Source organism: Lactuca sativa, chromosome 4 (assembly GCF_002870075.4).
Source record: "Lactuca sativa cultivar Salinas chromosome 4, Lsat_Salinas_v11, whole genome shotgun sequence".
Classification (NCBI taxonomy): Eukaryota; Viridiplantae; Streptophyta; class Magnoliopsida; order Asterales; family Asteraceae; genus Lactuca; species Lactuca sativa.
Genome location: NC_056626.2, coordinates 378,567,707 through 378,639,795, shown reverse-complemented (window position 1 = coordinate 378,639,795; position 72,089 = coordinate 378,567,707). Strand labels below are relative to the sequence as shown.

At 36.8% G+C, this 72,089-nt stretch overlaps 3 protein-coding genes across 4 annotated transcripts; 2 read left to right on the top strand and 1 right to left on the bottom strand.

Moving 5' to 3' along the window:
- Positions 1 to 4,392: 4,392 nt before the first annotated feature.
- On the bottom strand, positions 4,393 to 6,755 carry LOC111919448 (uncharacterized). Its single transcript, XM_052771260.1, has 4 exons — positions 5,784 to 6,755; positions 5,405 to 5,634; positions 5,055 to 5,281; positions 4,393 to 4,988 (listed from the first exon to the last, which is right to left on the bottom strand). Exons 1-4 carry the CDS (start codon positions 6,753 to 6,755, stop codon positions 4,393 to 4,395), a joined length of 2,025 nt encoding a protein of 674 aa, XP_052627220.1.
- A 4,203-nt stretch (positions 6,756 to 10,958) lies between these two features.
- On the top strand, positions 10,959 to 15,705 carry LOC111919466 (uncharacterized). Of its 2 annotated transcripts, none has more exons than XM_052770667.1 (8): positions 10,959 to 11,169; positions 11,832 to 12,957; positions 13,074 to 13,299; positions 13,387 to 14,027; positions 14,115 to 14,163; positions 14,261 to 14,472; positions 14,562 to 14,669; positions 15,259 to 15,705. In XM_052770667.1, the coding sequence occupies exons 2-8, from the start codon at positions 12,005 to 12,007 to the stop codon at positions 15,485 to 15,487; spliced, it is 2,418 nt and encodes an 805-aa protein (XP_052626627.1). In that variant the 5' UTR covers positions 10,959 to 11,169; positions 11,832 to 12,004; the 3' UTR covers positions 15,488 to 15,705. The 2 variants fall into 2 exon arrangements, with proteins under 2 accessions (XP_052626627.1, XP_052626626.1); XM_052770666.1 differs by having other exon boundaries at positions 10,959 to 11,297.
- A 14,558-nt stretch (positions 15,706 to 30,263) lies between these two features.
- Positions 30,264 to 32,733, top strand: LOC128125861 (uncharacterized). The gene is made up of 6 exons (XM_052770665.1): positions 30,264 to 30,519; positions 30,817 to 31,138; positions 31,218 to 31,266; positions 31,364 to 31,575; positions 31,672 to 31,779; positions 32,355 to 32,733. The coding sequence occupies exons 2-6, from the start codon at positions 30,825 to 30,827 to the stop codon at positions 32,593 to 32,595; spliced, it is 924 nt and encodes a 307-aa protein (XP_052626625.1). The 5' UTR covers positions 30,264 to 30,519; positions 30,817 to 30,824; the 3' UTR covers positions 32,596 to 32,733.
- Positions 32,734 to 72,089: the final 39,356 nt, after the last annotated feature.

The window sequence follows — 72,089 nt, the reverse complement described above, 5'->3', positions numbered from 1 at the left end:
AAGTTGGTTCAGCGCGAACCGTACCTTCAAATGCTCAGGAGACGAGCAAGTGAAGAAACACCCCTCAATATCAGATATCCACCTCATAGCTGCCACCGGATCCTGAGTACCATCAAACTCTGGTGGTTTTGTGTTGCTGAACTCACGGAACAGCAACGCATCCCCACCCTGCGACCTCGCAGCAGCAATTGCTGCGGTAGCCGCTGCAGCAGCAGCCTCAGAAAGAGCAGCATAACGCTCATCAAATGTCTCAATCAAGGTGGTCTTTATAGACCCAAACATCTCCGGTATCTCTGCCCTGATGGCCGCAGCCACCTCCTCCTGAATGATCCGGCGGATCTCCTCCTCACTGGTACCACTGCTCTCGGGCATCAAACGTGCCCTCACCATGATCTACCTCTGAAATACAACATACGATAAATTAGAATCCACACGAGTATGCTCACACTCGATAACTCTTTTCTCCTTGATTCTTGGCATTCCAAAGATTCTGACTTAGGCTGCACACTGCTCCGGTGCTTCCAGTAGTACGGGCCCAATACTACTGTCCGCACCGTACCAGAATACACTCCAAGTCCTTCTCTTTGGATCCCAGGTCTCAAGTACTTTATCATGCAAAGACTACTCTCTAATAGATTTCTCATAAGTCCCTTGCTGCTACCTACTCACTCTCAAGCATCTCATAGCAGCTCACCCCTCTCTAGGCTAAGGCATCACACATCAGGCCACTCTAGTCCTAATAGCAATACCTAGCCTACTCTAGCATGCGGATACATCATAACAATATCAATATCACATAGTATATAAAGGTATTTTTGGGAAATCACCGTTCGGGCGCTGACTGATCGTACACACATCTCTTGCTCTGTGTTTTTCGAAAATCTTTTACTCTTTTTGAAAATACATCTTAAACCCTCAGTTTGAGTTCAAATACGCCCGAAGGTGTACTCGAATCCCTCAAACCAAGGCTCTGATACCAACTTGTAACACCGCAAATTTTCAAAATAATTTTTTTACAAATATAAAAACATTTCTCATTTAATTTCCATAAAACAGTAAGTTTAAAATCCCAATTCACATCATACAAAATCCCAAGATCATATATATATATATATATATATATATATATATATATATATATATATATATATATCAAAAATCCCATGCGTGTGTACAGATCAAGCCGGCGCCTTCCCACGGTCATCGCTAGTACCTGAAACAACAACACTAACACTGTAAGCATGAAGCTTAGTGAGTTCCCCAAAATACCACACATAAAACACATATTAGCCACACGAGGCCATAACTCTATGGGTCCGTGCACCCAACTCTGTGAACCCTCAGGTTCTAACTCTAGGAACCTTCCGGTTCCAACTCTATAAGCATGCACAACATAAATCACATAGACATCATGTAGTACAACACATAGCATACACATAACATACACATACTCTATCACATGACTCTGGTTACCTACTCAAGGTAAAGTATAGTGAGAAGACTCACCTCGCGGGTCTCGGTAACTCACGAATTCTGGAAATCCCTCGTACTCGATCCTCCGAGCTCTACTCCTCCTATAACATCACAAGACTCTAATTAACACTTTTATCTCTAAGGTTGACTATCCCTAAGAAGTCAACACAGGTCAACGGTCAACGGTCAACTTTGACCGGACTCGGCGAGTGCCTGCGGCAACTCGGCGAGTCTAGACGTTCTCACCAACTCTCTAGGATTCCCTTTTCTACACGTCGAGTACTCCCCTTGACTCGACGAGTTCCACCTGGAAGAATCGCGGGACCATCCCGACTCAACTCGCTGAGTCTCAAGAACGACTCGGCGAGTCCCAGCTCGACTCAGACCATATGACAATCCTCTCTAACTCGTCCTGACTCACTGGGCCAACTCCTGACTCGCCTGGACCACTCTCTGGCCGGTCCAAGGCAATCTTCAAGCTACTCGCCGAGTCTGCTCATCGGACTCGGCGAGTCCATCCCATGCAATCACTCAAACTTGCTTCTAAGGTCAGATCTACTCCAACAATTCATAGATCTGGCCCTCCTAGACTGATTCATCACGTAAAGTCCTAGACTTGATGCATTAACAACCTCTATATGACTAATTATGGAGAATCTTCAACAAATCTCCCTACACAAGGTCATGACCTCCATTGCTCTCTATAAAGCTTGAAGAACGAGACTCTCTGGACCTCTATGGATCCAGATCCGAAGTCTCATCACTAGCATGGGACTATTTGGCCATCAAATCAACTCAACAAGGCCACAAGAAACCCAAAAATCGGTTATACTTCACAAAACAGGAGATGAATCGAAATTATACCTTTAGATTGAAGGGTCAAGCTTCCAATCCACCAAATAGCAGCCCCCTTTGCCTCCTCTTGGCTAGAGCCTCCTTCTTCTTTGCTAAACAACACACAAATGTCAAGAAATGCCTCCTTTCACTCTCAAATCACTAAAGCACTTTTAGGGTTTCTCTCTATGGAATGATGGATGCAGATGACGGCCATAAGGCCATTTAAATAGGTCCCAAACCCGAGAAATTAGGGTTTCATTAAACAGCGTGGACTCGCCGAGTCCATATCTTGGACTCGCCGAGTCCGAACGAATCCCGCGTCCAGAATCGCGACCCTACTCGGCGAGTCTGAGCTCCAACTCGCCGAGTCCCTTCTCAAAACTCAAAGTATTAAAACAATAAAATACCTGGAGATCCGGGCTGTTACATGTAGCATCGATTGTACCATGTGACTTTAGTCTTTAAATCCATCCATTTACTTACAATATCGGGTTTTATTCGTTGTTGTCCTTGTCCCACTTTAAAGTTGAACAAAGCTACTAAGCGGGACCATTCATCACCAACAAAGCAATTAAGGGGAGCCATTACCGGCAAACCCTCGTAAATAGTAATCCAGCATCGTGTTAGGAGCAACACCTCTGTTGTCGTCCATGGAGATGCACCATTTGTTGGAGCAGATGCATTAGACAGATTACCTGCATTAGAAGACATTGGTACATTGGATGCCATTTTATGAAGAGATCCGTTATCTCTAATTTGGACGTATAGATACGTGATTTACTATATATAAAATGATAGGTAACGCGGACTGACAACGCAGTAACGCGGACTGACTAGTCAGTAACGTGGACTGAGCATTCGCTTTGCGGACTGACAAGACAGTAACGCGGACTGACAACGCAGTAACACGGGCTGACAAGTCAGTAACGCGGACTGAGTATTCGCTTTCCGAACTGACAAAACAGTAACGCGGACTGACAACGCAGTAACACGGACTAACAAGTCAGTAACGCGGACTGAGCATTCGATTTGAGGACTCACAAGTCAGTAATGCGGACTGAGCATTCGCTTTGCGGACTGACAAGACAGTAACGCGAACTGACAAGTCAGTAACGCGGACTGACAAGTCAGTAACGCGGACTGAGCATTCGCTTTGCGGACTCACAAGTCAGTAACGCGGAATGAGCATTCGCTTTGCGGACTGACAAGACAGTAACGCGGACAGACAATGCAGTAACGCGGACTGACAAGTCAGTAACGACTAGACAAAAAACTATGCGGACTGACAAACGCAGTAACGCGGACTGATAAAAACCTCTATGGACTGACAACAGCTCTCTGCTGAGTAGAAGGGACTATATATAGTCATGGATGATCGTTGGATTTTTCGTATAGAGTTATATTTTTTTTAAAAAATTTAAAATGACTTCATCTTCATCTTTGTATATTTGCTCGTGCAACGAAGTTGATTGTTTCTATTGTGATCCGATCGACCCTTTTCTTGCACCATCACCAAATTTAAGAGAGCCATATATGTTGGAGGATACTTTGCAACAACTACAATGGGCTGAAGAACAACAAAAAAAAGATAAAGACTCGTCTAGGGCTCTCACTGAACGTCGTGACCTCATTACGGCGGAGTGCAAAGATGTTGAGGAAAGGATGATGATTACAAAAAAAATCAAAGATCATGAGGAATGGATAAAAAACTAAGAAGAATCTCAAATTGTCTGAAAAATGGCTTGCTGACAAGGATGCAGAAATGGAGAAAGAAAAGTATCCTTTGCAATTCCCTTAAGTTAATTACCGTTGTTGTACGTTTACTATATGTTTCTAGTTTGTTGAATGTATTAACTTCGAGTATTAGTTATTATTCTACTAGTAATTATGCAGTAATATAATCATAATATTACCCATCATCTTTAAAATAAACACACCAGCTCAAAGTAGACAAATTAATGTCCTCTAAAACAAAACATAATTAATTATAAATACAACATCAATCATTCAAATCAAACGTTGAACAATAGTCTTCTCTCTGCGTCCCACTCGTCCATCGTGTCTCTTGTGTCCCGTGCGTCTCTAGCGTCTCCTGAGTCCTTTCTGTCCCTTTCCCTTTTCCTTTTGTGTTACTACCTGATGCCGCACTAGTTTTCTAGCCTTTTTTTGTTTCTTTGGGACCAATGCCGGACAAGTCGCTGCATTATGTGTTGTACTATCACATCTACTACACCTTCTTACTATAGGTTCCTCACCTTGTGACGAAATACGATTTCTGTTTCTCGGTCTACCAGCTTGACGTGTATCCATTATTGGGGGTTTCACAACCATCATGTCAACAGGAATCTCCCAATCACACGGTTCTGGAAGGGGGTAAACCGGCTCCTCATACGTACTTCGGTATGTTTCCATTTTGTAAGCATCTATAGCCAGATGTCCGAAGTTAGTTTTTTTCAAGTGCTTCAAGATCATTATCACATGACCACAAGGCAACCCAGTTCCTTCCCAATATTTGCATGTACAAGTCTCTTTCCTCAGATCAACTATGCCACCATGTTTGAAATCATGAACTTCATAAAGTGCATCTGAAACACCAGAAACGGACCATCCTGTCGTACGCTCTTCATTTTTACTAACTACTTTTTCAGCCCACTCGGTTAGCACTGTTGAACGTTTCCCTATAAAGAAGATATATATAATTAACTAATTATTCGACCTAATTAAAGTCAAAATAAAATTCATACCTCCTTCGATGCGACGCTTGTTACACCATTCCTGTGAAAGACGTCGGAAGAACTCAAGAAGGGGTATTATAGGCATCTTCCTTGCATCTACAGATAAAGCATTCATGGACTCTGCACTGTTCGAGGTCATGTAATCGTAACGTTTCGACGGCGAATATGCTCTAGTCCATTTAGCACGGGAAATTTCACTTAGATACGCTGCTACTTGCGACCTAGTAGAACTAAATCTATACCACAATTATTCAAAAACATTTCTTTTGTAAGCTTTCACAAGCCTCCAAAACAACACTTTTGTTTTATCATTTTTCCCAAACTTGTGTACTATGTTTCCTAGTATATGAAAAGCACACAAGCCATGATGAGCATGTGGAAAAACATTTTCAATACTAACGCGAATTGCATCGGCCCTATCAGTTACAAAAGTCAATTCTTGACAATCACCAACACATTCATACAACTTTTCAAGAAACCATGTCCACGTAAGACCACTCTTTTTTTTGCATATTCCGTGCGCAAGGGGCAGTATCTGGTTGTTCCCATCCATAGCTACAACATGCAATATGGTTCCCTTAAAATCACCCTTCAAATGGGCACCATCCATAATTATAACTTTATGAAAAAAACTTTTGAACACTCGTATTTGCAATATATAAAAATGGAACACATAAACACTCTATAATTTGTTTACAAAAATTATATATTAAATAACAACAAGTTTTTTGTATTTACCGTGCTCCCAATGGCATAAAAACAACACTCGAAACAATCTTCAGAATCTGTTTGAATATACGCAACTGTACCAAGATTATGCCTCTTCAAATTGTGAAAATAAATAGGAAGTTTGAAAAAACATTCTTCAGAGGATCCCAACAACAGTTCCATAGCATATTGTTTTGCACGCCAAGCTTGCTTGTAATCTACGTTGATTTCCAGCAAAACATTCAAATCCCTTGATATTTCATTAGGCCTCCAAACCTTGGAACGAGTTTTTCCCATAATCTCATGCAATATAGTACCCATGACTTTTTTATTAGCATGCTTATGATTAGGGTGTATCTGTAATGACGAACATGTGTGCACGTTGTTGAAAGTCCTGATTTCAAATTCATCAGTGGGATCAAGGCATTTTGCATACGAACGCCAACTACAGTTCTCAATTTCACAATATACCCCATAACGATTTTTGTTAGAATGTTTGGTCTTAAACTGAAACTTTTCTCTTGTTGTTTTAAGACTCAAAGCAAAAATTATTTGTTGTTTGTTATCATATGTTTGACGAACAAACATATCATCATTTGGACCTAAACTGTGAAATGGTCCGGGTTCAACAATAGGATCAGGACAATCAGGTATGGGAGGCATACCGTAAAATATGTCTGAAGCTTTTTTCCCGTGTGTGAACTCATCTTCTGACCATCCTTCATTTGACTCTTCACCGTCTGAGAAAGTTTTGTCCGTCAGTCTTCCAAACTCATATAAATTTTTTTCTTCAACCGTATTCAGTGCCACAGTTTCTTCTTCTGGACAATCTTCAACATTATCAGATACAATGTTTTCAACATTGTATGGTACAACTTTCTCAGCTGCTTCTCTCTGTTCGATCAATCCCTGAAACACCTCTAAATACAAATGCACAATCTCCTTCGTTTCAGAAATTACATTTATGAGTTGATGAACATCTGCTTCATCTAAAATATTCATCACATACCCATGAACCGGGTGTAGAAATGACAATGATATATTACTATTGAACACCTTAACCTTACTTTTGACCAAATCAAACAATATTCGACAATCAAAATTAGGCGGAAGCAGTAAACCCAAGTTGTCTAACTTTGGTCTAGCTTAGGTGTTAATCTCATTACTTATCTGCCAAAAACCTCCAGTACATAAAATAACAAAACTCATATTTGGTTTTGAAAATCAAATGAAAACGAACTGATCTATCGACCAAAATGAAACAAACATATGAAAAAGAAACTTTTGTATAAAAAAACTCTTCAAAATCCGCTCCAACCACCCATTCCGCGGAGGCATTACTCTCTCCGCGGAGCTCCGCGTCGACCTCTCCGCGGGGGTATTTATGACTTCCAAACTGCTCCCTCCGCGGAGCTCCGCGTCGACCTCTCCGCGGGGTATTTACGAGATCCAATCAGCTCCCTCCGCGGAGGTTATATTGTATCCGCCGAGACCCATTCCGCGGAGCAATATTAAAAAGGCTAACAACCTATTTTTCGACCATTACGCAGAGATGACGTCATTACGCGGAGGTCCGCGGAAGGTCCTCCGCGGAATGCATGTCTAAATTTATAAAATAGCCCTTATATTATGTCTATTAATGGTATTTTCCCAAATTACAAACGGCATAAAACTCTATTAACAGAATGCGAAGATTTTGCCAAATGTACGATGTACAAATATGTCATGATTTTGAACTGAAACTCTCATTCTAGTTGAATGAACAAATTACAAAACAAAATTTAAAACATTGTAATGGATCTAATTATCTGGAGTGTTCAAATTATAGGGATAAAGTTTCTTAATTCGTGAAATTTTTGAATTTTGCGACTCGCAAAACTTGAAAAAAAATACTAATTCTATGTATTTGTTATAAATGTTCTTACATTAGAAAATTTGCAGCAAAGTTATCATGAACACTTTCTATCAGCAAAGTACAATCATTATATTTAACTATTTTGCTAGACCTCTTTATTTGTGATAAAGTTAAAGAAAATAGGGTCGTTGTATGATACTATGATATACAATACCATTTTTGGCATCTTTCTGATTAGCCCATCATTAATCTGATTAGATTTTTATTCTATAATTTTTATATTGCGTGATATGTAGTTAATAATAAAATTGTTTAAAAATATAATAATCAGCAACAGCAGTTGATCTTAAATCCACAAACAAAAGTTAGGTCCAAGATCATGGGAAGTGAACAAGTGATTAGATAACTAATAATTGGTTAAAAAACATCCATGCTTAATATATATTTTATCATTTCAAATAAATATAATATTTCATCTTTTAAATAATGTTTAATTATTAGTTAAATATATATCTTTAAATAAAGGAAAATAGAGAAGAATTAAAAATCCCAATTGACGTTTACTTTACACAATCAGCAGAGTTAGTTAAAAAATATTTATTATCAAATAATAAAAATTATAACTTTTACCTCTATGAAGTTATTATCATTTTATGAATTTCACTATATCCGAATATAACACTTTTTAAAGTTATGTTGTTTAAAGGATAAGTCAACAGTCTTCTTTTATTAAAATAAAAAGAGTTGACATAAAACACAAAAGGCATGTTCCATAACATACATGTACTTTTGATGGGTGTGTTTTGAAATAAAGATATAATAATTCTTTAAACATGTTTTTGATGTTAAATATTGTATTGCAATATAGCCTTCACAAATTCCCTTTGTATTTTATCTATCAGTAATTATCACAGAATATTAAACATTGTGTATTTGTTTGAGATAAGATAAAATTGCATCTAGATTCTAGATACAAATCCAAATCATGAATTACATTCTTGAATTTATTTAATTTTGAAAGATGTATATTTTATATTTTATTTTAATATTAAAGTTCTAAATATAAAATACTAATTCAATTTTAATTTAAATCCAACAAAATCCAACCGATCATCATTTTTAGAATGTTTTATTTTTATTTTTATAACAAAACATAGAACGACTTTTATAACTCAAAACCGACCTGAACAATCGGTTTTATTATAATACTAGTTTGAATATTTGTTTTTTAGGCCTTTGTCCAAATTTTATGACGTCGTATATATCTTTTTGCTTCTTTTATTTTGTTGTTTAAAAGGATATTTATATATTATTGATAATCAAACATTTTTATTAAACATAGGTCTAATCAAATGTCATGATCACTTTTATGTATAATCCGAACATTAAGAAATTATATTTATGATGCATTGAATCAATCACTTTCTATCATGAATGTAAAATCATATTTCTTTTTAATTGAAATCATTATATGGATTTTGATAATTTTTTGAATCATGATATATTCGGGGGCGATTTAATCAGTTTGAAGGTTCTAAGCGGACAAAAAATTTGAGACGTTTTGGCCTTTCCTCTTAGACATGATTATTGATTATTTAATTAATAATAACAATCTAAAATACAATTACAAATGAGCAAATAATAAATTGGAAGTAAATTAATGAATCTTGGATTAGAAATACTTGCTCCTTGAGAATAGAAGATAATAGAAAACATGCAAACTTATCAGATTGATAATCTACCTCAAGTCTTGAAATAAATAAATAATGAGATCAATCAATACTAGAATCAAGAAATAAGTCAATAACACTTATCAGATTTTTAATCTACCACAAATCCACAATCACATATAAGGAGATAAATAGATAATGGAAAATAGGTAAACTCAAAACTAGACCTAGAAGATAATCAAAACATTTGATAATGGAAATTGGAAACACATATTGTTTCAGAATTTTAGTTCATCAGTTGAGATCTTGCAATGCTACCATAATTTGAAATCAGTTGATAAAGAATCACTGAATCGAATCGTCATTGCCTGCTGCCTTTGGTTGCCTTCTGAGTTTCAGACTAGAATAGAGATTGGAGGATAAGAGGAGGAGCTGACGAGAAGGAAGAAGAACATCGGGATAGATGCGTTTTTGTGGAAATTGAATTGTCTCTTTGATTGTTGATTATAGCGTTAGGCCAGATGTGCGACATACATAACAATTGAGATCGATTCTTAGTTTTTTGGACAACAATTAGTAAATAAACTTTAAAATTAGGAGTCTTTTAGAATTGAAACCCTAAGCCCTTGCTTAGTTTGACAAAAAGGTAGAGATAGTCCTGGACATATCTTTATACTAAATATTTAGTGATTGCATTGAACTCTGAAACTGAATAATAAAAGATATTATAACTAAAAACAAAATTGAATTAAATCAATTTGGTTTTAGCTTTAGATATATTAGACTTTGAACTAAGTTGAACCACATACAAAAAACTCATATTTGTTTTTCAAAAAAAAAAGAAAAAAAAATACAAAAATTAAAAGAATAAATGTGTAAGAAATACAAAAAGGTAATTATTTTTTGTTTCGAGAACTATCAAATCGAAACCAAATGTTTTGTGAAACTTAAGAACTAAAAGTGTTTATTGATCGAGTTTCGATCCAGATTTTTCATCAAAATTGTTTAGGGTTTGATCCAAAATTATTATTTTTCAATATAATTAACTTTCATCATTTCAAATTATGATTTTGTCATTTGAATAAACATTTAAAAAAAAGTTGCATGTAGGTCCAAACGTAATCCGACTTTAGTCAAAAATGTTAAACTAAAATGAAACTCTGTACTAAATAATTAAGTTGTCTTAATGAAACTTAAACTCACCTTAAACATTTGTGTAACTTAAATATCTATGAAAACTATTTAATGTTGTTTTGAAAATAAAATCAATACTATATTGAATGTAAAATACATATATTTATATTATATAGAATTGTATTAAAAAGAGCTTCAAGGAAAAAGAAAAAGATTCCCCAACCTCACACGCGCGCAAAAGATCGCGTAACAGCTCATCTGTACCACACTAATTGTCCTCATTCAAGATCTAATCAGCTACAACTCAGGTCCACAGCTTATTCAATAACAGCCACTCGATGTTACTAGTTTTATAGTCCAACGGATCAGATGCCAGGAAGATCGTACAGGATTGAAGCGCCAAACACACCGACACATTTCTCATGCATCAACCTCAGCTTCGGTTTTTACAAATTGTGAACCGAACCTGAGGCTCGGAAATAAACCTACAGGTTCGAAACCGAACCTAACCTGATAAAATATAATATTGTCTGAAAGAACGAAAAAGAGACCATCTTTCTCGCTCATCGGTTTTAGAGAGAGAAAGAGTGTTGTAGTTAGTAAGAAAAAAGTGAGAGGGGGTATACATACATATATATGTATGTATAGAGAGAGAAAGTAGAGAGAGTGAGAGAGAGGAAGAAGGTGCATTCAGCTACGACTGTTTTGGATTGAAGAATAATTGGAACTCTTGATCTCCATTAACCAGCTGCTGGAAGTAAGAGTTTCTGTTCTTCTGTACACTTCTCAACAACCCCCAAATTTGCTTTCACTTGGATCACAGTCTCGAAATCGTCGATTTTAGTCTCAAATTAGCTGATTCTCGACCTTGTTTGTGTTGTAACGGTAATACAGCTTTTGATTCACCGAAAACCATTGAAATTCGCAATTATTGTTTTTGCATTGTTGGGGAAATTTGAAGTTGTTTCATGCAGTAGTGTTTTTAGGGTTTGAGTCCGTGTTTTTTTCTCTCCGAGTTGTTGATTTAGGCTTTAGAGTTCGTATACAATCTGTAATTTCAGTTCTATATGTTTGCTAGGATTGTGTTGTTATTAGGGTTTAAGTATGTGCTTATGTTGTACTTTGGTTTCGTAGAATATTCCTTCTTCCTTTATGATTTCCCTCCCTGAAGTACATAGGTTAACTGATGGTCACTGAATGTCAAGCTTTGAAGCAGTCTGGTTCTTCACCTACCATTTTGAAATGACTTTAATAAAAAAATCTGAATGAAATTGGTTGTGGTTTGAAATTGATTTAATACTTTGTCTTTCAAGTGTGATGCAGCATAATCAACGCATCATTAATGATGCTAAATCTCGTTTTTTTGACTTATCTTTCCAATTACACTTGTTTTCTAAATCAATGACTTGTAATTTGTAGGTCTCTGTCAATCTAAATTTGGAAAGCTATCCATAAGTTCATAATCCACGATGTATCATTGGCAAGAGCTTAGAGCCATAGACAAACATTGAGCTGATAGCCAGCTGAAAATAGTTTTGGAAGGTTTATAAACACTATTCTAAGCAAAAGTCTTGTATTTTAATGAGATTCAGATGTTGCAGAGGCAAATTATGTTCAAGCAGCTTGAGGAACTCCAAAGGCAAAAGAAACTCCAAGAGTTAAACGACTCCAGACAACAAAATGTCATAAATCAACAATCTTTACTACTCAATAAGCAAGCTTCTGGAGCTCAATATGCACCATTAATCAATGGAACCCCAGTTCGTGATCCTTCTCAAATGTTCATGTTTGGCAACACAAATTTGGTCCAAGGGTTTCAAAATGGATTACCTTATTCACAATCTGGACATGGTTTTAGTCGTTTTTCTAATTTTCATGGAACAACACGTGAACAACCACCCATTGGTGAACAACAAATGGACACTGTTACTAGATCTTCTTCCATGAGTGATCAATTCAATGCTGCTTATCAAGAACAAGGTGATTTTGGTGGAAACATTGTGGATAAAACAACAGATGTTAACCTTAACCCTCAAGATTTCACTAGTTTGGATCCATTAGAACAGAAGTTCTTATTTAATACAGATGATAACAATTTTGGGAACATGTTTGAAGACACTGATAACTCACAAGCTTTTCCTTCTTTACAAAGTGGGAGTTGGAGTGCTCTTATGCAATCTGCCCTTGATGAAACTTCAAGCACTGATACAGCTGTACAAGAGGAATGGAGTGGTTTAAGCTTTCAGAATCCAGAACTTTCCAATGATAACAATAATAATAATATCAATAATAATCAGCCTTCAAACATTATGGAAAGTGGGAAACATCCAACTTCATGGTTTCAAAACAAAACATCTAATCAAAACTCAAACTCAAACTTCCCTGGTTTTCAGCAGTTTCCTTCTACAAATTTCCAATTTCGTTCAGATTCTTCTCATGGATCAAATCAGCAATCTCAAAAAGAAGGTGGTGATTCTTCTGGAATGTCTGCCATTGTTGACAAATCATCTGGATTTCCTGTTCAAGATTCAAATGCTCAAACAAGGTATTTACTATTTTCTATTTACTACTATTTACTAATTACTACTTCATATCATGATTCATGAAACTTACAAATGTTTGACAAACATTTTTTGATTTATTTATTTATTATGATGATAGTCGACATATGCTTGAGCTTCTTCACAAGGTAGACAAATTCAAAGAATATAAACATGGTCAACAACAGTCTTCTTATACTGAGTCGACTCAGAGAAAGATACCTAAAGCTGAAACTACAGATGCATTCACTCCATCAAACAATTCTTCAGTCCAACAATCATTTGGATTGAGGTTGTCTCCTCCAACTCAAAGACACCCTGCAAATTATTTCAACTCATCTCAAGTGGTATAGTAGTAACTCAAACATCAATACATTTTTTTTTTAAAAAAAACGTCAAAAAGTCAAAGTTAATAGATACCTTTTTTCTTGCAGGTGAACTCACATTTAAAGAACCAAGATGGTCAACAGGGTTCTAATTCTAATCCAAAAAGTCAACCTAATGTCTGGATAGATATACCTTGTAGCAGAATGGAAACTGCTTCTGAAGGTCAAAATTCACAAACTTTTGATTATGGGCAAGGGCAAGAAGGTAAATTCCACCCCGGGGAAGAATCTTTTTCAGGGCGTTTAGAAGCAAACGGATCCGGTTCTCTGAAACAATCACATATTTCCCCTCATGGGTACTCTCCTTTAAACCCCACGTACTCTGGGCCAGGGGTAAAAAAGGAAAGACTAGATTCTGACCACCCTAAATTTCCGCAAGTAACATCCATGTCAGCCCTCACATCTGCATACGAAAACTACAAAAGCGTACTCGCGTCATCCGCTATAAAAGAAGATCATTTAGTGAAATCCCCATTTTACCCTCCTCTTCAAGACCCTTCTCAGCTTCATAAAAATAGTTCATTTGTCCAGATGAATTTAGCAAACACAAGTCAATATGGAACCAATTCGGTTGGTGTTAATCAAGATTCAATTATTTCTAAATCAAAAAAACGTAAATTTCCTATCTATGAGCTTCTCCCTTGGCATAAAGAAGCAACACAAGGTTCTAGAAGACTTCATGATACAAGGTATATATATATGTGTGTGTGTGTATATATTGACATACTATAAAAAACGTCAAAGTTTTTTTGTTTTTGACAATTTTGCCCTTGCAGCATTATGGAAGTGGAATGGGGAGAGGCTGGAAATCGGGTACCTGAACAGGTGTGTTTTTGTGGTTGACCAGAGAGTTGACTTTTTCTTTTGGTGCATTGGTTCTAATTTGTAAATGGTTGTTTTTATTATACTATTATGTTAACAGATGAAAGAAGGTCAAGGGGGTGAAAGTGAAACATTAAAGAGAAGAATAATTTTAACAACACAACTTATGCAAGTTTTATTTAGGCCTACACCATTTAAACTTCTTTTGGATGATGCTTTGGAATGTTATGAAATGGTAACATACTTTGCTGCTAGATTAGCACTTGCTGATGCGTGTAGTTTCGCAAATCATCCTCATCATATTTCTGACACGTAAGTACCATTTTTTATTTATTTATTTTTTAAATTTTGTTAATAAATCTTGAAAAGTTGATTTTTTTTTGCTGACGTGGCAAATCCAGGTCAGCAGGGAAAAAGGTTGTATCCAAGGGTAGTGGTGATGAGAATCTTTCAAAGGTTGTGGAAGATTTCATTGATAGATCAAAAAAGATAGAAGATGTGCTTTTGAGGTATAAACACAATCCACCATTTTTTTTTAAAATTTTTATTAAGCACTTTGAAGTCATTTTTACATTAAAATAATACCCTTCAGTAAACTTCCAATTTAACCATTTTTACCTTGTCTAAATGGTTTAATTGGAAAAATATCTACAACTTTATTTTTGTTAGTAGTTAGTTAAACTGCAAAACAGCCCAAAATACATTGTTTTCTGTAATTTATTAAATAAAAGAATTTAAAAAGTTGTTACATTTGATTTTTACTTTTAGTTTTTCCCATTTGACCCTTTCCTTTTTCGGGTACCTAAATACTTTTTTTAGTAAAAGATATATAACTCAAATCAACCCACTTTCAGTTTCAGATTCTCCCATTTGACCTTTTTCTGTTTTAGATAAATATTTTAGATTTTTCCCACTTGACGTTTTCCTTTATTAGGTAATATGACTTTTTATCAAATCAACCCACTTTTAGTTTTTTTTACCATTTGACCTTTTTATCCATAAATAAAATACAACTGAAAAAGTGTCTAAAATTGGTTAAATTACATAATTTTCATGTTGTAAATCTGTTTTGATTTGTTTATGGATATGGAAATGAAGGTTGGAGAATGGAGGATCAGTTCTTGAAATAAGAATGGAATCCCAAGATTTAGAGAGATTTTCAGTCATCAACCGATTTGCCAAGTTTCATAGCCGGGCACATATGGCGGCGGCACCAGCCGACACCACCACCACCACCGGCGTCCCTAAGCTATATCCTCAAAGATATGTGGCAGCTAGTCCTATGCCTAGGGTAGTACCTGAAGGGCATAACTGTCTTTCACTATGATTGTTAAACTTACGGGTCTTGTTTTTTTTTTTTTTTTTTTTTTTTTTTTTTTTTTTTTTAGGGTTATTTGCTCGTTTGGTTGTCTAACTTCACTTTTGGTTCATGTTTTTGAACCGAAAGCCAACTGATGTCAATTTTGACAAAGTATATATATCTTTCTGTAATGAATTAACTAGCAAACAGTACAGAACACTGTTATATTGCTGTTTTCTTTGGAATGATTGGAACAATAACAAGACTAAGAGCTAACAACAGCCCACAAAAGCAATGTCACAGAAATTAAGATAAAATGTAGCAATTCGAGCTGCTATAGACTCCCAATAAAAAAAAGAAGCTTCTAATATTCTCTACTCCCCCTCATGTCAATTCCACTACCTTAAATAGACAGGAAATACATCATTTTGTCCTCAATTCCCATTTTGCCCCTGATCCTCTACCAATCATGTAGTGTTTATGTGCTGGGCAGTGGTCCCCTCTTTTCTTGTCTTTTCTTTTGCATTTCTCCTTCGACCTTGTCCTCAAGGTCAAAGTCTGGAAAAGTGCCTTGTATAGTTCTGAAATCTTCCCAAGTGGCGTCAAATTCGGGAACTCCCTTCCACTTAATCAACACTTCAGTCCTTTGGCCCACCTCGTCCTCGTGGGTTCGCACTCCTATGACTTTTTCTGGTTCCCAATTCACCCTCAAGTCTTCGGATAAGTGCACTAGTAAGTCTGGATGGGCTAATTGATTGCCGATTGCTTTCTTTATTTGAGAGACGTGGAACACCGGGTGGATTTTTGCACCCTGTGGTAGTTGTAACTTGTACGCAACAACTCCTATCTTTTGAAGAATCAAATTAGGCCCATAGAAGCGAGCAACTAGTTTCTGTAAGGCTGCAATTTAAGATAGACCCATTCCCCTTCAGCAAATGCTACATCCTTGCGAAACTTATCAGCTCCTTTTTTCATTCTTTGTTGGGCTTGTAAAAGGTGTCCCTTAAGATCATCCAAAATGGCATCCCTCTCCATGAGTTGTTCCTCCACTGCGGATACCTCTGTTTGCCCTTGCTGGACTTTAACCACTTGTGGCGTGTCCCTACCATACAAAGCCTTGAAGGGAGTGATTTTGCTGTTGGTATGGTAGGAGGTATTGTGACTAAATTCTGCCCATGGCAACCATTGGACCCAAGAACGAGGCTTACCCTGAATGAAACACCTTAAGTACATTTCCACAGATTTGTTGACAATCTCCGTCTGCCCATCTGTCTGGGGGTGGTAGGTCGTAATTCTCAGTAAATTTGTTCCTTGGAGTCGGAACACCTCTCTCCAAAATAGACTCATGAACACCTTATCTCCAAAATATATCCATGAAGGCGGACCACCTCTTTGACAAAAATACTAGCAATGGTGACTGCGGTAAATGGATGCTTAATCGCAATGAAGTGAGAATACTTTGTGAGGCGGTCCACCACCACTAATATCGCATTGTAACCCTGAGAGTTGGGGAGTCCTATGAAATCCATAGATAACTCATCCCAAACCTGTTCTTGTATGGGTAGGGGTTGCAGAAGACCCGTTGGATGGGTAGATAACGCCTTTTGAGTTTGACAAACGCCACACGCCTGAACATGTTTTTGGACATCCTTCCTCATGCCTACCCAAAACCATTCAACAACTATTCTTTGTTAGGTTCTGAATTCACCCGCATGTCCGCCTATCACTGAATCATGAAACTCCTTCAATAATTTGGGAATTAACTCAGATTTTTGTGGAATGACCAACCTACCCTTGAACATCAGTTTTCCACCTTCAATAGTATATATAGCCCACATGGTGTTTCCCTCCATCCCTTATATCTGTTATCACTTGTTGAATGAAGGAATCTGCTGTAATCTCGTTATCCAATTCCTCTAACGGGACTGACCAAGAAGAGCTTAAAATACACAATTCATGGGTTGTTCGAACCAAGAAATGTCTTCCCATGAGATAATGTCTCCATTTCTTCACAGCCAACACAATGGCCATTAACTCCTTTTTGTAAACCGGTTTTGATCTACTTTTTACTCCCAATACTTGGCTGTAGTAAGCGATAGGATGGCTGTCTTGCAACAAAACAGCTCCAAGACCGGCCCCAGAAGCATCGGTCTCCACTACAAAGGGCTTGGAAAAGTCGGGCATAGCCAAAATAGGTGCATCAATCAAAGCCTTCTTGAGTGTGTTGAAAGCCTCGGTAGCTTGGGTTGTCATTTTTGGTCCTAAAACGACAATATTTCATATAAATTTAATGTAAAAATTAAATGATGGTATTGATTTACCTTAATAATTATGGATAGCAATTTTAGAAGAAATTATGACCTCCACTTACAACACTATCTCCATTCCACCAATCAGCACATAGTACCTATTGATTTTTTTTATAAAATATTTGTGTTATATATTTATTGAAAAAAATGTGTAAGCTAGTAAAAAAAATTTTGATTTGGCAAAGATGTGGTTTTTAATTTGGCAAAATTGGTCATAATTCGATTTGATGGAGTTCATGGTTCGGTTTTGCCTAAACCTTAATCCATGCTCATTTAACTCAAAGAAACAATTATGTTATTATGTCATTTCAAAGGATTTGAAATTTATTTGCTTACCCATTAAATGCACTTTCTTTTTTGGGGAAAAAGCTTATCTTTGTATACAAATCAACGTCACAAAAGCTCACACCATACCGCAAATAAGTAAGTCTGAATTTTCAAACTTACCTTTAAAATTTAGAATCAATCCATGTAAAATTCAATCCATAGCGAAATAGTACAAAGTTAAACACACAATGTAATAAGGGGTCGAAAGATGGTATTGATCTAAATTTATATGAAATATTGTCATTAAATCCATGTACTACATGAGTTAATTAAAAAAAAATTAAATATAAAGATCTAAATATTTGAGAACTTTGAATTTATAAGAAAATAAGAAAAAATAATCAATTATTATAATGGAAATATATTTTTTTATTTTTTAAATTTAAACAAATAATTTAAATAAATAAATAAAAAAACTAATAAGCTTTAAATTTGGAAAATTTGAAATTAAAAGGTAAGTTCATTAATGAAATTGATATCTAATTAATATTATATTTATTTGCAATTATTATATTAAAATATTATGTAGAATTTAATAAAATAAAAAAAAAAACTCATAAAATGACATGTGAAACAAAAAATTAATTCAAAATAATCACAAAATGATATTTCACAAATTGAATAAGAATGTAACAAGTGATAAAAAAAACTTTAATTTATTAGAATAAATATATGATTGGTAATAGAAAGAGAGAAGAAAGCATGCTTTATATTTCTTCAACTTTAGCCCAATAGACCAAAAGCATTGAGGGCATGATATATTTAAAAATAAAAAATAAAAATACTCCAAATCCGATTGTAATATATATAAAAAAATTCCAGCCGTTGGAGTACCTGCCCCGAGTCTTCTACTTGTATTAGACCTGACAATTTTCGACATGACAGAAAATAAAAGGGTTTGAATTAAGATTTTCAACCCACCAACCTGCTAACCCGCCAATCTATATGAGTTTGTCAAAAAACATACAGGTTGACCTGTCAACCCGTTTAGAATTTTATTTAAAAATATTATATATTTTTTAAATGTATTAAGTGTTATTCAAAAAAATATAGGATTAATGTTTGTCTTAATGTGGTTATTACATTAACACTAAAATTGATATATGTTTTAGTTTGAACATGTTTTCATGAATGTTTTAAATTTTGTTTTGCATCTAGAATTTATTCACATTTAATTATTTATTTTATTTAATGAATCTAACCCACGACACCCCCCAACCCGTGAACCCATATAAATAAGTGGATTGATGAGTCGTATATGAGTTTATGTTCCAAACCCGCCAACCCATGGCCTATATAGTTAAATGGGTCGTGTTCGCGTTTGTGTATTTTGACCCGCCAACCTGAACACGACACGATTGTCATGCCTAACTTGTATCCGCCCCTTTTGAAAACTTTCCATTGATTTTTATGCTTGTTATAGTGTCAAAATCCTTGTAAAAATTTTAAAGATGTAATCGATAGTCTAAATGAATCGAATTTTTTGTTAACATGACAATTATATAAATAAAAATATAGCAAAATTTGAAGATAACATACACTCATTTTTAATATATGATAAAGAATACTAGCGTTGAAATTAAAGTTATAAATCATTAACTTGACTTCTATCTTGAGGCTGCTAACTCATCAAACCAATGCTTCTTCGAGAGTACCTACTTTGATGACTATTAGATGGAGAGTCAGTAAAAAATTATGAGAGTTCAAATGTCTTTAGATGAACTTTCAATTTATAAAGAAAGCGACTATGCTTATAATATAACTATCCAGAAATTTACACAACTATATATTTTAAAATAGTGGCAAGAAAGAGAACATTTAGGTCAATATAAAGTCCTAGTCTCAACTACTAAGGATGTACTAATTGTCCAAATTAGTAGTGTAGCATCAGATAGATGTTTTTCTCTTATTGACATGATATAAATGCTCGAATATGTATGTTGACTCATGATTAGTGCAAAATGTTGATGATGCTAAATGATTGTTATGATCCAATGGAGTTGTTTGGTCTAAATTTATTTGTTTATACTTTGATTTTCTAGGCATTTATAGTTTTTAGTCTTGGGCCGAAATCCCCATGATCTTATTTGTTGTTTGGACCAAAATCACATGTGATTTCGGTCAAACTATTGGGTTTTCAGTTTGGGCTATGTATTTTGGGTCCATAAGTATAAATAGAGTTATTAGGGGAGTGTAAGTCAGACACTAGTGCCTAAAGAGGGGAGAAAATGTCCAAGGGGATGCCATTGTCGTATCAACATGTTCTAGAGAGAGAAAGTAGAGAGAACGTGTGTGTGCGTGAATCTTGTGTACCGGATCATCATTCAATTCATTGTGTGCTTTGAAGATTCATCATTATCATTATCATCATCATCATCATCATCATCATCATCATCATCATCATCATTTTCTTCTTCTCCATTACATCTTGCATCATCCACTTGATTGAGATTCCACACCATCAAGTGGATCTGATTGATACATCAAAGAAATTTAGGGACTTACAAGTGGTATCAAAGCTTGGATCATATCAATTAATTTGGCAATATATTGAACGTTTTTGGACTTTTTCTTGAAGGTTTTTGGCGGTTTTGATTTGTTTTTGAAGAAATATTAGGTGGTGTTCTTCATAAATTTGGCAAGAACTGGGCGTTTTCGGCAGAAAACACGTTTTCGACTGAAATCTATTGTTTTTGGTGGAGCATCTCCTTTTTCCTGCAGAAAACACTTTTTCGGTAGAAATCTATTGTTTTCCGTGGAGCGTCTCCTTTTTCGGCAGAAAACATCGTTTTCGGCAGAAATCATTTGTTTTTGGCCTGGAAACTTATGTTTTCGGTCAAGGTTGTTCTTTTTGGACAAAGAATTTTATTTTTGACTTTCAAGTCTGATTTTTTAAGTTTTCCTTTTAAGTTTGACCTTTTAAATTTGACTTTTAAGGTTGATTTTTGAGGTTTATAGTCAAAGGGTATTTTTGGTAAACAATGAGTTCCTCAATCACCATGGGTAATGAAACTTCATGTTCTCAGTCTTGTGAAGCTATAATTAAACTTCTTCGTGATCAAATTGATATATTACGTAGAGACAATGAGGACCTTAGGTATTAAGGCTATACTCTTAGGAAGGCCCATAAACCCTTAAAAGAACAACTAGAGGCCTAAACCAACGATTTCCGAAAACTTCAAGAAGAATATAGTAATAAATGTGAAAACTATAACTATGTTAAGAGACAGCTTGCCTGCTTAACCGCCGAACTTGATGCATCGAAAGCTACATATAAAGATGTTGAATTTAACTTTAATAAATTTGATGTGTCAAGTGAGGTAGTTGCATCCATGATTGAAAAACAATTAAAGTTTAAAGATAATCAAAATAAGGGTCTAGGGTATCACATTATTCCCCTTGAAACTAATGAGGAAGAAATACCTGGACAGTATGGCCAACCCCCTGTACCAATTTTAGTTAAAACTGAACAGTCTGGTCCGACTGAGAATATTGAGGTGAAGGATACTAATTATTCTACTTCATGTGCAGGTAAAGTAGTGGAAGATGAAAACAAGGAGAACATAGTTAATTCTAGTTCTGTTAATTATGTTGACTGTCAAACCAATGTCTCCTTGAACTCTGAATCTGTTGCTTCTAATTCAGCCAACTCTAATAAACCTACTGTTGATAAATACAGGCCACCAAAACAAGCAAAACAGATTGCTTGCTGTAAATGTACATGTGGGAACAATCAGAAAAAAGGCATGGGCATGCCACCAGGGGCAGACAGAAACAACTCCTACGTGAGGAAACAAACATGTTTTCACTGTGGAACACCTGGCCACATTGCCATAAATTGTCCAAATCTTGCATATGTTCCCTACTATGCACAAGGTTGGCAGAATGCGCCAAGAGGGAGATCTTTCAAAAAAACCCTTCGAGGCCACTTTCAAACAATGGTGACTGGAATGCCAAGAAGGGCAATGATGAGACTAAAAAAGTCTTTAAGATCGATTAGATTCTTAACAAGCAAACAAAGAGTGGAAATAAAATAAAAACACAAAATGAATCAAACTATTGTCGAATGATTAATAAGCCACAACCTCAGAAGAACTCTATTAAGAATTGCTACTGTCGAAGTGTGGTAGGGTTACACTTTTGTTTGGAATAATAAAATCAACTGTTAACCTAATACGGTGCATGCATGCACCATATATATAATAACCCTAATAATAAACGGCTGGACATGCCCAAAACCGTGTACAAAATGGACTTATACAAACAAGCCCAAAGACGAAATCTAATTATCTCAACAATCTCCTCCTTTGCGTCATTTGGGCAAGAGACCTTCACTGTTGTGTCTTCTTGACGGTTTTGAAGAGTTTGGGAAACACAGCGAGCAAAGTCCTGTGAAACAGGATGTACCAATGAATCATGCCATTAAAGTGCCTCTTTGCAGCATCATCATTCAGGTTGCACTTGTTGATAATTTCCAAGACATGTTCCAGACAAGATGTAGAGAACAGATGCTTGTCAGGCAGAGCAAAAGACATTTTTGAAAAGTTCCAGCAACTTTGGTCCTTTGCTGAAACATCACCGTCAGATGAGCCATATCAATTTTTCCCAAAGTCATTTCGCTCATGTCACTGGCTTTGCTTATTGGATTAACAGTAGGCTTTTTCTTCATGACCTTGGCTATCTCAACGTCGAGTTTCGCTGCTTTATAAATGTACGAAACCAACATTCTCTTCAGATGAGAAATGATTGGTTCGTATTTCTTCTCTTCAGTTAGAAGAAGATTGAGTAACACAATCCAGTCATGAGGGTTAATGTTCGGCAGATCAGCAAGAGAAAATTCATGTAGAGAATTGTCCGAACTCCTCGTCACTTTGAATTTGACGTTCACGAAACCGCCAACTGGAATGGGTCTGATGACTTTGACTGTTGTGATCTTCTGGGCACTCCATGTTAAATATTGAGGTTTAGAGAAGGTAAGGTAAAATCAACAAGGGCTCTGTCTACTTTGGCATCCAGAGAAGTAAATTCGGCTCTTTTATCAAAGTAGTAGAACACGAAGGCTCTTCTTGTAATTGGCATGTAAAACTGGGAGTCCTTCGTGTTAACCATATCAAAGGAGGCAACTGGTTCCAACTAGTATACACTCGGTAGATCAACAGCTTCGTGCATCATGAAAGTGACCAAGTAGATAACTCTTAACTCATTGTGAGAAGAGTAAGGTAGCTCATGACTTAAGTGAATTTAGCAGCCTTATCGGGTAGAAACGAATGGTAGATTCGATTCATTAAGGCTTCATGTAGAGTCTAGTGAGGCTTTGGGTAACATACAATAGCATGCTTTTAGAGACACTAAGCTAATACATGGATTGAGAGTTGATACCTTTCCCTTGATATATTATTGAGACAAGCAGCAAGTGTGAAACAATATAGGTTATACAAATAAAAGAAAATATTTTTGCATTTTTGATATTTCTGAAAAAGAAAGAAAAACAGAAAGGAAAAATATTTTTGAATTTTTGAATTTTTCTGAAAAGAAATAAAAACAGAAAGGATAAATGAAATGTACAAATAGTATACATAACGTTTCAACCGAACGTTCGCCTTTTGATAGATGAAGCGAAATATACCAAGCGTTCGGTACAATTCGGTTCTCGGAAAATCGGAACCCAAATAGATCGAGCGTTCGCTCTATTTCGCTTGTTGAAATGTTAATGAGGCGAAAGCGAAAGGTATACTTATGGAAGCAAAGATGGTTTCGGTACAGATTCAGCTTCCATCATTCCTAAGCCTTGAAGTATTCTATTGAAGATTGCTTCAAGCAAGACTTTTGTGAATATGTCGGCCAATTGATCAGCAGATCGTACGAAATGAATTTCCACATTACCATCTTCCACATGATCCTTGATAAAGTGGTACCTCAATGCTATATATTTCTTCTTTGAGTGTTGCACTGGGTTGTGACATATTCGGATTGCAATTTCAGAGTCAAAATAGAGTGGGATTCACTTCATATTTAGGCCATAGTCTCTTAACTGACTTTGAATCCAAATGACCTATGAAGCACAAGATGCAACGACTATATATCCAGCTTCGACTGTGGACAAGGATACACACATTTGTTTCTTGGATTGCCAGCTGATGAGTTTGCCATCCAGAAATTGACAGCCGTCTATGGTACTTTTCCTATCTCGACCACATCATTCAATATCGGCATCTGAGAAAGCTTGAACGAAAAATCCTGACTTCGCTGGGTACCATATGCCGAGAGATGAGGTTTGCTTCAAGTATCGGAAGATGTTCTTGACAGCCACCATATGAGGTTCGCATGGATTGGCTTGAAACCTAGCACAGTAACAAACAAAAAACATGATATCCGGTCTACTAGCTGTAAGATACATTAGTGATCCTATCATTTGGCGATAGAGTGTCATATCAACAGCCAGTTTTTCTAGAGATGGTGTTAGCTTCGTTCCGAATGCCATTGGAACCTTCACTATTGAGTCTCTCATCATGCCGAACTTCGCTAGTAATGTCTTTGTGTAAGCTTCTTGATTGATAAAAATGGCTTCTGGTCCCTGTCTAATATTTAACCCAAGGAAAATGTTAATTGGACCCATTGAGCTCATCTCAAATTTAGTCTCCATCAACTTGCGAAACTCAGCTGTTAAGCTAGGATTCGTGGAACCGAAGATGATGTCATCGACATAAATTTGGACTATCATTAAGTGCTCACCCTCTTTCTTATGAAAGAAGGTTGGGTCAACCAAACCTTGTTTAAACTTGGACATTTTGTAACAACGTAAATTTCAAAACATTTTTTCGCATTTTATAAAAACACAAATCATTTATCATTCATAAAAACATTAATGTTTTTAACTCAATCCATGCTACATAAAATTCCCAAGATCTGATAACATAAAATCCCGTGTGTGTACTGATCAAGTCGGCGCCTTCCCACAATCATCACTAGTACCTGAAACAAATAACACCAACACTGTAAGCACAAAGCTTAGTGAGTTCCCCAAAATACCACACATAACACATATTAGCCACTCGAGGCTATAACTCTGTGGGTCCGTGGACCCTACTCTGTGAACCCTCTGGTTCTAACTCTGTGAACCTTCCGGTTCCAACTCTATAAACATGCACATCATAAATCACATAGAAATAATGCAGTACAACACATAACATACATAGCATACAAATACTCTGTCACATAACTCTGGTTACCTACTCAAGGTAAAGTATAGTGAGAAGACTCACCTCGTGTATCTCGCTAACTCGCAATTTCATTTTCGAGAGTCAACTCGTAATACATGTCAATGGGTTTTTAGAGTACACTGGGTGAACATCTCGTTCACAACACCTACAGGTTGCGATCCTGCTAGTGTTCTACTGGACTATCTAGAATAGTCTGTGGTTGTCATCCATATTCTGCTAGATGACGGGGCCAACGCTTGGGTAAAAGGATTCTCTCATTGTTCACCTCTCACCCTTATCTCATGGTCTATATCACCTCTTATCTCATCATCCAACATATATATTTCATCTACCCATGTTTTACCCAACATATTTTGTAGATATAAATAAATATACAGTTTAAATCATTTAAGACTTGTATAAAATCGTTCATCCAACATAGATGCAAGTATACAGTTAATATGCACACATAACACGTAGTTTATATAAAATACTTCATATATATGTGTAAGATGAAAGTAACCATGCACTCAGTTGTTAAAGTGATGATTCCAAACTCGGCAGCGCTTTGCTTTTAACGATTCTATTTTCCTTCGACGAAACCTAGCATTATTATCACTAAGTTTTAGTCTAATCTTTATTGCGACTAATTATTAGTCTAGATTTATCATTAACTCAAAGTCTACTTCATGATCTATCAAGTAAAGAACAACCAGGTAGGATCATATAGGACGTAGGGTCCGTTTGGTATAAGAAGTATACTATTTGGAAATCCCACTTTAAACACCTCACTAAATCACAGCCAAGACATCATCCCCATAAGTAGATTAATAAGTATAATGACTTTGAATCACTGATAAATCTTGTTTATAAGTTCATAATAACGTTCATGACTTAAACATAAGTTATACTTAAAATAGGGTAAGCGTAACTCACTAACAGCGGGTTTTTCTCAAAACTGGGATTCGCTGGAGCAGCGCTCCCGAGCCGAAAAGCTCTTTTTCTCGGGGCTCCGGGAGCCTCGGGGCTTCCTTCGGGTGCGAAGGGGTTTACCTAGAATTTAGGGGGAATAAAGGAGGCTAGAGAGAGAAAGTAGAGAGAGAAAAAAAAGTTGGGAGGTGTGAAGAAATCGCAATGCCTGACACCTCTATTTATAAGTTGCCAGACAGCTAGACCCGTCGAGTTTGGTCACTGACTCGCCGAGTCAGTGCCATGTGTCCTCATCTGATGGCTTTTCTTAAGGAGAAAGCAACGACTATGTTTCTAGTCTAGGCATTAATGTTGATGTAATAGTTTAGGTTAAACTTTGTAACTCATTTTGAAATAATAGAAATGTATTATTTGAGTATTATGTGTTTTATGCTTAATTGTTGTGATTTAAAAGAATTAAGGATAATTTAAGAGTTAAAATGAAATATTAGATAAGCCCGATATCTATGAAGGAAGTTGTAGTGGTCGTGACGAGGATTCCGAAAATATAAAGAATGCCGAAATCCAAGTTATAACGAAGAAGTTATGACCTGTCGAAGTTTCATGACAGATCCGGTACGACACTGTGTGACGTAAATAGTGAATTTATGATAGAGCGATATTTAGCCTTATTGATCTAAACAAAAGTCGTAGAATATGTTAAACCGAGAGCATACATAAAAAGAGCGTCTAAATCTGACTTCGTATGAGGAAGTTAAGATTTTTCTAAGTTTCGACTTAGCAGTATGAAACCCAAAGTTCGAATATGAGATCGAGTGATTTCTAGCCGAAACAATCTAAACGAGAATCGAAGATCTCGTCCATAGTAGTCCAACGGTAAAAAGACAGATGAAAACGGACGTCAGATGATGAAGTTATGAATTTCTAACGGAGTTTTCCTATCCCGGCCTACTAAAAATAATATAATAAAAATAAAGTCAAAATTAGCCGACGGAGTCTAAACGTGAGTTGTAGAGCATAATCTCACCTACGCGTGGATATAAAGAACGTCGAAAACGGAGCTCGTATGCGAAAGATACAAATTTTAGAAGTTTGGAAATACGGAGTACGCCCAACGTAAGGGAGTACGCCCAGCGTACTCATGATTCATGGACTGAGTTGGGCCACGTCGCCCTACTCCATCACTTGAGTGCCTCGGGTCCGAAGCCGTGATGGATCCGATCCAATCCACCCAGTACGCCCAGCGTATTAGGCGTACGCCTAACGTACAAGTCGACGGGGGAGTATGCCCCGCGTCCTCTGAAGTTACACCCAACGTAAATCGTGGGTTCAACCTCTATAAATAGAAAGTGAGACCTCCGGGTTTTATTGCTAATTTTCATTTCCTTCACCCTCTTACTTTCTTCTACTTTGCGAGAAAGACCCCCGAAGCCCCAGTATCAATCCCGACACCCGAAGCAAGTCCCGAAGCCCCGAAGATCCCGAGAAAGAGAGTTGTCGAGCCGGAACTCTGCCCGCGAGAAGCCCGGTTTTTGGAAGATATCCCGATTTCATCAAAGATTATTATTTTAAGAGCCGTAGTGCTGTCCGAACATCGTCTTATCAAGTGAGTGTGTAGTTGCTTTTTTCTAACATGTAGATATGAATTATTTCTCTATAAAATACGTGCTATGTGTTTATATATTATCTATTATCTGGAATGAGTATTGAATGGATATATATATATATATATATATATATATATATATATATATATATATATATATATATATATATATATATATATATATGTTATCTACAAAACTGTTGGGTATAACATTGGTAGATAGTTGATGTGTGATGAAATAAAATGATGAGAGGCCTTGACGTTGTTGTTGATCTAGTCATCTAGTGGAGTATAGATGACGACCACAGACTCTTTCTAGACTGTCCAGTGGAACGCTGACAGGTTCATAACCTGTAGGTGTTGTGAACGATGTGTTCACCAGTGTACTCTATCCCCATGGTTGCCTTAAGAACATCTATTGTTGAGGAAACCCCTTTGCAGTAATGTCCATCCCGATGAAAATCCTTAGACTAGGTTCCTTGTGATAGTTGTTGTTTTAGGGACGTAAAGTGAGGATAACGGGAATGGGTAATCGGGTTATTGTTGGTTGGTGAAAATTAAATATAATTATTTATTGTGGGTTGAAAACCCTATATGCTCACCAGGCTCCCAAGCCTGTCCCACTCAGTTTCTTTGAATTATAGGTAGTGGTGCGAGAGCATAAGTTGGACATCTTGTGAAGATATTTTGTTTATAGACCAGTAGTTGTAAATAACTGTTGTAAGGTCTATGTTGTACTGTTTATGTTTTTGGTCTGTATCGGAACATGACATCATGAGTTTTGTTATATAATGAAAATACATTTCTTTAAGAAATGCTTTGGTAAACTTTATTTTATCATATTGTGTTTTGGGAACAAATTTCGCAACTCTTTTAGTCAAAGGATTACTCTGAAATTATTTTAAAAATGTAAATTAAACCGGTCTTTTCTATCTGTGAATTTGGGGATGTCACACGCGCAGAGCCGTCAGAAAAGTTATGCTGACCAGTGACGATCAGATCTTGAGTTCCAGGTGGGGGATTTCGTGTTACTGAAGGTGTCGCCCTGGAAAGGGGTTATCAGGTTTCAAAAGAGGGGCAAGCTAGGACCCCGATATATAAGCCCGTTTAGGATTACGACCCGGGTGGGCAAGGTTGCATATCGCTTGGATTTGCCGGATGAGCTTAACAAGATTCACAACACCTTCTGTGTGTCACAGCTTCGGAAGTGTGTCACTGACGAGTCCACAGTCGTTTCTTCAGACGACATTTAAGTGGACGAGAGCCTAAATTATATTGAGAGGCCTATCGCGATTTTGGATAGGAGGACTAAGGGTCTTCGGAACAAGGAAGTGAAGCTTGTAAAGGTGCAATGACAGCACTGAAGGGGCTCCGAATGGACATGGGAGCCGGAGGAGGAGATGCAGGAGCATTACCCCTATCTGTTTGCATATGCGGACTTCAATGACGAAGTCTAGTTCAAGTGGGGGTAAGTTGTAACACTCCAAACCAAGTGTTTCCTTTGAAGCCCTTGAAAATTTAAAATGTTGCATAAGAAGTCCCTTAAGTACGCTGGGAGTACTCATAGGTACACTTAGCGTATTATGTAATAATGATCGCGGAGGGGCAACATGTACGCTTGGCATATGTGACAGATGTCCAAACCCTAATTTCCGGACTTGAACCCTATATAAGAATCCTTATCTCATTTAAGCCTCACCCTAATCAGCCTCTTTCACCTTCAAACGTCTCTGAAAACCCTAAAACCATTAGAGAGTGAATAAGACCCTGGGGGGGGGGGGGGGGGGGGGGAGCCCACGACATCCTTATATGTTTATGTATGTGTTATGTAGTATGATAGATACTTCTGTGATATATGATATGCTAGTTGATTATGTATGTTATTGCATGGAAGATACCGACGGAGCTCGTGGTAATTGGATATAAGACCATGTGGAGGAGTCCTTGACATTCCTAGGAAAAGACCATGTGGGGAGCCCATGACATTCCTAGGAAAAGACCATGTGGGGGAGCCCATGACATGAAGATATAAGACCCTGAGGCTCGGCAATAAACCTACAGGCTCAGAACCGAACCTAGACAGATAAAATATAATATGTCTGAAAGAAAGAAAAAGAGACCATCTTTCTCGGTCATCGGTTTTAGAGAGATATAAAGTGTTTTAGGGAGTTGTAGAATGTGTTAAAACATTGCCATTTTATATTTTTATGGACACCTAAACATAATATGATGATATGGAGCGGTGATGTTTTTAGAAAATATTTTTTTTTTCTTAAATCAAATATATTTTTATTTAACTATTTAAATAAAATAAAACATGAAAAGAATACAAGTTGCTAAAGCTAAAAGTACAATTGTTTGAAGTTGAAATACTTAAATGGTGGGTACCACATATCTTCTCTTTCCTCTGGTAAGGCAAAGAGCTGCTCGCTAATTGTTAGAAAACCAACTTAACACATGTATAGGGAGTGGAAATGCTTAGCGAGGGAGGGTGGTAATGAGGCTTTAACAAATGCTCAGCGAGGGAGGGTGGTAACGAGCCACTAACCAGCTGCTGGAAGTAAGAGTTTCTGTTCTTCTGTATACTTCTCAACAACCCCCAAATTTGCTTTCACTTGGATCACAGTCTCGAAATCGTCGATTTTAGTCTCAAATTAGCTGATTCTCGACCTTGTTTGTGTTGTAACGGTAATACAGCTTTTGATTCACCGAAAACCATTGAAATTCGCAGTTATTGTTTTTGCATTGTTGGGGAAATTTGAAGTTGTTTCATGCAGTAGTGTTTTTAGGGTTTGAGTTCGTGTTGTTTTCTCTCTGAGTTGTTGATTTAGGTTTTAGAGTTCGTTTACAATCTGTAATTTCAGTTCTATATATATGTTTGCTAGGATTGTGTTGTTATTAGGGTTTAAGTATGTGCTTATGTTGTACTTTGGTTTCGTTGAATATTCCTTCTTCCTTTATGATTTCCCTCCCTGAAGTACATAGGTTAACTGATGGTCACTGAATGTCAAGCCCTCACATCTGCATACGAAAACTACAAAAGCGTACTCGCGTCATCCGCTATAAAAGAAGATCATTTAGTGAAATCCCCATTTTACCCTCCTCTTCAAGACCCTTCTCAGCTTCATAAAAATAGTTCATTTGTCCAGATGAATTTAGCAAACACAAGTCAATATGGAACCAATTCGGTTGGTGTTAATCAAGATTCAATTATTTCTAAATCAAAAAAACGTAAATTTCCTACTTACGAGCTTCTCCCTTGGCATAAAGAAGCAACACAAGGTTCTAGAAGACTTCTTGATACAAGGTATGTGTGTGTGTGTATATATTGACATACTATAAAAAACGTCAAAGTTTTTTTGTTTTTTACAAATTTGTCCTTGCAGCATTGCGGAAGTGGAATGGGGAGAGGCTGGAAATCGGGTACCTGAACAGGTGTGTTTTTGTGGTTGACCAGAGAGTTGACTTTTTTTTTTGGTGTATTGGTTCTAATTTGTAAATGGTTGTTTTTATTATACTATTATGTTAACAGATGAAAGAAGGTCAAGGGGGTGAAAGTGAAACATTAAAGAGAAGAATAATTTTAACAACACAACTTATGCAAGTTTTATTTAGGCCTACGCCTTTTAAACTTCTGTTAGATGATGCTTTGGAATGTTATGAAATTGTAACATACTTTGCTGCTAGATTAGCACTTGGTGATGCATGTAGTTTGGCAAATCATCCTCATCATATTTCTGAAACGTAAGTATCATTTTTTTTTTTATTTTGTTATGAATGTGAAATCTTGAAAAGTTGGAAAATTTGATTCTTTTTTTTTTGCTGACGTGGCAAATCCAGGTCAGCAGGGAAAAAGGTTGTATCCAAGGGTAGTGATGATCAGAATCTTTCAAAGGTTGTAGAAGATTTCATTGATAAATCAAAGAAGATAGAAGATGTGCTTTTGAGGTATAAACACAATCCACCATTTTTTATGTTAGTAAACTTCCAATTTAACCATTTTTAGGTAAAAATGGTTTAATTGGAAAAATATCTAAAACTTTATTTTTGTTTGATTGGAAAAAATAAAGTACAAGTAGTTAGTTAAACTGCAAAACAGCTCAAAATACTTTGGTTTTTGTGTAATTTGTTAATAAAAGAAATTAAAAGGTTGTTACATTTGATTTTTACTTTTAGTTTTTTCCATTTGACACTTTCCTTTTTCGGGTAAATTTTTTTATTTTATACCATTTGACCTAAATACTTTTTTAGTAAAAGATATAACTCGAATTCAGATTCTCCCATTGACCTTTTTCTGTTTTAGATAAACGTTTTAGATTTTTCCCACTTGACGTTTTCCTTTATTAGGTAATATGACTTTTTATCAAATCAACCCACTTTTTTTTTTTACCATTTGACCTTTTAATTTTATCCATAAATAAAATACAACTCAAAAGCCAAATCAACCCAGTGTCAAAAATTAGTTAAATTACATTTCCATTTTGTAATTCTGTTTTCATTTGTGTATAAAAATGGAAATGAAGGTTGGAGAATGGAGGATCAGTTCTTGAAATAAGAATGGAATCCCAAGATTTAGAGAGATTTTCAGTCATCAACCGATTTGCCAAGTTTCATAGCCGGGCACATATGGCGGCGGCACCAGTTGACACAACCACCACCACCACCACCAGCAGCATCATCCCTAAGCTATATCCTCAAAGATATGTGGCAGCTAGTCTGATGCCTAGGGTAGTACCCGAAGGGCATAATTGTCTTTCACTATGATAAATTTTCGAGTCTTGTTTTTTCTTTTTAGGGTTATTTGCTCATTTGGTTGTCTAACTTCACTTTTGGATCATGTTTTTGAACCGAAAGTCAACTGATGTCAATTTTGACAAAGTATATATATCTTTCTTTTGTACATGTCAATCAAACAAACAGTCAGACGTCAGTCTAGTGTAACCTAATGCATGTCAAACACAGTATAATCTCATAAATATTAAAGATATGCTTGTGTGGTTATTAAAACAATCAAGTAGGTGTTGCGAATTTTGGTTTTTTGGTTGTTTTGTGTAGAAAATTTGGAGTTTGGAAATTAACGAATGGTCAAAGTCAAACTAGTAAGGGTAATTCCGTCATTTTGGTTGGTCCTATTCAATATTCTTTAGACTCCTTGTCACATTGTGTGTTTAAGGGATTTATTTTGTGTAGAAAATTTGGAGTTTGGAAATTAAGAATGCTCAAAGTCAAACTAGTAAGGGTAATTAGGTCATTTTGGTTGGTCCTATGCAATTTTCTTTAGACTCCTTGTCACATTGTGTGTTAAGGGATTTATATTTTACAACATGGATTGATTCATTTTATTAAGTGTTGAAATTAGCAAAGTAAATTTTAAAGGTAAGTTTGAAGATTGGGATGTACTTATTTGGGGTATGGTGTGAGCTTTTATGACGTTGATTTGTCTAACAGGGTACGCTTTTTTTTCCAAAAAAAGAAAGTGCATTTAGTGGGTAAGCAAATGAATTACAAATCCTTTGAAAACTGAAATGACATAACATAATTGTTTGTTTGAGTTAGGTGAGCATGGTGCATGTTTTAGGTAAAAAAACGCACCTTTGGTACCTGTTACAATTGTTACTGACTAACAATGTTAGGCAATTTGATAACAGCTTGATTAACATGGTTTTCGTTGTTTATCAACACTACTCATTCAGTTTTGAAAAATATATTCATACATATAGCAACTAAGACAAACTATGGGGTGTTTAAATGTGTGTGGTAGGTTGACTTTGATAAATTAGTTACGAGGTTGGGCATTTAGGCCATCAAGTATGGTAAGCTTTTTGACGCGTGAAACTAAGCTGGCAAGGGGGTGTACCGTGTTTACACGTGAACACCGACCTCAGCTAGGGTGAGTGTGATGCAGATTGACACCGGTTACGGGCTCTTACGCTCAATGTGATTGGATGTTTGCTTTTTTGACCAATTATTCCCATTTACTCCACTTGATAGTTTATATTTATTAAAAAAAATTCTTTTCAAAATTAAAACCTCACCTATATATACAAACACAATACACATCAAATATTTTACAACAACTACAAAAAAATCACACTCAACAACAACAATATGAATAATTTTTTGGATGTCATTTCTTCTTCTTCTTCATCTGATCGGTGACGATGAGTTGGTTATGCACACGTTGTTGTCTGCGGCACACGACATTGTACGTCAGAGAGACAAAACTTTAGATGTCGAGAAGAAACGAAGAAAGTCGATCAACCGGGATCAAGAGGCGGCGAACGAACTTTTGGTACGTGATTACTTTAACCCTGATAGTTTATACGACCCAACGAAGTTGAGGATCGTTTTCGTATCAGTAGAAATTTATTCATACGTATAGCTATAGATTTGGAAAACAATTATGAGTTCTTCCAATTGAGCTGGGATGCTGGGGGTAAACGTGGATTTACTACATTTAAAAAATGTACAACAACTTTTAGACAACTGGCGCACGGCATAGCCGCAGACGCTTCAGATGAATATTTGAAAATGTTTGCGAGGACCGGTCGAGAATGCACATATCTTTTTTGTGAGTATGTTATAAAGCTTTATGGCGACATATACTTGCGAAATCCGACCAGAAGTGATGTCGAATAGCTGTATGCCACACATCAGGCTAAACATGGATTACCAGGAATGCTAGGTGGCATTGATTGTACACATTGGGTGTGGGAAAATTGTCCTAATGCATGGCGAGGACAATTCACACGAGGTGATCATGGTGTGCCTACTGTTATACTAGAAGCAGTTGTTTCATAGAACCTTTGGTTTTGGCATGCATTTTTTGGTATGGCAGGGTCAAACAACGACTTGAATGTGCTTGGAGCATCTCCATTATTTAACGATATTTTGCAGGGTAAAACACTAAACATGTCATACGTTATAAATGGACGTGAATACAATCATGAATATTACCTTGCTGACGGGATATATCCAGAGTACGCTACATTTGTCAAGTCATACACATATCCAGCTGATGAAAAAAAAGGAAATTGTTCAAATTAGCACAGGAATCTGCAAGGAATGATGTGGAGCGGGCATTTGGAGTACAAGTGGCAAAAATTGACATGACACGAAACCCGACACGAAATAAACGGGTGTGGGTAAGATATTTCAACTCGTTTAAATAAACGGGTTGACACGACACGACACGAAAGCTAAACGGGTAAGGTTAGGGTTGAGAGTTTCAACCCGAATATGACTCGAAAATGAACCGTTTATTTATATACAAGTTTTTTGAATTCTTTAAATAAACTAGAGAGATATAAAACCAAAACAATAAGTAAAAGAAAACCTTTAGATTGAGTTATTTTATATTGTTGAAATGACTTAGTCATCTAGATCAAGACTTTAATTTTAGTTTTCTCATTCTCTTCCAAAGTATATAGTCTCTTTAATCACTCTCTCATCCTCATGATCTTGTCCTCCACCTCCCCAGCTCATACTCTTTCAATTTTGTTGTTTGAACTTGCTATGACTTCATCTATTTTGCCTCCAAACTATTAGTTTTTCCTTTCCGCTTACCCAACTCCTACTTTTTCAACATGCTTAATCTTTTAACCTCACATGACACGTCATATTTCAAGGTATACCTCTAACCCGAAACCCAGCACGAACTCGACACGAAAATAAATGGGTTGACTTGACACGACACATTAATTAAATGGGTTGGGTTAGGGTTAATCACTTTCAACCCGTTTAGTGTTTCGACACGACACGACCCCGACACGACACGACACGATTGCCACCTCTAATTTGGAGCCCTCAAACAGAAGTGACACATAACATAAGCAAATATCCAGCACGAGCATGGGAAAAGGAAAAAATGATGAAGGTGATAAAAGCGTGTGTTATTTTACATAATATGATAATAAAAGTAGATGGTAGGGCTATTTGTACGTATACTCCGAATGATATGCTCAATCCACCTGCAGTAATATAAGTCGGCAGCCCAACATACTTTACAAGGCTTTAGGAAATACAGAATAGTGAAACACATCACAATCTACGCCAAGCTTTGACTAAACACATATGGCAACGGCAATTTAAAGAAGAAAACGAAGGGGATGAGGACGTAGACGATGAGGACAACGATGCAGACGAGTGGTTTTTTTCAATGTTTTTTATTAATTTTTATTTTATTAGTAAAATGTACGTTGAATTTTAAAAATATCACTTTTATTTTTATCAATGTTTATTTTATTAGTAAACATGTATGTTGAATTTTAAAAATATTATTTATATTTTTATTAATGTTTTATTGTGTTTTTTATTTAATATAATGTAAAAAAAAAAACAATGTGGAGTGGTAACCATTTCAAAGGATTAATAAACATGTAGTGAACATGTAAGTGGGGTGACATGACACATAGGTGACATCACTTTTCTAGTGAATACCTAATGACCATAGCCCATGGCCTTATTACCTTTGATTTTCAAAGCTCCGAAAGGTATTCTTTATCCTTTAGAGAAGTTACATTGTAGATGTTTTTATGTGGGTATAGATGAGAATAAAACTCGTTGGGTGCAATGAAAAAACTTCAACTGCCAAATAAGATGGAGGATTGGGAATCAAATGTGTTTAATCGTGTTCTTTTCAAGAGGATGTGGAGATTTTATGTAGAGCCAAGTTTTGTTTTTGGTCATTAAAGTCATGTAGGGTCGGATGTTGATATTGATTTCTTTGATGTAAGTGTAAATTCTGTGGGTGTTTGGAGTAATATCATTAATTTAATTAAAAATCTTTGAGATAAAGGTAGGCTTTTCAATTCTTTTTTAAGAAGAAAGGTAGACAATGGTGATTATCTAAGTGTATATATATATATATATATATATATATATATATATATATATATATATATATATATATATGGGGATAGGGAATATACATTACAGCCCCACCTAAGCTTAGGTACTAAACCTCAAAAATATGTCATTTTAACATGCTAAATATACCCGGTTTGGTTTCATTTGATAAATATATCATTCTCCATAACATTTCTTTCTTTAATTATCCTTTTATCATCTCCGTTTTCTTTCCTTAATTATCGTTTATTACTTCATCCAATTGAACATTACTAAACCTTAAACCTAAACCTAAACCCTAAATTTAAACCCTAAACACTAAAGTTAAACCCTAAACCCTAAATCTAAACACTAAACCTAAACCCTAAACCCTAAACCCTAAACCTTAACCCTAAACCCTAAACCCTAATCCTTAAACCCTAAACATAAACCTAAACCCTAAACCCTAAACCCTAAACCCTAAACTCTAAACCCTAAACCCTAAACTCTATTGTGTCGATCTTGAATTTACATCTTGAAGTATTAATCGTGAATCCATTAACCGTAATATTTATATAGTAAAATAATGTATTTTCAAGAGATTTAGTACCTAAGCTTAGATGGGGCTGTAATGTATATTCCCTTTTCCCTATATATATATATATATATATATATATATATATATATATATATATATATAACGTGAATTTGTAACACTCCGTTAAAGTAGAATAACTAAATGATAAATTCGAGCCCGAGAAGCAATTTTTATTATTATTCTATATTATTATAGTCCAAAACCAAATAATATTGAGCTGAGTGTTGGTTTCGGGGAGCCAAATGACATAGTTTATAAGTTAGGGGTTAAAAATGTAAGTGTTGGATTGGTTTTGTAAGTATTTATGAAGGCAAGGACTCAATTGAAAAGATTTTAGAGTGTTAGGGACTGAATGGTAACATATGGGCTCCATTTGAGAATAAGTTGTGAAGGAGGGGTTGTTTTGTAACTATTGGACTTCTTATGAAAAAAAAATTATGGAACTGGGATTTAAAGGGTAAATTAAGGGATTTGTTTGAAAGAAAAGAAGAGAGTGAGGGACCATTTGTGTCAATATGGGAAGATGTTTCCATGAGTCGGGGTTTATAACCTGTTGATTCTCCATCAAACCCTAAAACCAGGGCGACTGAAGGCCTAGTGCGGGCGGACCAGTCATACTGTAGACTCAGAGAGTGGATCAGGTGGATTGAAGGCCCGGTGCGGGCGGACCAATCACATTGTAGACTCGATGTATGTGGTTAGACTCAAAGAGTGGACCAGGTGGATTGAAGGCCCGGTGCGGGCGGACCGATCACACTGTAGACTCAATGTATGTAGTTAGACTCGGAGGGTGGACCAGGTGGACTGAAGGCCGGTGCGGCGGACCAGTCACATAGTAGACCCGAAGTGCATGGCTGTTTTGTGTTCTGTTATGATATGGCATGTTATGCGTGTATGGTATATGTGGTTGATATTTTGGTGATATCCCACTAAGCTTTCGTGCTTACAGTTGTGGTTTAATGTTTTTCAGGTTCTTCAGGAGACCGTGGCAAGGCAAAGGCATGATCGTACCGCTCCTCACGATTATGTTTTGTGATGTGATTCTGGGAATACTCTGAAATAATTGTATTGAAAACCTTTTTGTAATAATTTTATGAAATCGGGTTGTTTTTGAAAAGTTTAAATTGGTTGGAATTTTATGGTCGTTACACCTCCTGATTGCTATCCAATAGTTCTCCAAACTGTTGCTCCTCTAGCACCCCGAGCTACCAATATCAATATAACACTTAGTCCCAAATTGCCCTCCAGAAGTCAAACTTAGTCAACTCTGGTTAAAGTCAAAGTCCTGGTCAAAGTCAACCTTTCGGGTTTACCCTTCTCGCCGAGTCTGCCTATTGAATCGTCGAGTTGATAAGTCAGAAGTCCCCATAAATCGCGACTTGACTCGCCGAGTCACCCCGCGAATTGTCGAGTCCTTCAACCTCTGAGTCTTAGTCCTGGTCCTGACCAACCCACCGAGTCACCGCCTTAACTCACTGATTCGACTCGCAGCAAAAAGGGGTTAGGTTTTCACCCGAATCGCCGAGTCTAAGAATAGACTCGTCGAGTTCCTCCTCAACATTTCCATTATGTCGATTTTAGTCCAATCCATTGCTTTCCAACGATAGATCTGGGCTCCTAGGGCTAGCATCACACGTAAAGTTGCTAACTTTACGTGCATGCAGAGGGTTATGACACTAGAATACCAAATCCAAACTAAAATGGTGGTCTAAGACATGAAATGAAACCCTATCTGAATAAAGCTTCTCTCTCAGTGCTCCGAAGGCTCACATGTGTTCAGATCTAAGTCCCCATCCTTCCTCAAAGGCTAAAAACTCGGATTGGCCTTGGAAATGGCTCAAAAGTGACAAAATACAAACTAAGGAAAGGATCTAGATGCGAAGCAGTCAAGGTATGGGTTTCATGTTAGATATAGTGTCTAAGTCCATAACTATATTTGGTATGTACTTGACCTGACCCGACATGGTCCATTATAAGTTCTAATATATTAATATTATTATTTAGTTAGTATTGGTCTAGAATTAATTTGGAATTAATTTAGGGACCAAAAGGAGACTAATTAAATATATGGGGTGGATTTTGTAATTTATCCATTCTTATATAGTGGGCTAATGATCCATGGTTTATGGAATTGGGCTATGACCCATGTGGTGCTCCATGGATAGTCCATGGGCATAATAAACCCATGGATCATGGGAAATGAAAAGCCATGTTAATTAGTGTTTACATGGTGTATCCTGAATTATAACACACTATATAAAGGACCCCCATGGAGCATTTTCGGCCACTAGATGCAAGAGAAAGAGGGCTAGCTGAAATTGTGAAGTGTTACACTCTCTCAAGGTTATTCTAAATATTGTGGTGTTGTGTGAAGCATTTGAGGCATCACATTTGGGGTGCTAGGCTCACAAATTCATCAAGGAATCCAAGCAACAATAAGGTATGTATTCCTACTAATTTTTATATTACATATACCCCATGATATGTTAGTTAAGAAGTGAACCTTGGAAAAATCAAATTTGCATGTATATAGGGAAAACATAGATCCAAGGTTACTAGGGTTGCATGTACACCGTATTAGTGTTAGAATGCTCAAAACCCATCAGTGGTATCAGAGCATAGGCTTGCTTTTTGGTATACTTGATGCAAATTGATGAAAAAGTCGAAAAACTGTTCACTGTTCATTGAACTCGCCGAGTTCATGGGGGAACTCGCCGAGTTCATGTACATCTTCAAGCAACTCGTCGAGTTAGTTTATGTACTCGACGAGTATAATGCCCAGGGAGCATATTTTCGAGTTTTGTTGCTAGAAATGGACCAGAATCATTACTCCAAATTGTTTTGGACTTGTAAAATCTGTTTTCTAATAATGTAATGATTATGTTAGTCCATTTCCAATAACCATTATCAAATTTAAAGTTTAAATATGCGATAATATGTGTTCTTGAAATTGTTTGATGTGTATGAATGTTCTTATGAGTTTAGAAGATCATAAGAAATTGTTTGTAACTTGCATGGTTAATAATTTATGATCTTAATGCCTAATGATGGTGTCCATAACGTGTCCTCAAGTTATGGATAACCAAAAGTCACTTTCTTTAAAAGAGTATTAAAGATAAGAAGGTTACATAAAAATGAAGAGTCTTCATTTTATGAAACATTAAAACTCATAAGTTACAAAATGAAAAGACTTGAATAGTTTCAATTCTTGCCCTCAAGGTTTGGAATTTGTAAAGTCTTGCATCTTAATACTTTAATTCCAAATTAAACCTTAGAATTTTAAAAGTTTAAAATTTAACCCCTTAAACTTTATAATATTAAAATTTTAATTATTATATATATATATATATATATATATATATATATATATATATATATAAGAATAAGTCAGTCTTACCATTAGTAGGCCTCGTTCACGAAGCCGGTCTATAAGGGGGGTATTAGGTTACTGCCTATAAAATGGCAGTTTAATGGGTATCTACTCTCACCCACCACTTCCTTGATTGGTGGAGGGTCGTTAGCCGAAAAGGTAGGAGAGGACCTTAGTCCTCATTAAAAGTATAATGAAAGTATAAAGTAACTATACCTTGAATTCCCAATCTTAGTTACTTTAGGAGAAATGTGAAATTGGTGCTAACCCATGAAATTACACTTTGTACCTTACAAAGTCATTAGTGGACACTAATAAGGGCTAGTAAGAGTGGCAAAGGGTGACTTGACTTTATTATAGATCGATGGAGCGTGTGTGGTTAACCGGCACATCGATTAGGTAATCTAGTTAAGGGCACCAAGTCAATTTGAATGGTTATTCACACCTTGTTTGTGATCCTCGGCATCCCAGTCACAAACTTGAAGAGGGCACATTCGAGATTCAAACAGGCCATTGAAAAGTTCATTGTATCTCAAAAGATCTAGGAATTTCAAATCCAAATAAAACCTAATAATAATTTATTTCGTTTTGGTGGTGGAAATTGGTCAATCGTCATTTACCTACCTTCAACTATTTTATAATTGGATTACGGCATCCCTCTTCTGGTTATAAGTAGGTTGTAGGGTCCTAGCCTTGATATGTCATTTGGGTGACTTATCAAGGACTATTTATCTAATAAAACTTGTTCTTCTTTCTTTCAGATGTCTTCCAACAATGCTACTAGCTCAAACCCTACAAACTCCTTTTTCACTAATGAACTTATGTGGGAAGGTCATTCTTGATGGTACTAATTTCAATGAATGGATTAGGAACATTAGAATGATAACCCGCTATGAGGGAAAAGATTATGTCCTCGATAAGGAGCTTAAGTTTATGGATGAGTCGACTGCTATTCCTGAGGAGATTGCTGAGTACACCACCCATGAGAAAGATGCCACTAGGGTGTCTTGTATCATGATGGCGGCTATGACAGCAGCACTCCAGAAATCCTTTGAAGATTTTTATCCTTTTGAAATGCACCGAGATTTGATGGATAGGTACCATCAGAGTGCACGACAAGAGAGATATGAAATCATATCCTCCATGATAACAACTCGCATGAAGGAGGGAGAGTCTCTCACCCATCACTTTCAGAAAATGCAAAGGTTCGTTAATTGGTTATTGAAGCTTAATGTGGATTTTCCTGAGGACATGGCGATTGACATCATTCTCCATTCCTTACCTCCAAGTTATGATTAGTTTCATATGACTTATCATATGAACAAGGAGGAAGTCACACTAAGTAAGCTCCAAGGGCTTCTAAGGACCGCTGAGAGTGGCCATAAATCACCTGTTACTTCTACTCCTACAACAGCCCCTATTTTGGCTATTGGGAAGAGAAAGGGGAAGAAGAGGAAGACCCCTTCGAAGGGTACCGAGGGAAAGTCCCTTGAAGGCTCCTCTTCAAATGGAATCAAGAAAGGTTCCATTCCTCCTTCTTCTAACCCAAAGGAAGCAATGTGCTTCTACTTCCAGGACAAAGGGCACTGGAAACGAAGTTTCCCCAAATACTTGCAGGATGTAAAGGATGGAAAAGTTAAACCCACCCATGCAGGTTTTTACACTACGTTGTCTAATAAATCATTAAATTCTAATTCTTGGGTACTTGATACAGGTTGTGGTATTCACATTTGTACTGATTTGCAGGGCCTAAGAAAAAGTGAGAAAGTGGAGCGCGGAAAGATAAACTTAGTCATGGGAAACAGGAAAGCATCACCTGTTACCCAGATAGGAGTTTATTCTTTATTGCTTAATAATGGGTTAATGTTATATTTGAATAAGTGTTCTTACTCTTCTGAAATGGCGAGAAATATTGTTTCCTTTCATGGCTTGTACAAACAAGATTTTACCTGTACTATTGATAATAATAATGGTGCTATTAATGTTTATTACAATGATATATTTCACTTTAAAGCACAACCTTGTGATGGTGTATATGAAGCTATGAATGTTGTAGATAATCTAGGAAATAATGTGTTGTGTATTGATTCTTCAAATAACTTGGATAAAGCATCATTGTGTCATTGTCGTCTTGGACATGTCAACAAGAAGGGCATAGGACAACTCCAAAAGTCTAGAGTTTTGGAATCATTTGACCTAAAGTCAGATGATAGTTGCGAGTCTTGTTTACTTGCAAAAATGACAAAATCACCCTTCACTGGTACTTGTGAAAGGGGTTAAGGTTTGTTGGATCTCATACACAAAGATGTGTGTGGACCTTTCAAAGTTGCCACAAGGGATGCTAATCGTTATTATGTGACTTTTACTGATGATTATACCAGATATGGATATATCTACTTAATCAAGCATAAGTCAGAAACCTTTGAAAAGTTCAAAGAGTTTAAGCAAGAAGTGGAGAATCAATTGGGCTGGAACATCAAGATGCTCCGATCCGATTGGGGAGGAGAGTATCTTAGTTTAGAGTTTCTTGACTATCTTAAGGAATGTGGGAGTGTCTAACAATTTACACCTCCTAGGACACCACAACTGAATGGTGTAGATGAGAGGCGCAATCGAACCTTTCTAGACATGGTTCGTTCCATGATGAGTCGATCTTCGTTACCTATCTCATTCTGGGGGTATTCCTTAGAGACTGCCACCCACATCCTTAATCTAGTCCCTACTAAAAAGGTTGCCAAAACACCTCACCAGATGTGGACTGGGAAAGTTCCCAATTTGGACCACATCAAGATTTGGGGTTGTGAAGCTTTCGTGAGGCGTGAGACTCACGACAAGCTTGAACCTCGAAGTGAGAGGTGTATTTTCGTCGGCTACTCACAAAGATCCTTTGGTTACCTCTTCTACATACGTAGTGATAATTTGGTGTTTATAGCAAGAAGAGGAGTATTTCGTGAGAGAGAATTTATAAGCCAAGGAGACAATGGGAGGCAAATTGACCTTGAAGAGCTTCAAGAGTCAAGTGGTGAAGGAACCTCAAATACTATGGACCAACCTGAGGAGGAAACTCCTGTTGAGCCCATAGATGAATCTGTACCTCCAAGGCGTTCCAATAGAGTGAAGAACACACCTGATTTTTATTATGTTTATCACATCGCTACTGAAGATGATACATTTATCAGTGATAGTACACTGATAGACTTGGATGAACGTAATAATTACAGGGAAGCCATGGCAGACCCTGAGTCTGCTAAGTGGAAGGAGTCTATGGATAGCGAGATTCAGTCCATGTATGAAAATCAAGTTTGGAACTTGATTGATAATATACCAGGTCGTAAGACAGTTGGGTGCAAATGGATCTTCAAGAAGAAGACCGACATGGATGGAAAGGTACACACCTATAAGGCGCAACTGGTTATGAAGGGCTTTACTCAAACTTAAGGAGTTGACTATGATGAGACCTTCTCTCCAGTAGCTAAGATTAAGTCTATTAGAGCTATGCTAGCCATTGCTGCATTTCATGATTATGAAATTTCGAAAATGGATGTCAAAACCGCTTTCCTTAATGGAAAGTTGGATGAGGATGTTTACATGGCTCAGCCAGAGGGTTTTGTCGATGCAAAGTACCCTAATAGGGTGTGTAATCTTGAGAAATCAATTTATGGATTGAAACAAGCATCCCACTGATGGAATCTTTGCTTCAATGAGAAACTCAAAGAGTTTGGCTTTTTGAGTAGTGAGGATGAGTCCTGTGTATATGTTAGGGCTAGTGGGAGCATAGTTAGCTTCTTGGTGTTGTATGTGGATGACACACTACTCATAGGAAATGACATCCCAACCTTGCAGGAGGTCAAGTCTTGGCTTGGGAAGTGTTTCGCTATGAAGGACCTTGCAGAAGCTAACTATATATTAGGGATAAGGATATTGAGAGACATGAGTAAGAGACTAATTAGACATAGTCAGAGTACTTAATTGGATAATGTAATGAAGAGGTTCAGTATGCAAGATTCCAAGAAAGGGGAATTACCGATCCAGAGTAATGCCAAACTGAGTAAGACTCAGAGTCCGAGTACAGAGGCTGAAATAGCAGAGATGAGTCGTGTACCATATGCTTCCGCTGTGGGCTCAATCATGTATGCTATGACTTGTACTCGCCCTGATGTGGCCTTTGCTTTGAGCATGGTCAGTAGATATCAAGGGAACCCTGGAAAGGCTCACTGGACTACGATAAAGAACATTCTCAAGTATCTGCGAAGGACTAAGGACTAGGTCCTTACGCTTGGTGGCAGTGATGACTTGAGAGTGGTAGGGTATAGTGATGCCAACTTTCAGACTGATAGGGATAATTTCCGCTCTCAGTTGGGCTGGGTTTTTACCGTAAATGGAGAAGCTATTACTTGGAAGAGTTCAAGCAGGAAACTATAGCTGATTCAACTTGCGAATCAGAGTACATTACAGCAAGCGAGGCAACAAAGGAGGCTATATGGCTAAAGAACTTCATTGGAGACCTTGGAGTTGTACCAGCTATAAAGGATATGATGGAAATTTTCTGTCACAGTGAAAGTGCGGTTGCCTTAGACAAGGAACCAAAGGATCACGGTAGATCAAGGCAGATTGACAGAAAATACCATTTCATAATACATCGAATAGAAGAAGGACTCCTCGTGGCAAAGAGGGTATCATCAGATGAGAACCCGACAGATCCCCTCACGAAGGGACTGACTAGGGTTAAGCATTTGCAGCATGCAAGACGTATTGGGCTGAAGGATAATATTAGTTTTAATAATTAGATAGTTTCTGAAGCTTGTAAAATGTATTGACATTTAATGATTAAATAAAAGTTGTTGTTTATTTATGAGTAAAGTGTTACTATCTTATGTTGATTGTTTACTATTCTTTTAATTTTGCATGTTTTGACTTCCAGAATATTTGTATATATGTGTGTGTATATATATATATATATATATATATATATATATTGTTCAAATACTCCATAGTCGGTCATATGTTGGAAGTAGATATGAATCAAGACTGTCATGAATTGGGTTTGTAGATTGTCTAAAAGTGTATTAGACATAGCAATAGTTGCTGCAACATTCATGAGTGCTCATAAGTTCTGAGTATTGGAATCAACCCACGCTCACTTGTATCACTTCATGGAATTTATCTCGAGTAATTGTGAGACGGTAATATCATATAACTCTTCAAACCTAGAGATATGAGTTGTCGACTATTTGTTGATTATACGTTGATTGTACAAAAACACATTGGTAAGTCGATGTTATAAAACGTACTTTTGTGCATAATTCAACAAATAGTTAGTACAAGCATATGAGTCGAAGTTTATCTGTTCCTTCTTGGATTAGAAGCGATATCTGGGCCCCTCGATGATTTGGTTTTGACTTATGTACCGGGCCTGGTTAGAACCTAATTGATGTGTTCAATTTAGTTCTATGTCGAAACAAATTGCAAATCGAGAAACAAATGCTGGACAATAAGCAAGACTATGTTCCATGTATTTGTCTGGCTGATATCTTTAGAACAGAGGATTATATGATCACTTATCTTAAATGGCGTATCATCATCATCTCAGTTCCGAGAGACTTTGAAAGAGCTACGATTTCTAGTCAGGTTCTGAAGTCATATTTGCAAATATAGTTACTAGACTTATCCAAGTGGGAGACTGTTGGATATAGTTTCTAAGTCCATAACTATATTTGGTATGTACTTGACCTGACCCGACATGGTCCATTTGGGTTGCATGGCATTGCAATATTTAGGTAGACCATAATGAGAGAAAGGACACTTAAAGGTTATTAATATATTATAAGTTCTAATATTTTAATATTATTATTTAATTTGTATTGGTCTATAATTAATTTGGAATTAATTTAGGGACCAAAAGGAGACTAATTAAATATATGGGGTGGATTGTGTAATTTATCCATTCTTATCTAATGGGCTAATGATACATGGGTTATGGAATTGGGCTATGACCCATGTGGTGCTCCATGGATAGTCCATGGGCATAATAAACCCATGGATCATGGGAAATGAAAAGCCATGTTAATTAGGGTTTACATGGTGTAACCCTAATTATAACACACTATATAAAGGACCCCCCATGGAGCATTTTCGGCCACTAAATGCAAGAGAAAGAGGGCTAGCTGAAATTGTGAAGTGTTACACTCTCTCAAGGTTATTCGGAATATTGTGATGTTGTGTGAAGCATTTGAGGCATCACATTTGGGGTGCTAGGCTCACAAAGTCATCAAGGAATCCAAGTAACAATAAGGTATGTATTCCTACTAATTTTTATATTACATATACCCCATGATATGTTAGTTAAGAAGTGAACCTTGGAAAAATAAAATTTGCATGTATATATAGAAAACATAGATCCAAGGTTACTAGGGTTGCATGTACACCATAGGAGTGTTAGAATGCTCAAAACCCATCACTTCATACCTTCCAATGATATGAAATAGCACACCTACTCTGGATCTACTACCTCTTCTTGAATCACCAAAGGTTCCTTTCTTCCTTCTAGCTTCAAATCACCCAAAATCACTCAAAATGGCAAGGAAAGCTTAAGAGTTCATCAATGGAAGCTTAGGGTTTTGAGAGTAGGTGAGGAGGGTGATGAAGGCTGGGTTGGAGGCCTGCAATGTTCTTTAAATAGGGTGCTGGGCCCTAAAATCATGGTTTCCTAACGCAGACCGGACTCGCTAAGTTAGTCTCCAGACTCGCTGAGTCGGTCATTAAATCCTCGACATGGGACCCGCTTCGACTCGTCGAGTTCTTCCATGGACTCGACGAGTTGACCCTTTAACCTAGGGTTTTCCTTTCCTTTCTTGGTGTTGTTGGATTAGGGATGTCAAAATTCTCCCCCACTTAATCGAGACTTCATCCTCGATGTTTGTTACTTCCAACTACCTGCAATCTGTTCTCAACACTCATGCCCGATAAATACCTCTCCTGCTGAACGCTTCCAATGACCTTCTGCCCGATCCCTCTGAAAATAATCTCTGAAGATAAGGACCCCCAAGAACACTCTAATTACTAACACTCCTGAAAACACTGCTCTTACCCGACTGACAATCCCTTCCGGTACTCCCCGAGTACTTATGCTAGACATTCTACTGGTTCACTCCTTTTTCCATGTGCGATCACTGACCTTCCTAAGGCAACTTCGCTAAAAGACAACCTCCTTTATCACTGCGGGGAGATAACCTTTTGCTGTATCTACACCTCCAGCCACTCCCAGTGCTGGTTACTTCCCTGACACTCATTGACTGCTTCCTCTTACTATATCCTGATGCTGAAACCCTTTCTAGCGAAATGGATCAGATAATCCTTCGAGTAAAATATTCATCCTTGCAACGGTTAGACTCATACGAGAGCTGCGTAACAGGGTCAAACCCTTCCCTCTAAGATTATATAACCCTGCTAAGAGAGGCGTAACACTTCTCGATCAACTAATTGCACCCTTCTGAATTCCTCTTATCATTATCTACTCCTAACTGCAGTTTCTGCTGTCTCTTATCCGCCTTTCGGATGAATCGAGACCACCCTGGTCCCAAATAATCTGCCAACAAATGGGTTAGTACTGGAATCCCATCGGCTAGTGAGCCCCAGCTCAATCGCTCAGTCGCTACCAGTGACTCCTGAAGAAAACTGAGGTTATCCAAACTGCTCTATCTACCCTGCTACTCTGGCTCTACTAGTCTTAGGATCCTCGATCCCCTATCTCGACCCTAAGGTCTTTAACAAGTCCTACTTGTACTACTATAATCATGCGGGTCTCGCCTACGGGTCTCATCCGACTATATCCTAGAGAGGTTTCTCCCTCTAGTCTCACCTGTCTTACTACCATCACACATGCCTCGCCCGCGGGTCTCACCCAAACCATACTATTTAGCAACCCTGTTCCCCGGTCTCACCTATACTGCTACTAACATACGGGCCTCGCCCACGGGTCTTACCCAACTGTAACCTGGAGTGGCCTCTCCCTAGGTCTTACCTCTTTAGGGCTATGCAGACCATCTCCATACTAAATCTCAACGAACTATTCTTTCCTGATCCTTAACTTGCTATCTAGGATATACGAGCCCTCACCCACACTCCTATAACTAGCCTCTACTGAAATGTTGCGGCTCTCCCACAGTTCTATCACACTCTCCATACTGTCTCTGCTATTGACTACTAATCTGAAAGCATCCCATGCTGGTCGTTCATACACTCTGCGTCTTGACTCCCTCAAATCTTGCTATCAATCCTTCGACCTGGTTTCCCAAACCAGCCAGCAACTAACGAATTCTACTGCCATCTCGTGGTCTCACCACACTTCCTTCACTATCTCTTTACTGATGAATGCTACGACTATCCCGCAGTCTTACATCCTAGCTATACTCACGTTCTGCTCAGAAAATCTCCGATTTGTTTTCCCCAAACCAATCATCTACTAATCATAATTTCATGAACTCAATGTTGGGAAGTTTCCCAAACTCCCAACTCCTGCACTTCTCTATCCACACAGTCCCTCAGACCGCTTTCCTTTCCTTTTTGAAGGTCACTAATTCCTCCAGATTTCGCATGCTACACCTCTTGAATACTCGGAGGGTTCTCCCCCACTTTGATCCGGATAAACCCTTACCTCTCCTTGCTTGAAACAAATTTCTAATCTTTCCTATCATCCAAAGTGTCGATCTGCTGTCAACCATGCTTACTTCTGTTGGCGCTCCATATAACCCTTTACCAGATTTAAACCAATCTTGTCAACTAACAGAGCACCTTCCAAGTCCGAATTACGATTGCTACAACGACTGCATCCTAAGTACCTACCCTAAAAGGAAACATCTTTGGACTGCTACTCTATCATCCATGGCATGTAGATGGCATATAACTCATTCATAGGCAAGTAATATAATACTCCCAAATATATACTTACTTACATCGATGCAGTACCATAACAATACAATCATGAATCAAAGCAGAATTTGAATTGGAATACATAACAACGATCTATTGCGGCTCGATCTTGACTTCAATCGGAACGATGGGAACTGAAACATGAATTCCTTTCCCTTCCGAAGTATTTGTGATGAAACCTGAGCTGACCTAGCCACCTTGCGGGGACAATTAGTCCTGATGTGTCCAGGCTGATGACAACGATGGCATAACTTTACCTCCAACTTGCATCCTTGGCGATTGTGACCCTTCAACCCATACTTGCCGCACTTATACCTAATGCGAACATTATCATGCACCCCTTCATCCCTCGGACACCCTTCACGACCACTCAGGTTGCTGGTGTTAACCATGACAGTGTCTGACTGCTCAGACTATTGAGCCTGACTAGAATTCCGATTCCTCTTCCTCAATTGCACATCTAAACCAACCTCTTTCTCCTAAGTTACCCCGGCTATCCATCAATCGCCTGAACAATCGCTATCTGACCCTGAAATCTAGCGGTTACCCTGCTCGTAAGACGCTCAATAATGCCGGGTAACTCGTCTTGCACGGCCCGTGAAACCTCCACAGCGATCAAATCTTGCAGTGAACTCTCCTGAACATCAGGTGCGTACTCCATCTCTGCTCTCTGATGACACGAGCTAATAACAGAATCCTTCCTCCCGAGGGATCCTAATGATCCATAAACATTCATTCCTTGAAGAGCCCCTAACTTCCCTGCAGCGATCTCGGCCCGAAAGGCCTCGAGGCGGCTATCCAAAAGCTCCATAATCCCCTCCTTGATTGTACTGAATATTAAAGGAGTCTGATCCAATATATTGTGCATAATCTCAGCTGAAATAAACTCTCTTATCTGCTCCCATAGCTGCTCGGTTCCTGAACCCGAGCCAGATCCCTCTCCGGCGGCGCCTGATCCGCCCGCTGGTCTCTCACGTAATATCACCATGCTGAAAACATATCATAACAACCATCAGAACATTCCTCACTGATGAGGGCTCACACACTATAAGTTTCATGGTCTCATCTTGACTCTTCTTGAATCGAGTACGGATCCTTTGCTTTCAGTAGTACGGGACGATACTACCTTCCACATTTATCCGTACTTTCCTCAAGAATTGCTTTGACTCCACCAGGTCCCTTTCTCTATTACTACCACTACTCCTAGCACTAATCTCAATCCTAGGCTTTCCCTAGCATATCCTCCAACTCACTATGTCCTCAGCTGCTGAAAGACTTCCCACCAATATTATCTAACTACCTTATGAATATAGCCACATGCAACAGAGATTAGATAATCCTTCAAGTAAAGGACTCATCCCTAGAACGGTTAGACTCATATGATAGCTGCACAATAGGGTCAAATCCAACACTCTGAGATTATCTAGCCTGTGCCCACATGTGACTTAGCATATTCACTTAATAGTTAGCTCACATTGCTAAGAGTCCCACAAATCACAAAGCAAGCAACATTCGAACAATGGGGAAAACTACCATAAAATCCAATCAAACTATTCTATCCTCTACACAAGAATCTTTACTAGCATGCAATTCATAAAGCTCATACACATATAACAGGCACATATGACATCCTTCCTAGATCCTTAGTCCTAATCTAGCATGTAGTTCTACTAATCATATCATAGCATAACATAAACCTGTATGGGTATTTTGGGGTACTTACTTGAGCTCGGCTGATTGCATGCACCAAACCCTTTTCTCTTTTCAAGTTCTTTTTTCTTATCAAATTCTTTCCCCTTTCTCAAAATATCTTCGTAAAAATGATTTCCTTTTGAAAAATTTCATACCAAGTCCTCAGTTTGAGTTCAGACATACCCGAGAGTGTATCCGAATCCCTCAAACCAGGGCTCTAATACCAACTTGAAACATCCCAAAAATAGCAGTCTAAAAATTTCATTTAATTTAAGTAATAAAACCTCAGATCATCAAATCATTCTGTCAAGAAATAAATCTCATTATTTCAAAACATTATTATTATCAAAGTATAACATCCCAGGCTGAAATAACATTGGTGTGTGCCATTCGATCACCCCGAGCTCTTCCCCTCCGCTACCGGAAGTACCTGAAACCAAAATTGAAAACTATATTAGGAAGCTTAGTGAGTTCCCCAACCTACCACATACCTACACAAACATATACTACAAATACTGGGCCACGCCCACTACTTTGGGCCTCGCCCACTACCTTGGGCCTCGCCCGCTACAACGGCCCCGCCGCTCCAGGCCTCGCCTGGCTTCGAGTCCCGCTCGGATACATATATGTTTCTCTTAGGCCCCGACTGTTTCTGGGCCCCGCCCGCTAAACACATACTACATATAACAATTACATATAACACATAACTTAACATACCCTACTGTATTCCTCTTCTAAGGCCTCGCCTGTCTTGGGCCTCGCCCCTGTTCTGCTACTAGTGAGTCATGGAACCCCGTCCAAGCTCCTGCTGTAAGTGAGATACGGGCCCCCGCCCACACTCACTCCATTCCTATCTCAGGCCTCGCCCCTACTCTTCTACTAATGAGATATGTAACTCCGTCCATACTCTGCTAGTGGTGAGATACGGGACCTCACCCACACCCACCTTCCTACCATGCACATACAAGTATCACACAGACAACAAGTATAATCTAACATGCAAATGTTCCTGGGGCTCCCGCCCGACATCGGACCTTGGTCCGGATTATCTTACTAGCGTACCATGCCTAGGGCTAACCCCCGAGTCTTCCTACTTATAACTACATGGGACGACATTGTGGCCTTAGACCCATTCACACAGTGAGGAGACTCACCTTGCACTGCTGAAGCTCTGACCGGAACCCTCCTGATTGCTATCCAATAGTTTTCTAAACTGTTGCTCCTCTAGCTCCACGAGCTACCAATATCAATGTAACACTTAGTCTCAAATTGTCCTCCAGAAGTCAAACTAAGTCAACTCTGGTCAAAGTCAAAGTCAACCTTTCGGGTTAACCCTACTCGTCGAGTCTGCCTATTGACTCGTCGAGTTCATAACTTAGAAATCCCCACGACTCGTCGAGTCCTTCAACCTCTGAGTCTTAGTCCTGGTCCTGACCAACCCACTGAGTCGCCGCCTTAACTCACTAATTCGACTCACATCAAGAAAGCGGTTAAGGTTTCGACCCGACTCGCCGAGTCTAAGAACAGACTCGCCGAGTTCCTCCTCAACATTTCCATTCTATCGATTTTAGTCCAATCCATTGCTTTCCAACCATAGATATGGGCTCCTAGGGCTAGCATCACATGTAAAGTTGCTAACTTTACGTGCATGCAAAGGGTTATGAGACTAGAACACCAAATACAAACTAAAATGGAGGTCTAAGACATGAAACCCTATCTGAATAAAGCTTCTCTCTCAGAGCTCCTAAGGCTCAGATGTGTTCAGATCTAAGTCCCCATCCTTCATCAAAGGCTAAAAACTTGGATTTTCCTTGGAAATGGCCCAAAAGTGACAAAATACAAAATAAGGAAAGGATCTAGATGCGAAACAGTCATGGTATGCGCTTCATACCATCCAATGATTTGAAATAGGACACCCAGTCAGGATCTACGGCCTCTTCTTGAATAACCAAAGGTTCCTTTCTTCCTTCTAGCTTCAAATCACCCAAAATCACTCAAAAATGGCAACGAAAGCTTAAGAGTACTTCAATGGAGGCTTAGGGTTTCGAGAGTAGGTGAGGAGGGTGATGGAGGCTGGGTTGGAGGCCTGAAATGTTCTTTAAATAGGGTTCTGGACCCTGAAATTAGGGTTTCCCAACCTTAACCGGACTCGGCGAGTTAGTCTCCAGACTCGTCGAGTCAGTCTCTAGACTCGCCGAGTTGGTCATTAAATCCTCGACACGAGACCCGCGTCGAATCGTCGAGTTCTTCCATGGACTCGACGAGTTGACCCTTTGACCTAGGGTTTTCCTTTCCTTTCTTGGTGCTGTTGGATTAGGGATGTTACATTTGTTGTTTCCCGATTTTCGATTTATGACGAGTGACTGATTGAACAAATCAAATCAGTACTGGCTTGACCAAGCACTCACATGTGTCATCACTAAATCATCGAGGGGCCCACATATATCGCTTTTAAACCTTTAAGGGTAAAAGGAATGGATAAACTTTGACTCATATGACTTGATCTACTACTTGTTGAATCATATACAAAGGCACGTTTTATAACATCGAGTTACCAATGCCTTTTTGTGCAATCAATGTATAACCAACTCATAGTAACAACTCGTATCTCTAGGTTTGAAGAATATAAGATATTATAGTTTCATGATCACTCGTGATAAAATCAATGAAGTGATTCAAATGAGCGTGGGTTAAATCCAATACTCAGAACTTATGAGTACTCATGAGCATGGTTGCATAAATCGGGATTAATCGGCAATTAATCGTGGATTAATCGCTTGGCGTTCTCCAACCGTCGAGGATTAGGGCATTAATCGGAAATTTAGGATTAATCGAGTTTGGCGAGATTAATCAGCCTTGGCGGGATTAATCGGTCAACAAAAGTAAAAAAAATCGAAAAAAGTTAAAAAAAAAGTCTAAAAAAGGTTAAAAAAAATTTAAAAATTCAAAAAACCAACTTTATTTTTTTACTCCAAAATTTTCATATTTTCGTATTTCTAAATTTCCAAATTACAATTTTTCTTATTTTCTAATTTTGAAGGACTTGTTTTTCTTAAGATATATTAATATTTAATTAATTTTAATATTTTATTAATAATCTATGGTCCCCGATTAATCCCCGCCAAGACCGATTAATCCCTTAACACCAGTCGACTGTCGAGCTACCGTCAAACGATTTTTACAACCTTGCTCATGAGTGTTGTAGCAACTATTGCTATATCCAACATCTTAGACATCTACAAGCCAACTCATGACAATCTTGCCTTAATACCTACTTCCAATGTATTAACGATTGTGGATGGTTTGAATAACTTAGTCATTCGGGAAGAATGTCCTAGTTATTCTGAAAGTCAAAACATGCAAAGTGAAACTCAAGAATAATTGAATCCAATATGGTGTCAGAACTTATAAGTATAAATAAAACACTTTTTATTCATCACCATATTGATTACTCATTATTTATTGTTTCGATTTTATCAACTTTATACTTGAATTAAAAACACTAGTTGTCCCATGCCCCAACCATGTACATTATGTTTTTTTTTTCTAAACAACAGTTATGCCATACACCAAGTATGCATACTATGTTTGTCTATGATCCTTACATTGTGAAATAGACCGATTGAACATAATTCAAATGATTCTCATTTCACACTCCCAAATCCTTATCGAAAAATGTAAGAATTCCAAATTCCTATCATTTATCGAAATCTGTTAGATTTTAAACTTATATGCACTACCCTCTTGTAATGCACAAAATTACAAAGACTTGTCAACAGTCATTACAAAGTATTCGAACGGAGATGAACTCCATGGAAATGAAGTTTCATATTCAAAGTACATTGTTTTGAACATGCTTCTTGCATCAAGTTTTTCTAATCTTACACATATTGCTTCCACCTATGGAGACAACTCCATATTACCATTTTGACTACCACTTCTGAACAAGAGTTGCATTTTTTCAGAATATGTCATTATGGTCCTTCCAAAGTTAACACTATACTTCCAACTGTTCTAGAACGACCAATCTCTAGTAAAACCTTAGATTGTCCTCGACAATTGCTTAATCATTTTAGTCATATCCAATTCTAGACCTTTTTCCCTTCTTATTGCCCCCAGGCATTTGGAAAATTTAGAAAGGATAAATATTATAGCACATGTAATCGATCTTATATCCAAAGCATATGGGACACAATTCATGATGTCTCATATAAAGATATGATTCTAGACCAGTCTTTTGCTACAATATTTTTTATTTGCCATATTATCATTATTCGACTATGAAGATGGATGTCGTAATCATAATCGAATTTTGAGAACGCAATATATATATATATATATATATATATATAGAGAGAGAGAGAGAGAGAGAGAGAATTTCCTTAAGTTGAGCCATTCCAACAAATATTTCATATATATATATATATATATATATATATATATATATATATATATCCTTGACCAAAGATGAATAAAGTCTCAATCTAAGCTCTTAGAATTGAAATGAAGTATATTCTCTCCCTTAGTTATAGCAAAACAACTTTTTCAACCCCTGCAACTCCATGAATTGAAACTTTTGTTTTTCTATAATTAACATTTCTAACTTGCAATACATATCATAATTAGTATGCTCCCACTAACATGATGATTATTAGCATAACACTTATGCTCCAACTAGCTTTGACATGTATCCATAAATTAGTTGGACTTCTAGAAATCAATACTTTATTGACTTTCTTACCAAAGTTCAGATTTCTGCTATGAGATTGCTTTGATAAGACTTTATCAAAATCATACACCTTATCTTAGATAGCTCACAAGTGTGTGTAAACAATTTCAGAACTATGAAAAGGGATGCCCTAATCATAGTCTCAATTGTTTCGATCTTTGCCATTTCTCATAAGTCCATGTTAGTGTGCCGGTTAACCACACACACGCCACTAATAACTTTGAGAATGAAAAGATCACAATTGCTATCTACTTAAAATCTACTTAGTGAAAGTGTTTCCTCACCATCATTTTCATGAATCAGAGAGAAACCTTATGACACTTAGATTTTATGGTGCATGTGTTCTTATCCACGTAAATTTGTCAAAACCATAATCACAAGACTAGGTTAGTGACAAATCCTAACTCATATGGGCTGAAATTGTGCAATCTTAACTTCTTGCCACTTGGCAGCACAGGGCCTACCATTGCTTCCAAGTAGTTATGCAAACAACTGAGAAAATGTAGAACTCAAATGCATAGCCAACTTTAACTGGAATGGGCACAAAAATAAGAATATGTCAACATGATAGGTTATAAACCTCTAGTCATGTGCTAGTGATGAAATACATGTTTTTGTTCTTGATTAGATCTTTTCAAGATACTTTTAGACTCCCACTGTCCTCTTGACATATAAGAATCGCTTGCCAAATATTCAAGAGATAGTTCGGATTCTAATCAAGACAAACATTTTACTCAATTAGCCTTTAGTTGGTCTTTGTTTTATCCAAAACATCACAACTTAAAAACTTCAAATGTACAAGAATAGAAGACTTTTACTCTTACATTTGACAAGTTTTATAAACCTTCTTTAAGACGTGTCACTCAAGTTACAATCTTGGAGTATGACTCTAAGGTGCTGTTTGTTTTTTTGAAAAAACCTCTTCAGACCTCTTATTGTTGTGCGGCGCAGCACACGCGCAACACTTTTCATCTCGCAGTTGTTTGTTTTTCATAAGTCTTCGGATTAAAAAACCTCTGCACGTGTTCTTCTTGCTGCAGCATTTGTTTTTCCTCTTTCTACCTCTTCCAACCTCTTTTTTTTCTTGCTAAAATATTAATTATATATTGGTAAAATCTTATTTCACATTTTTTTCTTTTTTTTTTGTTTATTCATGTTGAATTTTTTTTATATTGAATAATAGTAATTTCTTGATGAAATATTATTATTTTATGCTAAAATATATTTATTTTTTTGTTAAAATATCATTATTTTTTGCTGAATTATAATAAATTCTTGTTGAAATGTCATACATTATTAAATTTTTGATATTTAAAAATTATTTTTGGATTATAAAATCAGTTTATTTTAATTTCTTAATGTTTGCAACAACATGCAGATGTTATAAAAACAAACACACTTCTTATTACAGTCTGCAGCCGTTTGGTCCACCTCTTTTACCGTAGAGGGTTGTAAGGTGGTGCGCAGACTTTATGGATTTTTGCTTCAAAAAAACAAACAACACCTAAGAGTTGTTTTGGAACGAAGTATTAATCATCTTCTTGATTTAACCACTTCAACTATTCATGACTCCTCTTCTTAGCCATCCATGTGTACTTAGAGGATGAATTGTGATAAGGTCTCATAATCATTAAGAAGATCATAAAATATGATACGTAAAGTGCTCTCCCATCTTTTCAGATTTGAGAAACTTTTATCCTTCTACCAAATTTGATTCTTCTTATTCGCTCTGCCATACATTGAAACATTTCCAATGTCTCAGAATTATACTTAAGCTTATAAGTATAACCATATTTACTAAACTTTAGTAAATCATAACGGATAGTCTTATTGATCTTTTGTGGTGGACTCTGACTAGTGCACAAGAATGTGTACTTGATCCCTTAGTCCTTCACTTGAGTCACATATACATGTAAATAAAAAATTAGTCTTAATTGCCAAAGATAAAAATTCTCATTCATCATACTATAGAACTTGCATGATTCCAAGTTTCGGTAAATCTAGACACTACCACAAATGAAAGAATCAAATTCATATTTCCAATATTGCTAGAAACATACAAACATCAATTTTTCATAAATTCCATTGCAAGGAGATATAAAATAAAGTAAAACAAACTTTTATTTATTTATAAAATGCGGAAAAAAAAACTTTTCCATACAATGCAACATGAAAATGAAAACTATGCTATTACATGTTTCCTAGCAATCTATCATAACTCCTAAGTAGTAACTCAAAGATCCGATTTTCAACCATGCGATAGAAATCTATCTTTGCGATCAGATTTAGCATACTCCTTCTTTAAGTTTCATTCCCTTTGCTTGATACTGCCAAAAATCAAAATGTAACCGAAGTCACACTACAAGAAAATGAACCTTTTACGACTCACAAACCACGACACTCATTGATTGATGTTACGCAAAAGAGAGTGACATTAAAAAAGTGTCTCCTCTTCAAAAAATTTAAGGATTTATGTTACACATTATTGCGTACCCTTACATTAGTGTCTCATGTGAAAAAATAAAAAACACGGAGGACACTTTATCTAAAATGTGTGTCGTCTGTGAGTGTCGCTTTATGATTTTTACTCAAAACGCGCGTTTCTATAATTTTTCAATACCCCGCTTCAAATCCCCCTTCATTCTCTTCTTCCCTTCTCTCTGCAAACCCTAATCACGATACCATATCTGCTATAAACCTCGATAACTCATATAACCGTTCTATAATTTTTTTTCTTAAAAACTCGCGTTCCCTCTCTCGCATTTTCAATTCCCTTTCTCGCATTTTCCTCCTGGTGCTGCCATATTTCCTCATCGTCAAGCTTTATCCACTCATCCATTCATCTTCCGATGAATTATTTTCCACACCAGCTCCCGCCACTACACCATCATCTGCTCTGGATAACCCTACCGCCAACAAGGGTTTTTTTTTTCAAGAATTGACCAAACGTATAGGAGTGCTCTGAAACTTTCGCTTCCTCATCTCACCGCACCTGCCGGCAATCTCAGCTCATCTCTTTCCACCTGCGACCTTGGGCTCAACTCACCTCGCTGGAGACTGCGACGATTGTTCAACAACACCACTGTACCTTCCGTACAAGCGAGATCAATCTGCCTTTTCTAATGTAACGAGAAAGGGAAGTTCCAGATGGATCCATAAGCCGTGTCTATTCTTCAACTCGTCAAAGAACCTTTTGGTGTTGTTTTGGTGTGTGCGCTCGACAAGGAAAGAGTTTTATCTTGAACCAACTAATTTTGGGGTTTTCATAGGAAAGACTTAGGGTACGTTTGTAAAATTTGAATGCAATTTGTTTCTACTTTCAGTGGAGAATCGTTTAACTTAAGTACCTTCGATCCCTCTTCATTTTTTTCTTTGTTCTTGACTTTGTTTTTGTTGCTGTTTTCAATTAGGGAAAAGAAACATTGGAGTATGATATGGAGAAGTTAAATCTGTTGTACCATAGGCAGACTTCGTTACTATGAAGACGATGGAGCCCTGATAGAGAAATTCATTGATATTGCTTTCTCCCCATTATATCTGAAAAGGGGAAATATCATCATTGGTTTAATTTCTGAGGTATGATGCTCCATCTATTATGTTTCTTTAATTATTTGGAATTTGATCATATAATTCTCTTTTTCAAAGGTCTTAATAAATATGTAAGTTTTTAAAAATTTGTGCAGTTTTGGTGTTCGTGCCTTTAACCTGTTTGTTAAATTTTCCAAGCAAACATAACTGTGATCTTGTCCATCTGGTGAGATCGTGGTGATGTCTTTTTGCTTAATCCCATAATATATGTTGTTTTTTGGATAAACATTTATGCTTAAAATTTTGACTTTTGTGGGATTAGGGTAAGAGAAACGCTGGTCCTTCACTTTTGCTTTTTTAGGTTTACCAATATATGGATCTTAAATAGTTCATTCATCAAATGCTCCTGACTATTCCATAGATAAGGTTATTATCTAATCAAGTACACAGTCATCACTCATCACATCTATTTGACGTTGTTTTGTGTGTTAAGATAGACTAGAATCTTGATGATGATAAGAACAATACTCCTTTAAGGAGTAAATGCACTCAACCTAACACACTTACACACTTTAGAAAAGAATATGGAATCAAAGAACTTTGATAGTGCAGTCACATTGTGGATTTGTGGGCAAATTTGTTGTGTATCTTATTTGACATTTCTTTAGTTCGATGTCCCTTTTGTTAACTTAAAGGATGGTAGCTAATTTCTAATTATGGGCTACCAGTTGTTCAGTGTGCAAGTAAATCAACAGTTTTGAACAGTTTGATTGGGCATCCTGCTCTGTTACGACCTTCATTTTTATTTATTTTCATCTTCAATCTGGACACACACACACACACACACACACATATATATATATATATATATATATATATATATATATATATATATATATATATATATTCACTTTATGTTTTTTCTAATTCATTTTGATAGTAAATCCCTGTTTCTGCAAGTGAGTCCTCATGTCATACTTAAGGGCTTAACCCAATTCGACACACACATACACACACATTTAAAAATAGGGCTCTCTCTCTCTTTTTCTAATTAATGCATATTACATGTTAAAGATATAATAGATATTAATTACATCTTCAGCATTTAATATGCATTAATTACTTTCTTAAAATAACTAAAATGATTGGTCCAGAATCAATCATACAAACACACAATAGATAATAATGTTTTTTTTTTTTGTTTTTGTTTTTTTTTTTGTAAATAATCGTACATACAGATCACTATTAGTGATGAGGGGCAACAACACTGACATGGCTCGCCACATCATGTGTCAATCTCCAACTAAGCGAATCAGTGTCACCTAATTTAAAGTAAGAATAACAGACACTTGTGAGAACACTTCATTAGCGATGACAATGTGGCAAATCATGTACCGGCTGGAACACTTGAAGGCCGTGATCATAGGACAGGTGTCGTTTACTTAATTACTTATACTTATAGTTTCAACTTCAGCTAATGCTACACCAGGGCTTGGGAGATATCCTCCATTCAAAAGAGAGATACTTAATTACTTATACTTATACCTATGATGCTTTATTTTAAGTGGAAATTTCAGGAAATAGCAATGTGAGAAGGTACACTAAATTTCATTTAAGGTTAAATGCAAGAAATAGCAACATACGTCTATTGATTTATTTATTATAGCATCATACTATCATTTTTTTAATATTTTTATTTAACAAATTCTTTTTCAGGTTGCAGCTGGTGCATTGCTGGGGTTCCTTAAAACATATAAATATATAAATATATTTATATTTTTTACTTATTTTGAGGTTTATATTTCGGGTTTTAGGTCCCATTGAACAATATGTTTGGATACTCAGCATCTCTTCGTTCCATGACACTATTTGTTTATATCAATGCTACTTCAGAAAGCTTGTGTATAATATTCATAACGTATCTCTAGAAGGCCAGGCTATAATTGGAATGATGCACTTGATAATTTATTCTTTGTGTATTTTAGCTTTAATGTTTCTAAGCAGTACCTCTGTTTATCTTAAGCCAAAATAGGAAGTGAAGTCTAATTCTTGATTAATTGTTTTGATATCAACGTTGGATGTTTGTGTATGAGGAGAATATTTAATTTACATTAGATAATGTGGACCACCAACCCACCTCTTGCAGTCGATGTAGTTAGTATGGATTTAACCAAAAGACTCAAATACCCTTTTTAACAAATGACCATACTTTTTAAGTCTACAAGTAGTTAAAAGAGTTTTGTTCAGTTGCCATTGTCAACTATGTTTTTATATTTATTTTGGGTGTATTTACATTTTACAGTGGATTTGAGGTGTGCAAAAAGCTGAAAAATCTTACATGCTTCATGTTTTAATATTTTATAGAAGTATGGGGCTATGGGCTGTATTGAAGCCTGGATTCTTGGCAAAAGGTATTTTACTACATGTGTATTAAATTTTAATATTTTATAATATAGATTGATGATTCTTGAAGCCTTTCTGAATACTAATGTGGTTATGATGAAACAGGTATCATGTGGAAACAGAAGCATAACAATAAGTAGTAACAATGTGTTTCTTAATAGCAATGTAGTATTAGGTTATATAGTTAGGGAAAACCTCTTAATTGTTGTACAATCAGATCCCCTTAATACCAATGTATTACATTTTTTTGACGTGATGCTATTGGATGAAATTGATTGTTTTGGTATATATTTGTTTCCATAATTTTGTATTATGCGTAAATGAGTATCGTGAAGACGTGTTATAAATGTATATATCGTAAATGGTTGTTGAAGTTTATGAAACACAAATGCGTGTCATCTTCATTTATGATAGGGGCTTTAATGATACGCAATGCGTGTCCAAAACGTGCATCGTAAATGCGTGTCATAAATGCGCGTAGTCTATAGACGACACGCAAAAGCGTGTCGTCTCTCGTTATGACAGGGCCTTCTTTGACACACATTTGCGCGTCATCTGAGCGCTTTACGACACACATTGCGCGTCGTAAAAGGCTGTTTTTCTAGTAGTGACATTTTGTATTAAGAATCATCAACTGGGAACTTAACAGAGTTAGATAGTAGACTTACCTAAAGCAGAGTCAAACCTTTTAATTCTTCTTTCTCTCAGATCCTTTAGGTAGCTAGGGCAGCTTCGCTTTCAATGACCCTTTTCTTCACAATGAAAACATATAGACTCTTCGGGAATGGTACAAAAGGTTATCCCAGAATTAGACTTTCTCTTTACCTTCCGGTCAACCGGGTTGACCAAGGCCGATCCCTTTCCATTGGGAAGAGAAAGCTTTTCTGGACTTCTAATGTTACCGTTGTCCATGTCCATGGAAGTTTGAGAAATAGACCTTTCACCCATATTTGCTTGACTATTGCGTCAAATCATTGTTGATTCAGCAGCAATAACCAAATAAGAAAGATCTATTAGGGTCATGTTGTGATCTATCACATAGTAGTCTTTAATAAACTTACTATATGACTCAATAAGTGACTAAAGAACCCATTTAATAGCCAACTTCCTTGGGACAACGACACCCAACATTCTCAACCTGTCAATGTGTGAATTCATTCCTAAGACATGAGTGCACACAGGTCTTCCATCTTTATGTTTAATTGTGAGCAGGGCTTGAGTGATCTTGAACTTTTGAAGTCTTTGAGCTTGTGGGTCAGGGAAAATAACTGGAGGAGGAGGAGGAGGAAGAGAAGTATGATATCCATGAGCCAAACTTAGGAAGTCATCTTCATTAGGAAAGCTTGTTGTATAAGATTTGGGAAGATCATTGTTGTCTAAACCAAACATCTACAATGGGAGAAATTCAAGTTAGTTGATTTAAGTCCTTAATAGATCACCCAACATGAAATATTAAGGCTAGGACCCAACAATCTATTTTATAACTTTGAAGAGGGATGTCGTAATCCAAGCTATAAAATATTTGAAGGTAGGTAAATGACGATTCACAAATTTCCACCATGAAAAACGAAATGTATTATTAGGTTTTAATTGGTTTTGAAACTCCTAGATTCTTTTGAGATTCATTGAATTTTTCAATGGAATGTTTCAATCTCGATTGTGCCCTCTCAAGTTTGTGATTGGGATGCCGAGGATCACAAACAAGGTGTGAATAACCTTGCAAATATACTTGGTACCCTTAATATTTATCACTTAATCGATGTGCCGGTTAATCACACATGCTCCATCGATCCTATGATAAATATTAAGTTACCCATTTCCTACTTTGTTAAATCCAGGTTAGTGTGCTAGTTAACCACACATGCTCCACTAACGACTTAAGGAAAGTGCAAAGTGTAATTTCATGGGTTAGCACCAAATTCATATTTTCATAAAGTAACTAAGATTGAGAATTTATAAAAGGTTTAGTTACTTTATATTTATCATTATACTTATAATGAAAATTATAGTCCTTCTCCTACCCGTTCGACTAACGACCTCCACCGGTCAAGGAAGCGGTGGGTGTGAGTGGACACCCATTAAACTACCATTTTATAGGCAGTAACCTTATACCCCCTTATAGACCGGCTTCGTGAATGAGGCCTACTAATGGTAAAATGACTTGTTCTTATATATATATATATATATATATATATATATATATATATATATATATATACTATTAACTTATAATATTATAAAGTATAAGTGTTGAATTTTAACTTCTAAAATTCCAAGGGTTTTATTTGGAATTAAAGTATTCATGAGGTGAAACTTTACAAATTCCAAAACTTGCGGACAAGTTTTGAATTATTCAAAAAAATTTCAATTCAATAACTTATGAGTTTAAAGTAGTTTTAATGAAAAACTGTTCAAGTTACATAAGTTAAGGACAAGTTATGGAAGATTATAAAGCATTTAAAAATGAGACTCTTCATCTTTTTGTAACTTATGGAAATCTTATGAGGTTTTATAAATCGTAAATGTGAATTTCATATAACTTGAGGACAAGTTACACAAACATATTTTATGAATGACTTCTAGATCAATTTGGATTAAAACAACTATCACAAACATATCTAGCCATATTCATATTCTTGATTTAAACTCATATGAACAAGACAACAATTCTTCATGTAATTAGCCTAACCATTAAACTAATTCAAAATATGAATCTATTGACATTTATCTTTGAAATTGGATTAGCATGAACATTACCACATCAAAAACAGGTTTACAAATTCAAAAACAACTTAGGGTAATGTTTCTAATCCAATTCCAGCCAAAAAAACTCGAAGATATGCTGTCAGGGGGTCCAACTCGCCAAGTACATGAAGCAACTCGACGAGTTGTATGCATTTTTCCTTGGACTCGTTGAGTCCATCAATGAACTCGACGAGTCCACTGTCCAGACAGCAAGAAAGTCGAGTTTTTAAGCAGTTTGCATCAAGTATATTAGAAAACAAGCCTAGGCTCTGATACCACTGATGAGTTTTGAGCATTCTAACAATCCTATGGTGTACATGCAACCCTATAAACCTTGGATCTATGTTTTCTCTATTATAAATTCAAATATTCAATATCCCAATGTTTCATCCTAACTAGCATAATATGAAGCAACTATACTACAAACACCTAGTTAGATAACATACATTTTGATGAAGCTTGAAGTCTTGAACTTTAAGAGCTTAGCCCCAATAGTGTGGAAGCCTCAAGTGGAATCACAAATCACCAAAACACCTTGGAAAACTTGAGAGAATAGTAATGCACACTAGAAATCAACCCACTCTTGTTTACACACTCCCACTAGTGCCATTTCATGTGCCAAAGACCTCTTTATATAGTATGGAGGATTAGGGTTACATTACTGTAGACCCTAATACCCATGACCTTGGTGGTTGTCGAGGCCAACAAAATTAATACCCTAAATATTACGCACTAAAATAGTGTATAGTGGTAAAGGGATCGTATCCACGGAGATTGGTTCAATATATAACTCTATGAAAAATCTCTTTGTAATAATACTTATAAGATAACAATAAAAAAATAAAATAAAATGGGGGGGGGGGGTGTTTAGTTCTTTCGATTGTTTGACAAAAATTAAAACTAGCTAGGATGAAAATATGACAAGTAAACAAGTAAAAGATTGGATTAAATTCAAAGAAGTGGAATTGGTTGATTTTGGGGAACACCTCATGGATGATATGATTGACTTATCATTAGACTTAATGGAATAACACTTGTGAATTGGTTTAACTTGGCTATAGCAATTCATAAGCACAAATTGCCTCAACTCTTCTTAGAAATTAAAATGGTTAGAGGAGCTCTTACACATTTCCTTAATTGAAGTCACAAGATCAACGAAGCATAAAATCTTGTGAAAATCAATTAGCTTTAAGTTGTAAGAGTTACCAAGTCCAAAAGATAATAAAATGCTTACATTATCATTATGGAGGAAACATTTCCATGGTCTAAATGAAATGAAAACAAACATATAAACCATTTGTTGCTTACTAAATTGAAGGTCTATTACTTTACCAAGAAATTAATCAACAAAAACAAGCATTCATTAATCCAAGCTCATGATCAAAGATAAATAAACACAACAAGATGTTTAACTAGAAAACATTCCCATAAACATCAAACACAAATGTAATGATAAGTCTTCAAAGCAAATAATCATCCATGGGTTAAACCCTAATCAACCAAATGAAAATTTAGCCAATCATGGCCAAAGTAAAAGAAAAACAATATAGTTTAGTAGTATCAAACATTGTCTTAGATGCAAGATGAAAGGAAATTACACTAATCCTCCAAAAATTCTTCAAATCTTCCAAGGCTCTTTGAGAGAATATTGGTGTGTGTTCTTCAAGTCATCCCCCCCAAAATGGCTCCAAAACTCGAGCAAAAGGGGGTTGATTTCCGGATTCAAAAAGGTGCCAAAAGTCACCCACCAAACTTCCACAAATAGAGTCAACAAGTCAAACTCGGAATCAGCTCAGGGCAATTCATGCGAACCGCGTATGAGTCCACGCGGACCGCGTGGGTCACGCTGAATGTGAGACTTGGGCCATTAATCATGCATTTTAGCCCAATCTTCACTTCTTCAACTTCATCCCACAATCATAAGTCTTTAGGACCCATTTGCCATTCCAAATCCTTCCATTGATTGACCCAATACTCCTTAAATTTTCTTGTAGCTCGATTTCGCGCCGCCTCATCATCATCCTTGCCCACAAATTAGATCCAAATTGATTTCTTCTTTTACGCAAGCACCTAGCCCAATCGCACCAGTTCAAGTCCACAAGCAAATCACATGCCTTCATAAATCCTGCATCCTTCTAAGCCTCCAATAACAAATAGTCTTTGGTAAATCCTGCAATTAAGCTCAAAAGACTAGAAAGCACCCGGTAAAGGAGAAAAATGACAAAAAGAGAAAATATGCATGAAGATTTGTAACAATTGGTAAAAATAGGAACGATCGTACGATGTTATGTTTTGATTATTAAGAAATATGAGTATTTTATCAAGAATGGTTGAAGGAATTTAACCTCTTTTATTTAAATAAGTTCTTGTGAAATATAAAACAAGTAACTAATGATAATTTCATTATGATGTATGACTACGAACCATCACCGGTTTGTGAAAATTAGCATATAACATCATTTGAACGCATGAAACTTAATTTTTGTATCAACATGTATCTAGTTCATAATTAAGTTAGGTTCTATGTAAAACGTGTGCTTAATAGTTGTGGAGGATCTAAATTTGACAAATAACTAACCAAAGTGACAAAACGTGTTTAACGATATGGTTAACCGGTTAAATGTCACGAAATTATACATTGGTCAATAAATTTTATATTTAAATAAATTAAAATATAAAATGAATTATTATAAGGTATAATTAGAATGTATTTAAGTGTTTTTGAATAAAAAGAATAAAACATAAACATTAAAGTTCAAATACACAAAAACTACATTGTTATTTTATACTAAGTATACATGTATGTATTTGTATATATGTATTATTATCTAGTGAATGACTAGTTATGGATCATGACTTAAATTGATTTCATGTAAGTTTTATGATGTCTAAATCAATTAAGATAAGAGAATTGGTAGAGATAAGTGCCAACTTAATTAATAAGTGCTTAATCACTTAAGACATTTTACTATGAATGCTTCTTAATCCCTCTTCTAGTTTTCGAGATTAATACATTCTCTCTCCTTAAATAGAACTCCTTACTAACTAAATAACTAGTAGTTAGTTAGTTAACTAACCCAATCTCTAAGCAACCACCCAAGCAAGTGGCTAGACAAGATCACATCACTTAAACTTACATCCCATCACAAGCTAGTCTAGGTTTTGTCCCCTTATCCTCTTCCACCCTTTCCTCCTTCATAATCAAGAAATTTCCTCTTCATTTTACCCTCAATTCACCAGCCAATACTCCAGGGAACTACTCTCAACCATCATCTCATTTTCAGCCACAAGAACTTCCTTCCAAACCCATCAAAACCATGAACTAAAGGGTTGCTGTCCCTTTTGTGTTTCAGCCACCATTTCACCCATCTACACCATCATTTTGCTTGATATTTTTACCACCAAATACCCCTGGAAGTTATTTGATATGCTACTCAAAATTATAGATTCAAAACAGTGAGTAAACTACCCTTTTTCTTACTCTTTTGCTGTAATGTTTTCGTGACAGCAACATAGCCAAAACAGTGGCTGTTTTGGAGCATCAAACCAACACCCAAAAGTTCTTCATCTTCAACCTTCCATTCTTCAAGTATTCACATAAGGTGAGTTCATACCCCTACATTTTCATGTTTTCTTCAAGTTTAAGGGGGGGGGGGATACAAGTTAGAACACTAAACATAACTTAAATTTAAATGACAGCTTTCTACATAAAAGTTGAGTCCTGTTCACAGACTGTTTTGACCATCTTAAACTTAATATCTTTCAAAACTGTACAACATGCAAATAGCTAAAGTTTATACTTTTCTAAGGACTACTTGCACACGTTCATACGATTTTTCTACAGTTTATGGCGATTTTTATAAAACTGCCTGTCATTTAAAAGTGATTTCGGACCAGTCTGTGAATATGCTCATTTTCACACTAGTTTGAGACCACTAAAAATCATAATAAAAATTAGGAACAAAGTAGACTCATTTTATAAACTCTCAGAGGTGACGGATTCAGTTTTTGACTTACGATGATTTTTCTATGAGTTTTCTAAAAACAGGGACACTAAAGGGTAAAACTGTCAAAAGTGGTTTATAGATTTATTAACACCTTCTAACATTTTTTAGCAATGTTTATACATTAAGGAAGTTAAAAACACAATCATTTAAATATGTTTAATTACAATTTTTACAAAAGTGATAAGTACAAAAAGGTCTTAGTATCAAACTTAGGGATTATTTCATGCAGAGTTTCTAATAAAAATGTAAGAATATGAACAACAATCACGAAACATACCAAATCATCTTTTAAAATTTATACATATATATAACCATTTGCATATATATGTTTTGTTTACAAACTTGTCTTCTACATCAAAAATATACATATATAGTTTACGAAACTCTACTCCATTTGTATCCTGTTGAGCAAAGGGTAAAATATTGTCAAATGCATATCTAAAGATTTCACGTCGTTTTTCATAGCTATCCTAGTCTTAGGGGATGATCATTTATACAAACATTTTCACACGTAAATCTATTTTTATACTAAGTTTTGTGAGACATTAGCTTCACGTACGTTTGAGTACACATTTCAAGCCTTGTATTATATACCAGAATCCCTTGGAGGGGGAGCATGGTGTTTGTGTATATATCTATATGCGCTTGATAACCCCACGCCCTGACTGTTAGCTATAGTACACCATTTGGGGTGACAAATGTCAGAACATTCCAACGCCTGAAGAACGTTGTGTGTAGGCATTCTAGTCAATTGCATGGTTATAAAACTCACATGGAGTATTAAAAACATATTGATTTACGGGGTTTTGCAGACGTATTGGAAATTTTATATGTACATACATTTTCTAGAAACAAACATTGGTCTTGATAGAAGGCTACATTTATGCTAGTAGAAAATATGGGATTTTCTAGGAACAAACAAACAAAAACGAAACATTTCATTTCATACAACCGTTGTCATTTAATACTTATGAAACTCACCAGCTTAAATGTTGATCTACTATTTCAAAACTACTTGTATGTCCCAGGGATTTAGTAATTACATGTAACAAACTGCTTTTGAAGAAGGGATGCTGCGGCGCCAGTTTAAATTCATATTTTGGCATCATATTGTAATTGGTTTTAAACATGTACCTTTTAACAATGTAAACTTTCAATTATATATAGGATGGTTGTATTGCTTTCTTTACTATGTATTCATTTGTTACGTTACCACATGAAGTCATCCGCCCCCGAACGTTTCCGCCGTTCCGGTTTGGGGGTGTGACAAGATTGACTAAAATGAGATGGTTTTAACTAAAAATAAATTATGAAAAGAAGTAATAAAAACGAAACTATCAAATCACCCCAAGCTTGAACCATACTTGTCCTCAAGTAAGACAAGACTAAAATGAACTTGGGACGAATTACTCTAAAAGTAAAAAGAATGGATAGAACCATGGAACCTATTCATCGTTAGTCAACATGGTCAGAATTGATCTCGCTGGTATCTCACAACTTTTTCATCCGATGACAATGGGATCATAAACCACAGCCATGACAACTCCTCTAGGTGAGTAAGGAGGGATGGTCATTCGCAGCCTCAATGAAACGCACATACAATGAATAACATCTGTAGTAGGGAGACAGCGACTGGATGGGATCGGGTGGAGCTCTTCTTTAAGTGCACACTCTGATCTCACGTCTACCGGATTCTCTCATGTGTAACTAGGTTTAATCGTTCGGGCACCGTTGTAGGAATCAACTCACTTAGCGTTGACCCGAACCTCCCGTAGTTTCCAACTCAACAGCCTCTCTAACATCACTAATTTGTGGAAAGAAACAACTCGATCTATATACAAATATACAATCCTAAATAAATGAATAACAAACGCCGGATGACCAAGATGTTGGAAATTTGTTCAATAATTGAACCGGCCACCTGTCTAAGATAGTTGCAGCTGATTTTTTTTAAATGTCCAAATGTGGACTAAATGACTCTCTAAAATCCTAAGGAAATCGCAAAAAGAAATGGTGATGTAAAGAGGTTGGATATGGATTCTACTCGGGGTCAAGCACCAGTGCTTCATCCTAACGGTTCTAACATGATCAAGTGTGATCCTCTCGGCAGTAGTGACCGCAAGGGTAAGACATCCAATGCTATAGTATATCCTACCGTTGTTAGTATTGTATGCATAATTCTTCATGAAAACTACCTGGTCATGATCACTTACCCCTTTAAGCTACCAGCATCTGATCCCAAGTATGAAATCCCAAGCTGCAGCTAGTGGTCCCGGTTCGATGAGTGAGATAGCAACAAGATCCTGGACCAATAATGATACAATAACTATGAACCTGTTCCATGGCATCCAAGAGAGGTGAGAATAAGCAGAAAACAAAAATGCATGAATGCTAATGCCCTAAGCTAAATGCCATGCAAAAATAAAAGATGAAAAAGAAGACAATAATTTTTTTTGAATGCAATTTATACTAAAATGCTATGCGTCCTAATTTAAAATGCATGATAAATTAAAAAGAAAAAGGAATACCCCACCCCAAGCTTAGAAATAATCATTGTTCTCAATGCTTGGGGGAGGCGAAAGTACCTAAACCGGGGGATCGGGAGGAGGATACGGGTATTGGGGGTAGGGGTAAGGGTAAGGTGGAGGAGGATAAGGGTGGGTGGGTGGGGGGTATGGATAGGGAGGCGGAAGTGGGACGTTCTCAAAATGGTTTTGGGATTGGTGTCACCCCCACATATGGTGCATTTGTTGGGACATGATTTGGTTTGAGACACAAAGCGCCTCGAACTGCTCGGCAAAATTGGGGGGAAACGGGTAGTACCCGGGAGGGGCTTGTGGCTGGGCGTGCTGCAGACCATGGGTGGGCTCATCGTCGGGCTCGTCATCCATAGGCATCTCCTCATCATCTTGATCTTGGAGCACATCCTCATTGACTGACTAAGTGATGGTCCTTGCGAGTCTCCACTGAGTGCGATCGTGGAAGGTGAAGTTGGTGACTCGAGGGTCGGGAAGAACGAGATACCCAATCCCTTGATGACAAAACCACGTGAAGCTGCTCATGTTCCTGCGACGAATGTGGTGCATGTTTATGAGGGCGCGCTCATCCAAAATATTTTTGCTGTCAGCAGGCTGGAATTCATCAGGGAGCTCGATGGCAAGACCGCGAGCCAAAAGTGTGACAAATCCCCAAATGCAAATATCACCGGACGTGTTGGATCTCATGTGGGCGCATTTGTGGAAGAAGAATGAAGAAAAGTCTGGGATTGGCGGCCTTTCACGCCTCGTCATACACCAAAGGAAGAAGAGCTCATTTTTGGTGACCTGGCCGGCTTCTTTGCGGGCAAAAACTGTATACACCAGGATGCGATGGGCAATGCGGAGGCATGTGTGGATGATAGAGGTTGCTTTATCCCGACCGGCACACGAGAAG

What these genes read in the sequence shown, in the direction of transcription:
- LOC111919448 (XM_052771260.1), bottom strand. Translation starts at nt 6,755, where the DNA reads ATGAATATTTTAGATGAAGCAGATGTTCATCAACTCATAAATGTAATT. An exon ending in TTTATGCCATTGGGAGCACG is followed by an intron (nt 5,635 to 5,783) that starts GTAAATACAAAA and finishes GCCCATTTGAAG; the next exon opens with GGTGATTTTAAGGGAACCAT. An exon ending in CAAGCGTCGCATCGAAGGAG is followed by an intron (nt 4,989 to 5,054) that starts GTATGAATTTTA and finishes TCTTCTTTATAG; the next exon opens with GGAAACGTTCAACAGTGCTA.
- LOC111919466 (XM_052770667.1), top strand. Translation starts at nt 12,005, where the DNA reads ATGTTGCAGAGGCAAATTATGTTCAAGCAGCTTGAGGAACTCCAAAGG. An exon ending in ATTTCAACTCATCTCAAGTG is followed by an intron (nt 13,300 to 13,386) that starts GTATAGTAGTAA and finishes TTTTTCTTGCAG; the next exon opens with GTGAACTCACATTTAAAGAA. An exon ending in AGAAGACTTCATGATACAAG is followed by an intron (nt 14,028 to 14,114) that starts GTATATATATAT and finishes TTGCCCTTGCAG; the next exon opens with CATTATGGAAGTGGAATGGG.
- LOC128125861 (XM_052770665.1), top strand. Translation starts at nt 30,825, where the DNA reads ATGGTCACTGAATGTCAAGCCCTCACATCTGCATACGAAAACTACAAA. An exon ending in GAAATCGGGTACCTGAACAG is followed by an intron (nt 31,267 to 31,363) that starts GTGTGTTTTTGT and finishes TTATGTTAACAG; the next exon opens with ATGAAAGAAGGTCAAGGGGG. An exon ending in ATAGAAGATGTGCTTTTGAG is followed by an intron (nt 31,780 to 32,354) that starts GTATAAACACAA and finishes ATGGAAATGAAG; the next exon opens with GTTGGAGAATGGAGGATCAG.